General features: G+C 47.2%; 4 protein-coding genes and 1 pseudogene across 13 annotated transcripts; 3 read left to right on the forward strand and 2 right to left on the reverse strand.

Annotated features, from left to right (window-relative positions):
* The first annotated feature begins 2,257 nt into the window (after positions 1–2,257).
* Positions 2,258–3,106, forward strand: LOC123082422 (pollen allergen KBG 41-like; annotated as a pseudogene).
* A 14,841-nt stretch (positions 3,107–17,947) lies between these two features.
* Positions 17,948–20,201, forward strand: LOC123082424 (zinc finger MYM-type protein 1). 4 transcript variants are annotated; one of them, XM_044504751.1, is made up of 7 exons: positions 17,948–18,281; positions 18,502–18,624; positions 18,722–18,816; positions 19,144–19,192; positions 19,282–19,349; positions 19,750–19,938; positions 20,026–20,201. In XM_044504751.1, exons 2-7 carry the CDS (start codon positions 18,608–18,610, stop codon positions 20,085–20,087), a joined length of 480 nt encoding a protein of 159 aa, XP_044360686.1. In that variant the 5' UTR covers positions 17,948–18,281; positions 18,502–18,607; the 3' UTR covers positions 20,088–20,201. The 4 variants fall into 4 exon arrangements, with proteins under 4 accessions (XP_044360686.1, XP_044360685.1, XP_044360684.1 ...); XM_044504750.1 differs by having other exon boundaries at positions 18,722–19,192; XM_044504749.1 differs by having other exon boundaries at positions 19,144–19,938.
* Positions 20,202–22,744: 2,543 nt separating this feature from the next.
* Positions 22,745–26,105, forward strand: LOC123087259 (GDSL esterase/lipase At5g03810). The gene is made up of 5 exons (XM_044509229.1): positions 22,745–23,238; positions 23,358–23,494; positions 23,594–23,827; positions 25,263–25,521; positions 25,604–26,105. The coding sequence occupies exons 1-5, from the start codon at positions 22,989–22,991 to the stop codon at positions 25,795–25,797; spliced, it is 1,074 nt and encodes a 357-aa protein (XP_044365164.1). The 5' UTR covers positions 22,745–22,988; the 3' UTR covers positions 25,798–26,105.
* Positions 26,106–26,141: 36 nt separating this feature from the next.
* LOC123087258 (E3 ubiquitin-protein ligase UPL7) lies at positions 26,142–36,422 on the reverse strand. 4 transcript variants are annotated; one of them, XM_044509226.1, is made up of 15 exons: positions 36,277–36,422; positions 36,086–36,208; positions 34,660–34,900; positions 32,859–33,442; positions 31,269–32,249; positions 30,848–31,179; positions 30,250–30,528; positions 29,907–30,159; positions 29,096–29,266; positions 28,914–29,006; positions 28,146–28,253; positions 27,518–27,634; positions 27,329–27,418; positions 27,069–27,158; positions 26,142–26,522 (listed from the first exon to the last, which is right to left on the reverse strand). In XM_044509226.1, the coding sequence occupies exons 1-14, from the start codon at positions 36,343–36,345 to the stop codon at positions 27,075–27,077; spliced, it is 3,525 nt and encodes a 1,174-aa protein (XP_044365161.1). In that variant the 5' UTR covers positions 36,346–36,422; the 3' UTR covers positions 26,142–26,522; positions 27,069–27,074. The 4 variants fall into 4 exon arrangements, with proteins under 4 accessions (XP_044365161.1, XP_044365162.1, XP_044365163.1 ...); XM_044509228.1 differs by lacking the exon at positions 26,142–26,522 and having other exon boundaries at positions 26,790–27,158; positions 30,250–30,339; positions 30,422–30,454; XM_044509227.1 differs by lacking the exon at positions 27,069–27,158.
* Positions 36,423–37,586: 1,164 nt separating this feature from the next.
* Positions 37,587–41,958, reverse strand: LOC123087260 (GATA transcription factor 18). 4 transcript variants are annotated; one of them, XM_044509232.1, is made up of 8 exons: positions 41,568–41,958; positions 40,775–40,861; positions 40,556–40,692; positions 39,245–39,367; positions 39,045–39,150; positions 38,172–38,231; positions 38,011–38,084; positions 37,587–37,932 (listed from the first exon to the last, which is right to left on the reverse strand). In XM_044509232.1, exons 1-8 carry the CDS (start codon positions 41,844–41,846, stop codon positions 37,860–37,862), a joined length of 939 nt encoding a protein of 312 aa, XP_044365167.1. In that variant the 5' UTR covers positions 41,847–41,958; the 3' UTR covers positions 37,587–37,859. The 4 variants fall into 4 exon arrangements, with proteins under 4 accessions (XP_044365167.1, XP_044365165.1, XP_044365168.1 ...); XM_044509230.1 differs by having other exon boundaries at positions 38,011–38,105; positions 41,568–41,955; XM_044509233.1 differs by having other exon boundaries at positions 39,248–39,367; positions 41,568–41,954.
* Positions 41,959–70,221: the final 28,263 nt, after the last annotated feature.

Here is a 70,221-nt window from a genome sequence, read left to right on the forward strand (position 1 = left end):
TCACCGCCGCCATCGTCGTCCTTCTCCTCCTTCACGCGGCCGTCCCTACTGGACCCCTGCCTGGGGTCCCCATGGTGGACTGGTTTGGCCGGCGGCAGCACCTCATTGTCGCTGTCATCGAGAACGACGACGCCTCCCTCGTCGCGGCCACGACATCGAGCGGCGATCTCCTCCAGGACGCGGCGCTGGCGCTCCATCTCCGTCCGCGCCCAGTCCTCCCGCGCCCACTTCATGGCGGCCTCGTCGTCGAAGGCGGCCTCGTCGTTGTGCTCGCACTTCACGGGGCCAAGCGCCGGCTCCGTCTTCGGCCTTATGAGGCGGGAGGCTGGACCCGAGGAACCGCCGCCGCCCTCATTGATGGCGATCCGGAGGAGCGGGAGGAGGAACGGGAGGAGGAGGACCCGCCCAGCATCCTCCTCGGCTTCCATGAACCGCAACTTTGGCAGGGGACCGGGGCGGCCGGGTACGTCAGCGGCGGATCGTTGCCACCCTCGAGGTACTCGAGGACAGCGTGTAGCGTGCGGCCGGGGGCGCTCCACCGCAGGCGGCGGCCGTCGCTGTTGTTGCGCCCCCTCACCAGTGGCATGTTGTTGATGGAGGCCAGCCGCTCCGCCTTTCGGTGTTCGAAGTACGCTGCCCACGCCTCGTGGTTGCCGGCGTCGTACTCCGGAAGGGCTCGCTCCTCCTCCGATAGAGACGCCCGCACACGGTCGATCTCGGCCTGGAAGTAGTGGGGGTGCTCGACGTCGGGCAGCAGGGGGCAGCGGGGGGACGGGGACGCCCCCGGTGCTGAGCCTCCACCGCACCGGCGCACGCATGTCGGGAGGCGCCGGGTAGTTCGCTTCGTGGAGGAGATGGGCTTCCCACTCGTGTAGAGAGCGGCGGCTGAAGCCATTGTCCGCTGCCCCTCGCCGGGGCACCTTTCGCCCATCGTCTGTGCGTGCACCGGGAGAGAGGGAAAGAGAGTTCGGCGGCGACGGCTGTGAGTGCACGGGGAGAGAGGGGGGTTGCGGGTAGGGTGCGTTCAGCGGCGAGGCAGGGGCGGCTTATATAGCGGCCGGGGGGTGGCATGTGTACGCGTGACGAGAGAGGGCGCGTTGCCTCACCGCGCCGCCCGTGAGGAATCAATGGAAGGCTGACCGGCGGCAGCCTTGGCATTGATTCCCCATGGAAACCGAGGCGATGAGGACGACGAGGCGCGGGGGTCGCTGACTCGGCGGGCCCGCCGTTCTTTCGCACCAAAAAAGATTGTACGGGGCCGCCGGGCGCCCCCCAGCGTGCCGGGTTTGGCCTGGGTTCGTCGGCGCTAGTTTCAGCCCTAACCGGCGAAAATTGGGCTCCTGTGGGCGCGACTGGGCCGATTTTTGGGCGTCGGTGCTAAAAAATGGCCTTGGGAGGCCTGTTGGGGTGCAGCTGGAGATGCTCTAAAGGCCACAACTCAAGCTATAACTGTGTTCGCCATCTTTGTATTTTATTTGCCTAAAGGAATTTGCAAAGAAATTAATGACATTATTGCTCAGTTTGGGTGGCGAGATGAGGAGGATAATAAAAAGATGGATTGGCTCGCATGGTGGACAATTCTCTTTCCTAAAAGTGAAGGGGGTAAGGACTTTAGAGATTTATATATTCTTTTAGCCTTGCGATGCTTGCCAAGCAATGATCGAGATTCATACCTAAACCTGATTTGTTCCACGCAAGAATTTTAAAAGCCAAGTACTACCCTAACTATGATCTCTTACAATCTACCCTTAAGAAAGGCTCATCATTCACATGGCCACAACATCATGTTTGCTTTTTCATCCTTCAAGCGTGGATATATTTGGAGGATTGGTACAGGGGAGAGGATCCTATACAGTTCGGACTGGAAGGTTATTACCCCGAAAATGCTACATTCACGGGCTCCTACGAAGAGAATACATAAACATCCTAACTAAGTAACTATGCCTCCTGATTTTTAAGGGGTGGGCCCCTCCCTTCCCTTATGTCCAATCACATCTTCGCACGTTGTTGATTTTTTATTACTTTTATTATTACCCACCCCACGAGGTTAAACAGTAGTTAGGGATCTAATCGATGCTATTATTATTGGTTTGTGGCATGAAGAGCTCACGGGGATAATGAGTTTGGCTAAAAAAAGGAGAGGAGAGGAGGGGATTGCTAATTTGGGTGCGGTAATCTCTCTGGGCCTCTCAACGTGCGGGTCGATGTATATATAGAGCTAATTAAGCTCCTTCATCCTCACATCGCACCACAATCTCTCCTCCTACGTAGTGTGCAAACCAACCAACGCAAGACAAGAGAAGCAGCAATGGCGGTGCAGCAGTGTACAGTGGCGCTCTTGGTGGCCGTCGCCCTCGTGGCGGGGCCAGCCGTCTCGTACGCTGCCGAAGCTGGCTACGCCCCAGCCGGGCCACAGCCCAAGGCCACGACTAAGGAGCAGAAGCTAGTTGAGAAGGCCAACAACGCCTTCAAGGCGGCCGTGGCGGCCGCAGCCGCAGCCCCTCCAATGGACAAGGGCAAGATATTCGCGAACACCTTCGTGTAGATCTTCGGCAGCTGGTCTCTTGAGGGGGTCACCGACACGTCCAGCACCAAAGCCATTTTCAACTCCAGGGTCGGCTTCACTCTGGCGGGGGCCTCACAAAAAGCCCAGGGTGCTACCCCGGAGGCCAAGTATGAATCCTTCGTGGCCATGTTCGACAAGTCGCTCTGCATCATCGTCGGCATCCTGAAGGTCCACTTCGGTGAGGAAGTCAAGGGGCCGATCCCTGCCGGCGAGCTCAAGGCCATCGACCAGATCGACGCCGCCTTTAGCACTGCAGCCACCACTGCCGATGCTGCCCCGATAAAGGACAGGTCCACCGTCTTCGACTCTGCCTTCAGCAAGGCCATCAAGGAGACCACGGGTGATGCATACGAGGCCTACAAGTTTGTCCCTGCCCTCGAGTCCGCCGTCAAGAAGAGCTACGCCACGTTTCTTCCCGGGAATCCCCAGGACAAGCGCACGCTCATTGAGTCATTCCTGAGCGACACCATCGTCTCCATGGTCGTCCCCGCCCCCGCCACCCCCACCGCCGCCGCCGCTGCCGGTGGCTACAAAGTCTGAGCTCATCACGCATATACTATATGTAGATATGCATATGTGTACGTGTGTACGTTACTGTGGCGGTGAGCGAGTTTGATCGATAATCAAAATCAATTCTTTGTTTTCGTTCCATGCACCGGCGATCGAGATCGATGACTTCTTAGAGCATCTCTAGCCGTTCGGCCCCCCCGGGGCTTGAAATAGCGCCGGCTGGGGGCCAACCGACGGAAAAATCGGCGTAGGGGGCTCGGGTTTCCAGCTGACCCCCAAGCTCGCCCCCTCAGCCGCCGATTTTGGCCCACTTTCGGTGAAAGTCGGCCCAATTTTGGCCCATGTTCGGTGTGGTTTGGAACAAATTGAACAAAAATTAATTTTTATCACATAGTTCATCACAGAAATCAATACAAATCAAATAGTTCAACAAATCAAACTCATAATTTGAACACAAAAAAACTCATATTTCATCACATGTCGAGCTAGGTGTTGCCCTTGAGCCTCTATAGGTGCTCCACCAAATCGTGTTGTGGTTCTTGATGCACATGTGGGTCTCGGATCTCCTGACGCATATTGAGTAAGGCAGACCAGGTTGCCGGTAGCTGGTGATCAACTTTGGCAAGAGGACCCTGCATGTAATATGGTTCAGTGTCAAACACTGGCTCTTCCTGCTCGCTCTCAATGATCATGTTTTGCAAGATGACACGGCAAGTCATGACTTTCCACATTTGATCTTTCAACCAGGTCAGAGCGGGGTACCAGACAACAACAAATCGAGATTGGAGCACACCAAACGCCCGCTCGATATTCTTCCTGCAAGCCTCCTGACACTTGGCAAAGTAGGAGTTCTTGCCTCCTGGCATAGGGTTTGAGATAGTCTTCACAAATGTGGACCATCTCGGATAGATGCCATCTGCTAGGTAGTATCCCTTGTTGTAGTGGCGCCCATTGACCTTGAAGTTCATCGGAGGAGCATGACCTTCAACAAGCTTGGCAAAAACATTTCAGCACTGCAGTACATTGATGTCATTGTGAGTTCCTGGCATACCGAAGAAGGATTGCCAAATCCAGAGGTCCTGTTTGGCCGCCGCCTCAAATACCAAACTACAAGCTCCTTTGGAACCTCTGTACATCCCCTGCCAAGCAAATGGACAGTTTTTCCATGCCCAATGCATACAGTCGATGCTTCCAAGAATCCCAGGAAATCATCTTGTTGCATTCTATACTAGGATCCGAGCAGTGTCTTCAGCATTGGGTGATCGCAAGTATTATGGTCCAAACATTGCCACCACTATTCTGCAGAACTTGTACAAACACTCAATGGTGGTGGACTCGGCCATGCATCCATAGTCTTCCAGTATATCACGGGGAGCTCCGTATGCAAGCATCCTCGTAGTTGTCGTGCACTTCTGGAGTGAGGTGAATCCAAGTGTGCCGGTGCAATCCTTCTTGCACTTGAAGTAGCTGACGAACTCTCGGGTGGAATTCACAATCCCGAGGAAGATCTTTCAGCTCATCCGATAAACAGCGCCGAAATACTTACTCCCCGTGCAGTGGAGTGTCGGTGAAGTAGTCGGCGTCGAGCAAGCAATAGCCCTTCAGTCGATGCCTCTGCTTTGCCTTTTGCCGGCCCGGCGCCGAAACACCTCGCCGCGGCTTTGCATTGCTCGCGAACAGGCGGCTAGAGCAGTGCTACCTCTTGAGCATGCATTCGTTTTCCCTTGAAGAGGAAAGGGTGATGCAACAAAGTAGCGTAAGTATTTTCCTCGGTTTTTGAGAACCAAGGTATCAATCCAGTAGGAGACTACATGCAAATCCTTAGTACATGCACAGACAGTTAAGAACCTTGCAACAAACGCGATAAAGGGGTTGTCAATCCCTTCACGGCCACTTGCAAAAGTGAGATCTAATAAAGATAATAAGATAAATATTTTTGGTATTTTTGTTGTATAGATTGAAAAGTAAAGATTGCAAAATAAACTACGATAAAAATAGCTAGTTGACGGGAGATTAATATGATGGAAAATAGACCCAGAGGCCATAGGTTTCACTAGTGGCTTCTCTCAAGATAGCATATTTTACGATGGGTGAACAAATTACTGCCGAGCAATTGATAAAAAAGCGCATAGTTATGAGAATATCTAGGCATGATCATGTATATAGGCATCTGCATCTACTACTATTACTCCACACAACGACCGCTATCCATCATGCATCTAGAGTATTAAGGGCATCTCCAGCCGTTGGCCCCCCAGGGGGCGTCTAAAAGCGCCGCCTGGGGGTGAGCCGGCGCAAAAAATGGCCCTGGGGGCGAGTCGGTCCCCAGCCGTCGGCCCCCAGGGCCGCCCCCAGGCGCGTATTAAAATAAAAAAAAGAAGGACCGTTCGACGAAGTTATGATAAAAACTAGTTCAATTTTGGCCAAACATGGCAAATTTCGGTGAAATTCGTGCATTTTCATTACATTAACCTAATCTAAAAAAGAAAGGGGCTGAAGTCGTCGCCGCCGTCGCCGCCATCGTCGTCGTCGGCCTTCTCCTCCTTGACGCGGGCGCCCCTGCTGGACCCCTGCCCAGCATCGCCATGGCGAACTGGCGGCGGCGCGTCGTCCTCGTCGTCGCTGTCGCATAAGACGACGACCCCGTCTTCATCGCGGCCGCGTCGGCGCTCCTCGAAGCGGTGCAGGGTGGCGCACTAGCGCTCCTTCTCCTTCTCCCAGCGCGCCTTCTCCATCGCAATGGAGTCCTGGCGCGCCCATTCTAGGGCCGCGTCGTCGTCGTCGAACTCCGCCTTCACTGGCGCCAACCCCGGCTCCGTCTTCACCGGCGCCAGCCCCGGCTCCATCTTTGGCTTGACGAAGCGCGGAGGTGCCGACGAGGATGAGGCGCACCGGCCGCCCTCATTGATGACGATGCCGACGCTGCGAGTGCGCCGACCGATTGGCGTCTTCGCCGCGGGCTCGGCCTTGACGCCGAGAAGCACCGGAGAACCGGAGGAGTGGGAAGATGAGCGAGAGGAGGAAGACAAGGAGGAGGTGAACCTCCTTGGTGCCCATGCGCGTTGGTGTTGCGACGGGGCGGCCCCCGTCACAGGATAGGTCAACGGCGGGTTGTTGCTGCCGTCAAGGTATGCCAGCACGCCATCCAGCATGCGGCCGGGGACGCCCCACCACAGGTGGCGCCCCTCGCTGTTCTTCACGCCGTCGACCACCGGCCCGCCGTTGGTGGAGGCCAGGCGCTGCTGCTGGCGGCGCTGGAAGTACGCCGCCGAAGCCGCATGATTGTCGGCGATGTACTGGGGGAGGGAGCGCTCGTCGTCGGTCAGGGAGGCGCGCGCGACCTCGATCTCCTCGGCGAAGTGCCTGGGCTTCGCCACGGCGTCGGGTAATGGGGGAACGGGCACTCCCCCGTCGCTGAGCCGCCACCCCGTCGGCCCGGCGCGCATGTCCGGCGGCGCCGGGATGTTCGCTTGGAACAGGAGCCAGGACTCCTGTTCGCGGAGCGAACGGCGGCCGAAGCCATTCGCCGCCGCCTCGTCTCCGGGGAAGCGCTCTGCCATGGCGATGGGCTCGGCGGTGGTAGAGAGGGAGAGAGAGGGGCTGCCGGTGGCGCTCGGGAGAGGAAGACAGAGACAGAGAGAGGGGCTGGGCGGCGGCGAGGGGCGAGTCTGGTGTGGGCATAGACGACTGACCGCCGGCTTTTATAGCCGCTCCGCGCCCGTGTGTAAGCGTGCGAGGGAGGGGAGGCGTCGGCGCGCTATCCCGTGACGCGCCGCCCATGAGGAATCAATGGCAAGGCTGACCGGCGGCAGCCTTGCCATTGATTCCCCGCGGGAACCGAGGCAGTTGGGGGAAGACGAGCCGCCGTGTCCCTAACGCGGCTGGCCCGCGGCTTTTTCGCGCCAAAACAGTTTGCCCCGGCGCCCCCGGGCGCCCCCCAGCACGCCGGGTTCGGCCTGGGTCCGCCGGCGCTGTTTTCGGCCCAGGCCGGTGAAAATCTGGCTCCTGGGGGAGCGACTGGGCCGTTTTTTTGGCGCCGGCGCAAAAAACGCCTGGGGAGGCCTTCCTGGGGGCGCGGCTGGAGAAGCCCTAAGTTCATAAAAATAGAGTAACGCATTAAGCAAGATGACATGATGTAGAGGGATAAACTCAAGCAATATGATATAAACCCCATCTTTTTATCCTCGATGGCAACAATACAATACGTGCCTTGCTGCCCCTGCTGTCACTGGGAAAGGACACCGCAAGATTGAACCCAAAGCTAAGCACTTCTCCCATTGCAAGAAATATCAATCTAGTAGGCCAAACCAAACTGATAATTCGAAGAGACTTGCAAAGATACCAAATCATGCATATAAGAATTCAGAGAAGAACCAAATATTATTCATAGATAATCTTGATCATAAACCCACAATTCATCAGATCTCGACAAACACACGGCAAAAAGTATTACATCGAATAGATCTCCAAGAAGATCGAGGAGAACTTTGTATTGAGATCCAAAGAGAGAGAAGAAGTCATCTAGCTAATAACTATGGACCCGAAGGTCTGTGGTAAACTACTCACACATCATCGGAGAGGCTATGGTGTTGATGTAGAATCCCTGCATGATCGATTCCCCCTGCGGCGGAGCACCGGAAAAGGCCCCAAGATGGGATCTCATGGGTACAGAAGGATGCAGCGGTGAAAATAGGGTTTCATGGTGCTCCTGAATGTTTTCAGGGTATATGAGTATATATAGGCGAAAGAAGTAGGTCGGTGGAGCTGCGAGGGGCCCACGAGGGTGGGGGCGCGCCTACCCCCTGGGCGCGCCCTCCTGCCTCGTGGCCGCCTCGTTGCTTCCTTGACGTCCACTTCAAGTCTTCTGGATTGCGTTTGTTCCAAAAACGATCCTCATGAAGGTTTCATTCCGTTTGGATTCCGTTTGATATTCCTTTTCTGTGAAACACTGAAATAGGCAAAAAAACAGCAATTTACACTGGGCCTTTGGTTAGTAGGTTAGTCCCAAAAAATATAAAAGTGCATATTAAAGCTCATTAAACATCCGAAACAGATAATATAATAGCATGGAACAATAAAAATTTATAGATACGTTGGAGACTATCAAGCATCCCCAAGCTTAATTCTTGCTCGTCCTCGAGTAGGTAAATGATAAAAACAGAATTTTTTATGTGGAATGCTACCTAACATAATTTTCAATGTAATTCTCTTTATTGTGGCATGAATGTTCAGATCCGAAAGATTCAAGACAAAAATTTAATATTGACATAAAAATAATAATACTTCAAGCATACTAATTAAACAATCATGTCTTATCAAAATAACATGGCCAAAGAAAGTTCATCCCTACAAAATCATATAGTTTGGCTATGCTCCATCGTCGTCACACAAAATACTCAAATTATGCACAACCCCGGTTTCAGCCAAGCAATTGTTTCATACTTTAGTTTTTTCAAACTTTTTCAACTTTCATGCAATACATGAGCTTGAGTCATGGACATAGCACTATGGGTGGAATAGAATATGATAATGGGGATTGTGTGAAGAAGACAAAAAGGAGAAAGTCTCACATTGACGCAGCTAATCAACGGGCTAGGGAGATGCCCATCAATTGATGTCAATGCAAGGAGTAGGGATTGACATGCAACGGATGCAATAGAGCTATAAATGTATGAAAGCTCAACAAAAGAAACTAACTGGGTGTGCATCCAACTTGCTTGCTCATGAAGACCTAGGGCATTTGAGGAAGCCCGTCATTGGAATATACAAGCCAAGTTCTATAATGAAAAACTCTCACTAGTATATGAAAGTGACAAAATAAGAGACTCTCTATAATGAAGATCATGGTGCTACTTTGAAGCACAAGTGTGGAAAAAGTATAGTAACATTGTCCCTTTTATTCTTTTTCTCTCTTTTTTATTATTTGGCCTTCCCCTTTTTTTATTTGGCCTTTTTTGGGATAATGCTCTAATAATGATGATCATCACACTTCTATTTAATTACAACTCAAAGATTACAACTCGATACTAGAACAAAATATGACTCTATATGGATGCCTCCGGCGGTGTACCGGAATAGGCAATGAATCAAGAGTGACATGTATGAAAGATTATGCATGGTGGCCTTCCCACAAATACGATGTCAACTACATGATCATGCAAGGCAATATGACATTGATGAAGCGTGTCATAATAAATGAAACGGTGGAAAGTTGCATGGCAATATATCTCGGAATGGCTGTGGAAATGCCATAATAGGTAGGTATGGTGGCTGTTTTGAGAAAGATATAAGGAGGTTTATGTGTGATAGAGTGTATCATATCACGGGGTTTGGATGCACCGACGAAGTTTGCACCACCTCTCAAAGTGAGAAAGGGCAATGCACGGTACTGAAGAGGCTAGCAATGATGGAAAGGTGAGAATGCGTATAATCCATGGACTCAACATTAGTCATAATGAACTCACATACTTATTGCAAAAATCTAGAAGTCATCAAAACAAAGTACTACACGCATGCTTCTAGGGAAAGGGTTGGTAGGAGTTAACCATCGCGCGATCCCGACCTCCACACAAAGGAGGACAATCAAAGAATAAATCATGCTTCAAATTTGTCACACAACGGTTACCATACGTGCATACTACGGGACTTGCAAACCTCAACACAAGTATTTCTCAAATTCACAATTACTCAACTAGCACAACTCTAATATCACCATCTTCATATCTCAAAATAATCATCAAGTATCAAACTTCTCTTAGAATTCAATGCACTTTATATGAAAGTTTTTATAATACCCATCTTGGATGCATATCATATTAGGACTAATTTTATAGCCAAAGCAAATTACCATGTTGTTCTAAAAGATTCTCAAAATAATATAAGTGCAACATGAGAGATCAATAATTTCTATAAAATAAAACCACCGCCGTGCTTTAAAAGATATAAGCAAAGCACTAGAGCAAAATTATCTAGCTCAAAAGATATAAGTGAAGCACATAGAGTATTCTAATAAATTTCGATTCATGTGTGTCTCTCCTAAAAGGTGTGTACAGTAAGGATGATTATGGTAAACTAAAAAGCAAATACTCAAATCATACAAGACGCTCCAAGCAAAACACATATCATGTGGTGAATAAAAATATAGCCTCAAATAAAGTTACCGATAGACGAAGACGAAAGAGAGGATGCCTTCCGGGGCATCCCCAAACTTAGGCTTTTGGTTGTCCTTGAATTTTACCTTGGGGTGCCTTGGGCATCCCCAAGCTTAGGCTCTTGCCACTCCTTATTCCAAAATCCATCAAATCTTTACCCAAAAACTTGAAAACTTCATAACACAAAACTCAAACAGAAAATCTCGTGAGCTCCGTTAGTATAAGAAAACAAACCACCACTTTAAGGTACTGTAATGAACTCATTCTTTATTAATATTGGTGTTAAACCTACTGTATTCCAACTTCTCTATGGTTCATACCCCCCGATACTAGCCATAGATTCATCAAAATAAGCAAACAACACATGAAAAACAGAATCTGTCAAAAACAGAGCAGTATGTAGTAATCTGTATCAAACGCATACTTCTGTAACTCCAAAAATTCTGAGAAATTAGGAAGTCCTAATAAATTTGTTTATTAATCTTCTGCAAAAAGAATCAACTGAAAAGCAGGTTCCTGTGATTTATGAAAACTAATCTCGTGCGCGCAAAAGTTTTTATTTTGCAGCAAGATCAAATTAACTATCACCGTAGGTTATCCTAAAGGTATTACTTGGCACAAACACTAATTAAAACACAAAACCACATCTAACCAGAGGCTAGATGAATTGTTTATTACTAAATAGGAACAACAAAAATAAAATTGGGTTGCCTCCCAACAAGCGCTATCGTTTAACGCCCCTAACTAGGCATAAAAACAAGAATAGATCTACGTATTGCCATAATGATAAGGTAAATCATGAAAACTCATCTCATATTCCCCTCATATTGCACAACCAATTCATCATTATGAGCATTCTTTTGGCAAAACGTCATGAGCCTTTGCTCAAGAGAAAAAACCTAGCCCATTGTTTTGAATAGCAAAATCATCATTAAGTTCGGAGATTCTATCAACTAGAACATTGGTAGGAACCCTTTTTCTAAGGTTTTCATTATAAGCAGCATGATCTAAAGATTGTAAACGCATTATGTCTTCTTGATTAAAAGGGATAGCTTCTATGGGAGGACGACCAGCATCCACCCTATAATGCGCAAAATTTTCTTTGGCCTCTTTCATTATAAATCTGAACTCATGTGCCAAAAAGATAGTAGCTGCTCGCTTAACAGAAGAATGCTCAATATTGGAAAATTCTAGAAAAATCCTTTGTATGCAAGGATGCAAATGAATAAACTGTCTTTGAAGTTCAACTACAAGCAAGGATATTGCATCCGCAAGACTACTAGTTCTATGAAGAATAGACCCACCCATAGTGGCAAGGCACTGGCACAAGTAAAGAAATCTTGAATAACCCCTTTTCCAATAATATTACCACTACCGACCCGAAACTTTTTAGTGTGTAAAATAGTAGGTTTTTCAAGAGGATCATCAAAAGTATCAAAGTTTCCCGCGTTATTACTATTATCCTTATCAATGATAACCTCCCCCGTTTCAGACATGATGGCAACAAGTCGCACAAAGAGCGAGCTCACAAAAAGGTAGGCAAAAAGAGACGGACGGAAAAGGGCGAACAAAACGACAAAGGTGAAGTGGGTGAGAGGAAAACGAGAGGCAAATGGCAAATAATGTAATGCGAGGGATAATAGTTTATGATGGGTACTTGGTATGTCTTGTCTTGTGTGTAGATCTCCCCGGCAACGGCGCCAGAAATCCTTCTTGCTACCTCTTGAGCATGCATTGGTTTTCCCTTGAAGAGGAAAGGATGATGCAGCAAAGTAGCGTAAATATTTCCCTCAGTTTTGAGAATCAAGGTATCAATCTAATAGGAGACTACATGCAAATCCCTAGTACCTGCACAAACAGTTAAGAACCCTGCAACCAACGCGATAAAGGGGTTGTCAATCCCTTCACGGCCACTTGCAAAAGTGAGATCTGATAAAGATAATAAGATAAATATTTTTGGTATTTTTGTTGTATAGATTGAAAAGTAAAGATTGCAAAATAAACTACGATAAAAATAGCTAGTTGACGGGAGATTAATATGATGGAAAATAGACCCGGGGGGCATAGGTTTCACTAGTGGCTTCTCTCAAGATAGCATATTTTACGGTGGGTGAACAAATTACTGCCGAGCAATTGATAGAAAAACGTATAGTTATGAGAATATCTAGGCATGATCATGTATATAGGTATCACGTCCGTGACAAGTAGACCGAAACGATTCTGCATCTACTACTATTACTCCACACATCGACCGCTATCCAGCATGCATCTAGAGTATTAAGTTCATAAGAACAGAGTAACGCATTAAACAAGATGACATGATGTAGAGGAATAAACTCAAGCAATATGATATAAACCCCATCTTTTTATCCTCGATGGCAACAATACAATACGTGCCTTGCTGCCCTGCTGTCACTGGGAAAGGATACCGCAAAATTGAACCCAAAGCTAAGCACTTCTCCCATTGCAAGAAATATCAATCTAGTAGGCCAAACCAAACTAATAATTCGAAGAGACTTGCAAAGATATCAAATCATGCATATAAGAATTTAGAGAAAACCAAATATTGTTCATAGATAATCTTGATCATAAACCCACAATTCATCGGATCTCGACAAACACACCACAAAAGGTATTACATCGAATAGATCTCCAAGAAGATCGAGTTGAACTTTGTATTGAGATCCAAAGAGAGAGAAGAAGTCATCTAGCTAATAACTATGGACCCGAAGGTCTGTGGTAAACTACTCACACATCATCGGAGAGGCTATGATGTTGATGTAGAAGCCCTCCGTGATCGATTCCCCCTCCGGCGGAGCGCCGGAAAAGGCCCCAAGATGGGATCTCACGGGTACAGAAGGTTGCGGCGGTGGAAATAGGCTTTCGTGGTGCTCCTGGATGTTTTCAGGGTATATGAGTATATATAGGCGAAAGAAGTAGGTCGGTGGAGCTGCGAGGGGCCCACGAGGGTGGGGCGCGCCTACCCCCCTGGGCGCGCCCTCCTGCCTCGTGGCCGCCTCGTTGCTTTCTTGACGTCCACTCCAAGTCTCCTGGATTGCGTTTGTTTCAAAAACGATCCTCGCGAAGGTTTCATTCCGTTTGATATTCCTTTTCTGCGAAACACTGAAATAGGCAAAAAAAACAGCAATTTGCACTGGGACTTTGGTTAGTAGGTTAGTCCCAAAAAATATAAAAGTGCATATTAAAGCCCATTAAGCATCCATAACAGATAATATAATAGTATGGAACAATCAAAAATTATAGATACGTTGAAGACGTATCAAGCGGCGAGGACCATGAGGTGCTCTTCGTCCTGGGCGTCGGCATCGGCTTCCTCCTCCAGCAGCACCGCAAATGTCTCCTCGTCATCCGAGTCCATCACCGAGTAGACAAATCGCCGAACACCTGACGGGCATGGTAGTCGTGCAGCCGCTGGTAACCCCGCCTGCGTGGCCGGAGCGCCGGAAAGCTCGCCCAGGAGCGGAGTGGAGGCTGCTACGGCAAACCCCCTCTTTCCGGCAGCAAAATGGCCTTTCTAGCGGCGATGGGCAGGTAGGCGGCACCAAGATCGGCACGGCGGCAGAAGGGGTAGTGCGCGCGCGGGGGGGGGGGCGAATCTAGACATGTAAAAACATTTTTCGCCTGATAGTGGTGGCCCATACACCGCTTTTCCTTCCGCCGGATCCCCCAAGCGCCCCTAGTGCGCTGGGTTCGGCCTGGGATCGCCGGGCCAAAAAATGGGCCGAACCGGCGGAATTCGGCGTCCTGGGGGCGTGACTGGTTTTTTCTTTTTGGCGCCGACGAATAAAAACTTGCCCTGGGGGCTGTTGGGGGTGCAAGTGGAGATGCTCTTAGTTAAAAAAAAATTTAGGGTCTCTTAGTTAAATTATATTAATAGGTAGCTGAGCGAGCGTGTGGGTGTGGCTAAATTTTCTTTCGGAAATGTTGCCTGCCGGCCGATCGGCTAAGCCATCGCGTCGGTTCCACAGGTCCTCATCTGCACGTGGGGCCACACACTTATTCGTCCATATATCTCCAGCAGCTCGGCTCACATGCGCTTCTCCCTCTCGTCGCGCTCCTTCAAGTCCTGATGCTCCCGTGCCTCCTCACCTGAGCTGCTGAGATGCCCACACGACATGGGCGGCCGACGACCGGGATGCTATGACCGCTGCGCCAGTTGCTACAACGGCAGTGACCGCGAGCTGCAACGGCGGTGCCAGGGGCATATGGGGATGCAGCCATTGCGCACCGTGATGCTGGAACCTTGCTTCGACAAAGCTGCGGCCGGCAACCAGAGATGCTTGGACAGGTTATGGCGACGGCCACAACAGGAGTTGCATCTGGTGAGGGGCGAACCTACAACCACCCGCACCGGGAGCTGCATCCGGCATGGAAAAAAGCTGCAATCGGCGAAGCCGCGAGCTGCGCCCGGCGTGAAAAAAGCTTCGACCAGCGAGACCACGAAGGTGAGTCTGGCCTCCGGCGTGAAGAAAAGTTGTGACCGGCATGGAAAAGAGTTGCATCCAGCATGGAAAAAATATGCAACCGGCGAGGCTGCGAGCTACGTCTGGCGTGGAAAAAACCTGCGACCATGAGCCAATTTGCTACTACCGGCAAGACGATTTGCTACGATCTGCGAGGTCGCAAGCTACGTCGGGCGCGGAAAAAAGCTGCAACCGGCGAGTCAATTTTCTACGACCGGCGAGACGATTTGCTACGACCGGCAAGTCGAGTTGGTGCGACTCGAGCAAGCAGTGCTACAACCGTTCGAAGAGGCCGCAACTACGGCGCAAGGGCGGCGACGACGGGCCCGCGACCAGCGAGCTGCAACTGGTGGTCGCGCGGCCCTACATCCGTCAGTTCAAACGCTTGCGTGTGTCTTATGGCACGGCCCTGGAGATGCCCTAAGTTTTCTGCTCGGCCCGCATGCCCTGCCTTGCCTGCCAAATGCATGCAAAGTCTGCGGGCTGTGGACCTTTCCTTTCTTGGCCACTCATCGCAGCAACAATGACCAACGGTACGTACCGGAGTCCCAAGTTCACCCCTAGCTCTTCTTCAACCAACCAATCACTTGACTTGACTTGCGCGCACACACGCAATTGTCGAGAAACCCACTCTGGCGCCCACATGTAAATGCCACCCGCCCGTCTGCTTGCCGGCAAAAAACAGTCTGCCGCTTGGCTTGGTCGGCGCCCGCTATTTATACATGACCAGGCCCGGCAAGAGCCGCATCACTCCTTCGCTCCCTATCACCTCTCTGCATCACACTCGCCATAGTCTCGAGTTCCAAAGCATTCTGGGGCAACCTCTCCACCGAACAAAAGTAGGAGCTCTCCGGCATTGTAGCCAACTGGAAGACCCATTGGCCAGCGGATACGACTAGCTTGCCGGCGAGTTCTTCGGAGGGCAGCGATGCCGACGAGACAATGGAAGAGGCGGCCGACGACGTGGCGCATGAGACGGCGGACGTTGCTAGCTTTGCATCGACTGCGCCGCCACCATCGTTCGCGCCCCGCCGCCACAAACAACAAGGTCGGCACTTCCACGGGTGTCGTTGTCGATAGTGAAGAAGAGTAGAACATCGGGGGCCGCCACCGCTTGGGTCCCAGGAAGGCCACTGCCGACGTCTTGCCGGGCTTCGTAAAGGCCACCGCTCTCCCCCTCCCAGTGAAGCTTCACTTCCCGATCTCACAGTCGGCCGGTGAGCTTGCTGCCGGACATGGGAAAGACAGGTCGTGGGACACGGGTGCCGTCATGGCCGACGATCATTTATACTAGGTTAAAATAGCCCATTCTGCTATAGTTTAGTTGAAATGTGTTGGAAATGTAAAGATTTTTGTCCAGTTTGATGAAAATTATCCGGTTTGTGTGTAATTCGTCCGGTTTGAAAATGTATGTTTGCATGGTTGGATGGCCGGCTACTATATCATTGTCCACGAACCCGTCCATATGCGGATGGATACTCGTAGACAACCTTCCCGCCATGGTCAAGCACTCGTTTCATCATATAACCTTGATAGCCTCGTAATTGAGATTGAGCGGATAACAGAGAGCCCCCCGCGTCGCCCCCGCTCGGGCGACTCGGGCGGGATCTCGATCCCTAGCCGCCGTCGGTCCCCTCCCCTCCCTTCCTCCCCTCCCTCCGCCGCCGCCGAAGGACGCCGCCGGCGATGGCCCGGGGCTGACGGCGGTGGCGGGGGTCCTCCCTCTTGCCTGCGCCGTGGGGGTGGTGCGGCGCCCCGCGGCATGGGTGGCGCGGCCGATCTGGCCTGGCGGCGCGGCGGCTGCCTCGGCCAAGGGCCGATCTGGCCTGGCGGCGCGGCGGGCTTGCCTTCCGACGGCGGCGCGGCGGCTGCCTTGGCCAAGGGCGGCGATGGTGGGGTGCGACAGCCGGTTCTGCCTCGGGCTGCGTGGCGGCGTTCGGCGGCGGCGGCCGGGTCTGCGGCGACACACCATCTGACCTCGGATCGGCGGTGGCGGCATGGAGGGCCTGGTGGTTGGGTCGGCACCATGCAGGTTGTGCTCTCCGGACAGATCTGATCTGGCCGGTGCGGCCTGCTCGTTGTGCGGCGGCTCAGATCGGCGGCGACCCGTGCACACATTACGTGATGGAGGTTCTTCGAGCGGATCCGGGTGAAAACCTTGTGCTCGGCTTCATGCCATGGCCGGCGTTGGTGACACCCTGTTGTGTCATTACCTTCTTGAAGGCATCGCCGTGGAGAAGCTCTAGACCTCTATCCGCTACCTCCGGGGGAAACCCTAGATCAGTTGATCGGATGACGGCGGCGCATTGGTGTCGTTTCCTTCTTGGGGGCGTCATTCTTGGAGGCGTACACGGGATCGAGGGAGCAGCGGGCGCCTTTTTGGTGGAGCGGTGCTTCATCCTTCACATTGATGACGGCGGATCTCGGCGGCGTGGTGCGGTGGAGACTCGGCGCCCGATGCGCGGTGATGGACTCGCGCAGGTGGAGGTAGTTGTCTGGCGTCAAGGTGGCGTCGATGACGGAGTGACCTCACAAGGTAGAAGCCTCAATATCTGCTCTGAAGACGGACATGTGGAAGATGGCGGCGACGACACATGTGAGTGCGTCAGACCAGTTTTTGCCCCAGACCCAGTATGTGGCTCGGATGGGGCTTCTGGCTTTGGATGATAGGATTAGGTGAGTAGTCTGGGTATGTGGCCCAGGTAGCACCCCTGCATCATTTGAATAGGAGTAGTGGCATATGTTGTCAAGATGACGGATTCAGGCATATTGTTGTAATACTTTGTAAGGTCCTCGAGAATAATCAATAAAGTGGCCATATGCATCTCCCAGATGCAGAGGCTGGGGGTCATCCTCCTTTTCTAAAAAAAAATTGAGATTGAGCGCGAGGCTTCTCGGGAGGAACTGAACACCGGCACTAACACCGCTCCTTGCCGCGTTCTCGTGTGATGTCGCCTGAGGTGAGCTGTCGTCGAAGTCGATTCGAGCATATCGCCTGAAACCAGGGGCTCCTGTTCAAGGCCACACACTAGCATGGCGTCGATCTCCATCGGGCTTGACTCGCTCTGTCGTCTACGTCAGGGGCGGATCTGGGCCCCAGGCCCCCAGGGCCCAGGCCCGGGGCGTGGCTTTTTTTTTAGTTAATACCTAGGTATGTTTTTGAATTGGGCCCGGGGCTTAGCCCAACTAACAGCCAGGGCCCAACCCAACACACTCGTTTCCAGTTCGCTCGATGCCAATCGCAGACCTAGCGAAACTGGAGGCAGCAGCCACGAACGCGCAGGCAGGCAGGTGAGTCCGCCGCCGCCGCCCGCCCCAGTCCGCCCGCCCCGTCGCCCGCGGCCCCGCGCCCCCCGGCCTCCGCGGCTCCGCCCGTCCGCCGACCGCCGCTCACGCCTCACCCCGTCGCCCGTCCGGCCGTCCCCCGCTGGCGCCTGGCGGCTTGCTGCTCGCCTGCGCGCGCCCGGCCCCTTGCTGCCTTGCTGGCCCTGCTGCAGTGCTGCTGCTCCGCTGCTCGCTGGCTGCCCGGCTCGCCCACTCTGCTCCGGCCTCTCCTGGTCTGCTGGATTGGTAATGGATTGGCTGCTGCCTGTTGCTGCCTGCTGTATTTTTGAACATTTTTGATCTGCTGCTGCCTGCTGTATTTGAATGTAAATGTTGTTGCTACAATGCTACTGTTAATATCAATTTCATACTGCTGCTGCCAGTTCTTTGTGAGTGTTGTTGTTGGCCTGTTGCTACTGTTAAGGTGTTAATACTAACTGAATATCAATTTCATTTCATTTTGTAGAATAAAAGATGAAAAGGAGACCACCAAAGTAATTATTGATGACATTGGAGATAGAAATTTTTCTTTACTTGTTGATGAGTCCAGAGATGCATCAATAAAGGAGCAAATGGCTATGGTTTTAAGGTTAGTAACTTTGTATCTAATTGTTGTTTTGTTCCTTACTAATAGTAGTACTGTAGTATCTAATTGTTGGTTTCTCGTGCTTCTTTGTGTTATGTAGGTATGTCGATAAACATGGGTATGCGATTGAGAGGTTCATTGGGATTAAGCATGTTGGTGACACAAGGGCAGCTTCTCTAAAAGCAGCTTTGGATGGTATGTTTCTTAAACATGGCTTGTCTATGTCTAAATTGAGAGGGCAGCGGTACGATGGAGCTTCTAACATGAGAGGACAATTTCGTGGGTTGCAAAGGTTGATACTAGATGAAAATCCTTATGCATTTTATATTCATTGCTTTGCCCATCAGTTGCAGTTAGTGGTTGTTGCTGTTGTCAAGTGTTGTTCCTCTGTATTGGATTTCTTTAACCACATAACTTTGATTGTCAACACCGTCAATGCTTCTTGTAAGAGACATGATGAACTAGCCCAAGAACAACATGATAATATTGTGAGTCAATTGGAGTCTGGGGAAATTTTTTCAGGAAGAGGGAAAAACCAAGCAACCAACCTTGTAAGACCTGGAGATACACGGTGGGGCTCACATCATAAAACTTTGTGTCGGTTTATTGAGATGTGGACATCTGTTTTGCATGTATTAGAGAACATTCATGATGATGCAGAAAATTTAACACAAAGGGGTCGTTCAATACCCGCTCGGGGTCGTTCAAGGGGGCGTGGTGGTCAAATGGTAACTTTCTATCAACGCTTCAGATATGAAATATTCAATGTTCTGCTTGACCAAATAATTACTGAGTTAAATAACCGCTTTGCTGAAAGATCTACTCAATTGTTGAGATGCATTGCTTGTCTTGATCCAAGGAACTCATTTGCTAATTTTGATGAAGACAAACTTGTTCAACTTGCTCAGATGTATGCTAATGACTTCTCCATATATGAGATTTCTTTTGTCCTTAGAAACCAACTTGAAAACTTCATTGCTGATGTGAGAGCTGATCCAAGTTTTGTTAGTTGTAATGACCTTGGTAGTCTTGCTGTGAAGATGGTCCAAACTGATAGACACATAGTCTTTCCTTTGGTATATCGTCTTATTGAGTTGGCATTGATTTTGCCTGTTGCAACCGCATCAGTGGAAAGAGCTTTCTCAGCTATGAGTATTATCAAGACTGAGTTGAGGAATAAGATGGGTGATGATTGGTTGAATTATTCCATGGTGTGCAATATTGAGCGAGAAATATTTGCAAAGGTTGATGATGATGCTATTATATATCGCTTTCAAGACTATAGATTTCGCAAAGGAACTTTACCTCGTCGTAGTAGTAAGTTTTCAACTTTGTACAATGATAATTGTTTCACTTCATGTTTATGTCTTCTCTCATGAAATTTTGCTTCTGATTTCTCTTAAGGTGTTGGCTCTTCTTCCACCGTTGATCAAGTTATGGAAGACACTGATGAAGGAAACAATTGATTTGGTACTCTTTGTACTGCACGTACTGTTTGTAGTTCTTGTCATCTTCTTATCTATTTTGTTGTATCTTTAAGCATTGAGTTTAAATTCTAAATATTTGATGCAATTGAGCCATATTTGAGGTAGCTGTAGCTTGATGGATTTTAAGTTTTTCTCTCGCGACAAAAAAAAAAATTTGGGCCCGGGGCTTGCTCCAATCCTGGATCCGCCACTGGTCTACGTCCATCGGCTAGATGAGGCCCAACGTCTTCATACACGGTTCCTCGTCGTTACCGTTGTTCATGTCCGGCTGGCCAAGAAGGGTCTCCATGTCAACAGCGAACACCATGAGCCGTGCAAGGCGAAGCTTAGTAGGTTGCCGGGGAAGAACTCAATGTTAGCGCTGGACCCGGCTCACAAGCACTACACACTAAACGTACGCATCGATTCCGCCGTCCGGAATTAATTGCAAGTCAAGCGTACGCGAACCCGCTGATCTGATCTGAACACATGGCGCCGGGTAGGATAGGATTAATTAGTTAAGGGTTACTACATTATTTATAATCATTAAAGAACAAATCTACCCCTAATAAGGAAGTACCAATATATCCAAAAGCAAAAAATTGACCGATCCATACTGGCCCCTGGATCAAGTAAATACTACACACTATTTTGAGTAATATGATGTATCATAAAAAATCTCTAGATGTATAAATACAATAAGTAGAAAATATGTGCATTACGCTATCTTTCACATGCATGGTTGGTTACAATTTAGTGTTCCACTACATGGTGAAAACTGAATGGCCAAGAATGTAATGTACCAAAATGAATGGAATATGCTAGCTGCTGGCCCATGCTTATCATTTGCTTTGCTATATGCAGTAGAGGTAGAATCGTCTCATCCACGAGGCAAGGTGGCGCGTAGACAAGTCAATAGCAACCCCCTCCCTCTTTTACTATGGGGGGTTTCCCGGAGCTCTACACAGTGCCACCACACCGCAGCCACTGGCCAGCTTTCTCCACCACGGCCCTTCAGTTGTACTCCAACTATGTACCATCTCAATATGACCTCATTTAAGAAAATAGATTGATCCAGCTTATAAAAGGAAAAAAAGGAACGAGAATCTGATCAACCCATTTTATCAGAGAAACCATGACAAAAAAGGGTACATATAGCAAACGGAAAAGAAAAAGAGCGAGGTGAGTGCCCATGAAAAGCCATAGGCTAGCCAGCATACACAACAATCATCGTCGCAAGGGTCGCAAGTATATGCAAGCTTCATCCAAGGGCAGGGGCGAAGCTTCATTCGGGCAGACCTGGTCCATGGCCCGCCGAGAATTTTGGCTAACTTCTTAATACCTATGCTTTGTACACAACTAACATGCCCACACGTCAAAAACCAACCAGATACATGCTCCTAGCAATGACCGAACCTAATGACTGACTAATGATGCTCGTGCAGGCCAAAGATCTTATAGAAAAAGCAACAGTGAAAAACTCAGAAACTAAGGAACTAGGGTAGTTACAGACTTGATATTTGTGCTTTCTTTGAGCTGGCCCGCCCAACCTTTTCTTCAAGGGTATCACAACACCAAGACCTTGTAGGCTGCCAGAGACACACACGCACGTTCTGGATGCCCATGGTATGATACGGAAGGAAACACAATCAACAAGTGTCATTGACATGACCGCAAGCTCCGCCAAAGGGCATGCTACTATAGCAAGGCAAGTCGTGAGACCATCCATGAACAGACCTTGACTTGAGGCTCCGTTATAGGGACAACCAAAACAAATTGCAAGGTGGGGTGGGCATCATATGCCATCAAAGAGCAAAGACACCGCGTGAGACCGCACGGAGAACACTAAGATCACCCCAACACATCAATCGCCATGGGAGGATTTTGAGTAGGCAAAACAACAAAGAGGCAATGTTGATGTCAACATGGGACGGACAGGGGAAACAGGTAGATTGGAGCATGGCGCCACCACTGCGGTACCAACGGGCCCTCCCCTCCCCCCTGGCGGTCGCTGAGACCCACCACAACACCTTGATCGAGGACTTGCAAGGACTACAGGAATTGTGGGAAGGTTGAATGACGGCCACATGCGCCATCATCGTTGGCGATGGCACGGGGAAGTTCTGTTCGCCAGCCAGGTTGATGGAGCCAACGTGTGATGGAAGGGGGGGGGGGGGGGCAGCCATGTCGATGGAGCCATGGAGGGGAGTAGAGGCGCACTGCAGTGCAAGGGGTGCCAGGTGGCGAGCTTGGCAGCGCCACATTTGTCGCTGGCCACACGGCGAAGAACCCGTCAGCGCGAAGTGAAAGGGCGGTCGAAGAGGCATATGCAGTGGCACCTCAATATGTGCGGACGGTGTTTAGGGTAGGTGTTGAAGCGGGGTAGGTCGATGGCTGGCGGCTAGGGTTCCTCTCGAGCCGCCCGAAGGAGACTATATATGCGGAGTTAGGTTCCAAGCTTTTTAGTCAAAAGAGGCCTTTATATAAATTTTTAAATCATCCAAAAAATCCTTTACAAAGGATCCTTTGAACTGAATCAAACAGGCCTAGAGTCCATTTGCGGGTGACAATTTGTGTCATTGAATGTTTTCCCTCGGGTTCCCACCACCACCCCCTTCTTCTACCCTCCCAAGGCAGCAGTAACTCGGTCTTGAATACCGCAGATGAGATCCACGCTGACCGGTACGCGTCCCTCTCTCACCCTCCGCCTCTTCCTTTAATTTAGTCTTTAGAACCACCCTCACCCACACTCACGCTCGCACCCACACCACCGGCCGACCAGCCGCGTCTGTCAACCGAAAGCAGCACAGCTCCCCACGGTCGGTCTACATCTACTCCCCACCGCCTGCTTCTCCTCCGAAACCACGCGCGTACGTACGTACCAGCTGTGCCGATCGAACAATGCACCGCCAGATGGCCGTCGCGGCGTGGGCGCTGCTGCTGCTGCTGTCGGAGGCGGCGTCGCGGTGCGCGGGGCAGGCGCTGGTGCCGGGCGTGATGATCTTCGGGGACTCGGTGGTGGACGCCGGCAACAACAACCGGCTGGCCACGCTGGTGCGCGCCGACTTCCCGCCCTACGGCCGCGACTTCCCGGCCACCCACGCGCCCACCGGCCGCTTCTGCAACGGCAAGCTCGCCACCGACTACACCGGTATGCATTCACCTCCGTCCTCTCAGTTTTCTTGTCACCTTCTTCGATGGTTCAATGGATGAGATAATGACGAAATTAATGGCGTGCGTACGTGTGGATCGTGGTGAGCTGTTTGGCAGTGGAGAGCCTGGGGCTGAGCTCGTACCCGCCGGCGTACCTCAGCGAGGAGGCGCAGAGCGACAACAGGACCCTCCTCCACGGCGCCAACTTCGCCTCCGGCGCCGCCGGCTACCTCGACGCCACCGCCGCGCTCTACGTACGCCACCAACTCATCTCATAAAATTTCTGAGCTAGTGTGTGTGTGTGTAAAATAAATGAATTCACGGACGGCCGGGCGCATGAATGGACGATGCAGGGCGCCATCTCGCTGGGGCGGCAGCTGGATTACTTCAAGGAGTACCAGTCCAAGGTGGCGGCGGTGGCCGGCGAGAAGCGCGCGGCGGCGCTCACGTCCGGGTCCATCTACGTGGTGAGCGCCGGGACGAGCGACTACGTGCAGAACTACTACGTGAACGCCATGCTGGCCGCCGCCTACACCCCCGACCAGTTCGCCGACGCGCTCATGCAGCCCTTCACCGCCTTCGTCGAGGTAACTAGTGATTAATTACCATCTACCAACAACCCAAAAAACAGTGATGTTCATGAATCTTGCTCTTGGTAGATGAACTGAAAATGCATGCATGGTCAGTTTAACCATCTCAGTTGCTGGCACCAAGTTGTTGCACTGTTCAAGATAAAATGAAGTTAGTATTTCCTAGCTAGCTAGTTAATTAGGGGGGTAAACTGATTCTGGATTTCAGAACATTTTGCAAAGCAATATATATAGGCTGTCCTTTTAACACCGGTGCTCTCCTAAAATTGAGTTGATATATATATATATATATATATATATATATATATATATATATATATATATCCTTGCATTGCACTAGACTGTACAGTGAGATCGAGTTATGGTGAAACTTGAATCTGGAGCAGACAGGCAATTGAATAACCTGCAGCAGAGTGTGTGAATGGATTGAAGGTCACAGTGCCTAATGGGGCTATGGATGGATAGGACCGCATGCAGGGAGGGATTCAATGGCCTCAGTAACTCCGCTGCTCAACCAACATGGGGTGGTGGTTTCTGACGAGCAGTGTGAAACACTAGCCCTACCTCATGGGCACGGAACAGACATATTTCACCGGTCACAAAGTTAGGCGGCCTCAACCAGTAACCACCACGTACAGGCGGTAATTTCTCCGTTGCCCCTATCCTGATCATACCCTGGTCTGGTGCACCCATGTGCGGTGCGAAAGCACAGCGCTAGAATCAATTCTCGTTGCTCGTAAATGCATCTGCGCCATGCATGGACACATATGTCCATGGATTCACACCCATGCCAAGGCAAAACCTGCAACATTTCCCTGCGTCTGCATGCCTCCTCTCCATTTACTACCACGCACATGACCCTGCCATCCATGGCGACCGTCCTCGCACGCATCCACGGTCAATGCCCGCCATTACTAGCTACGGACTAGTTTTCAACAGCTTACCGTGTCACATGCATGGCGAACCGGCCTTGTTCCTGCCTGCATGAAGACGCTGCTGACACGGTTGGTTGCTGGCTGCAAGATCATAACTCTAGTAACGAGGCACACTCGCCAGTGCATGCATGCAGTAAATGATCCATGGAACTACTACTCCCTCTCTCTCAGTTTATAGGGCATACGCGTACCCCTAGGTCGTCAATTTGACCAACCTAATATAAATCATATATTACAAAAAATATACCAATATAAACTTCAGATGTTCTATTTTCAAACGGTATAATTTTGGTGTTATATAGTTTATATTAGAGAGATAAAATTGGCAACCTAGGTATACGCGCAGGACTTGTAAACTGAAACGGAGGGAGTAGATAGAACCGCGTACACCTGGGGTAGAAAGAAACAGACAGGCAAGAGCTGGATCACTTCGTACGATACTACGTAGTACTGTACTGGTTCAAGATTTCGTTGATTAAACGGCTGGATGCATGCAGAGGCTGTATGGGCTGGGAGCGCGGCGGATCGGGGTGACGTCGCTGCCGCCCATGGGGTGCCTACCGGCGTCGGTCACCCTCTTCGGCGGTGGCGGCGGGGGCGGCTGCGTGGAGCGGCTCAACAACGACTCCCTCACCTTCAACACCAAGCTGCAGGCGGCGTCGGACGCGGCCAAGAAGCGGCACTCGGACCTCAAGCTCGTCGTCTTCGACATCTACAACCCGCTCCTCAACCTCGTCGCCGACCCCATGAGCGCCGGTACGTACGCTGCTCCTCAAACTCAATTTTCCATCGCTATATATATATATCTACACGGATGTAAATGGATGGTGAACTGCAGGGTTCTTCGAGTCTCGGCGTGCGTGCTGCGGGACGGGGACGATCGAGACGTCGGTGCTGTGCCACCAGGGGGCGCCGGGGACGTGCGCCAACGCCACGGGGTACGTCTTCTGGGACGGCTTCCACCCCACCGACGCCGCCAACAAGGTGCTCGCCGACGCGCTGCTGCTCCAGGGACTCCAGCTCATCTCCTAGCCGCTCAGTCCTCACCCTCGTGTCATGACTGACCGTCTTGTGCATGTAGTATCTGTTTACCTACTAGCTTTTCTTGCTTGTGATCTCTACCACTAGATCATCTCTCCTGCTGTTTCGTTTTCCTATGTATTGTTTGTACTAGGCACTGCTATATGTCCTTGCTTTGTGTGATGTGAATGTGGTCCGTAATGTAATATAGCGGCACTGAAACTAGGCTTTTGCTAATTTTATTTAGTTAACATCCGCATGGCATTATTATATCAATAAAAATGTCGAAATAAAGGATGAAGAAACAAAAGATTTCCAAAGATGAGTCAATTAATATGGATCGGAGGGAGTAACAATTTCAAAAAACAAGTCCTTCAATAGAAAGTCTCCAACAATTTGCACACCCTCTTGCGCTGTGCTTATTTTATATACAATCTGTAGTAAAAAATCAGCCACAAAAGTAGGCAAAAACCAGGTCGAACAAATACAAAAATAGGCAGGGGTCAATGGGCTAACAATCCACCCGAAACAAAATCAGTGATCAAGCACGATACATTTACGGCAAGATATTCAGGTTTCTGATACAATTTCGCTGCGCCTCTCTCCATCTATTCACAGCAGCAGAGCTTGCATGGCAAACGTACCTCCACCGCCTACGACAGTTCAAACCCGGTGTTCGAGCTGATCGCGTACAGCAGCTTGCTCCTCAGCGTGCTCGACCGCTTGTACGTTGGAAGCTGACACACATATCCAAAGAAACAAATAAAAGTTAATTATATTGACGTCAAGCACCAATGCTTGACATGGAGACAAGTTTTTTTCGACAAACGGTGGATTTTATTTACTCAAAATGAAACTTTGTGTGATGTGAATGTGATCCGTGATGTAATATAGCGGCACCCAACGATGCTTTTGCTAATTTTAGTGACCCGTGTGGCATGATGATGAATAAAATGGTTGAAATAACCCGTCAAGCTCAATCGAAAAAAAGAGAGGAAAAGTCCTTCAATCGAAAGTCTACAACAATTTGCACGCCGTCTTGCGCTGTGCTTATTTTATATACAATCTGTAGTTAAAAATCAGCCATAAAAGTAGACAAAAAAAGGGGTCGAACAAACACAAAAATAGGCAGGGGTCAACGTGCTCATGACAATCCATTCCACCCAAAACAAATCAGTAATCAACCACAATACATTTACGGCAAGATATACAGGTTTCTGATACAATTTCGCTGCCCCTCTCTCCATCTACTCACAGCAGCACAACATGCATGGCGAACGTACCTCGACCTACGACAGTTCAAACCCGGTGTTCGAGCTGATCGCGTACAGCAGCTTGCTCCTCAGCGTGCTCGACCGCTTGTACGTCGGAAGCTGCAGCAATTTTCCAAAGAAACAAAGGAGAATTACATGCCGTGGTGGTCAATAATGCTCAATGTGGAGCTGTTACGACAAGTTAGGATGCCGAACAATCTCGACTTCGGCATATTATATGAAAGCAGCAGGGCGCAGAGACGACACGGATGCCGTACGGCGGGTTGTACCTTGAGCGTATTGTAGCATGTCGAAGCAGATGGGAGGCGATCCACGTCTTGCCCTCCGATTGAAGCCCAAAGGGTCACATCGCATGGAACCTAGGTAAACAACAAGAAGGACACATGGAACTTTTGAATATACCAACCAAGCTGCTGGAAGGGAGAAACAAAAGGCTTTCTCGGCCTGCTTGATCGAACCTTGTGAATTGTGAAACCAGGCTGCAAGTACTTGAATCCGAGCAACGGGGCTCGCGAGCAGCTCGTCACGAACTTTAGGAGCAGGCAGCGTTCTGTCGGCTTAAACCCTTTGATAACCTGCATGTTCCAGTGCTTGACACGCTGTTACGGCTGTTTCGATTCAGCATGGTATAAGATATTATATTTGCATTGCAGTTGCTCAGCAAAACAGATATTTGGCTATACCAGATGGATGCGTGCATTGCATGCCAATGGGGGCAGCAAAGCATGCCCATCATATTCCACGCAGATACCATTTTTAGCACAAAACAGAAAAGAGTCCACGAGCTCCACAAGCTAATAGCATGGACATGTAGTATGATAGCAATAACATAGGGTACCACCAAGCTATACATGAGAGAAAATTTTCCTGTAAATGCCTGTCTACCTTCTCTTATACTCCCACCGTAAACTAGTGATCTAAACGCTCTTATATTAGTTTACTGAGGGAGTATTTTATATTTGCCAGTTTGATAAGGGGTTGGGGATTAGTGTCATGTGGTCAGTAACTTCCTTCTTAACCAACTCATATTGGCAAGCTATTTACATGGGCACCACCCTCTGGCCAAAATGAGACAACTTCACATACCTCCCAAAAGAGTTTAACAGTTCGACTTGACTCGGTATAACCACCGGTGTACTTGGTGTTGTTCCGCAGATCATCAACATCAAAATCCTGAGATCCACCTGAAAGTAACTGTTGTATGTGGCAATCATACATTAGCACTGTAAACATGGGCGTAAAAATGCAAACTACTAAACTGCAATTGCTATGGCAGATACCGGAAATAGAAGCTTGAAAATAGATTTTAAGAACCGAGTATTTGTGCAAATGCAATTAAGAGCTCTACAAAAAAGGAAGTAGACTTATAGCTGTTTTTCCTTGTCAAGTTCACATCTGATCATATTTTTGTGCAAAAGGTTGGCAATTACACATACTCTATCCGTTTTTATACTATAAATATTCAAGACTTTTTGAAGTGCATAAGTGTACTATCTTAGCAAGGGGTGTATATATATTTAAATTTTCTCTACATGCCAACCACATAATACTTTTGGGGCTTATCATTACCACTACATTAGTTTGGGCCTTGGCCCAAAATTAGTATTTTCAGATTCAACTTAAAGTACTATTTTGATTTTTACTATTTAAATAAATAATTTTGATTTATACAATTATAACATAATATAGCAAACTCAATAACTTTGATCTTAAATGTTGGTGTTTGCATCCAAGTTTATAATCTCAGAATTTTATATTTATTATTCCAGTTTAAGGAATTTTAAATCCGCTTCGAGGATCATCCATAAAGGGCAATTCAGATTCAGTAGTATCAACAAAGAATGAGAGGATTACCTGGTTAAATTCATTTGCATTAAACAAGCTCAGCCAAGATGGTGAGATGAGATCACTGAGTCCTCTGTAAAATGCATTTGAAAACGGAAGTATCTGCAGGGTTTATGATTTTATCAGAAGATTGCTTACCGATACAGAATAAAAGCTTTTAAATTATTACAAATAGGAGCGAAGTAACAAACCTGGCGGTTAAGCTTGTAGTCTGCCATCGCATGAACATAGTGCAATTTATTTTCATTTGTGACAGAGATATTTTTGCCACTCGGTCTCAGTTCATGCACGATTCTTTTCCCGCCTAACTCTTCAGTCAGAGTAAAATCCAAACAAAGTTCTTCGACGTCCCCGTCATAGTGCTGTTTGATGGAAAACCAAGTATAGAGTTGTTGTCAAAATGTGTCCATCAGATTTTACTCAGAAAGATACCTCACTAAATGCCATATTTAGTCTATCTATAGGGAGATCTACCATTGTCGTACAAGTCAATGCAGAATTATTAATCCAAAAAACCACAACAAATTTTGCTGAGGCTTAATAGACGAGGAAACATTTGCCAAAGTTATATGATGAATCATTGAATTGTAATAAATGCATGGTATTGACTAGGGTTCAGAAAACGGACGAAAAATGTCAATAATATTTGGTGCTCCCTGAGAATCCCAGACCACTCCGATTCAAAAATCAAAATTTAACTTTGTCCAGTTTGACCGGTTTGCAAATTTGAATTCAAAATTATGTTTGCGGTTCTCGAGCTATCGCCACACTTGTTGAGAACCAGGATCGACCATGGAGCGGTTTCTATTCCTAAGATAGCTTTCAAATCCCTGGTATTGACTGCTAGAGGTTCCAGTATCTACCTATCTTGAACATACTAAATGGTTAGACATTTCAAGATTGGAACAGCATGCTAAGAATTTCTTTTTGAAATACCCATAAAGCTCACAACATTTAACTTGATCAGCGTTTTAAAGGAACCATAATAAAATACTAGAATACCTTGAGTTGCATTAGACTTCTATAAAGTTCAGAATCAAGTGTTGATAATTCATCCAAAAAACTATAGCGCCCTAGAAGTTTTTGCACAAATACTTGTGAAAAACAGTAGTCCAAGAGGATCCCCTCATAGAGTGCTTTGCCGACAACTCGACCAAGAAATTCAATCATATCAATGCCATTGTCCAAAAGCTTAGCAGAACTGCTTGGAATTATGCTACTATCAGATGTTGATGTTTGTGTAAACAGTCCATATCTGTTCAAAGAAGAAGAAAAAAGATAGTATCAGAGCTTCTGCATTGGAGAAACAAATATTAAAGGGCTTGTAATTTCCCAGAAGACCTACTCTGGACTGAAGGCAGCCTTGGACAGATCAGTTAAGAACTCCTTTGATAGACCACCATAGTCCAAACCAGCTTCAGGGAGGCCACATTCACTGACAAACGACACATGAATGCAAGATTTCAGCTTAGATCTAAGACAATTCAACTGCCTATATCCATCTTCAACGATATGACCTCGACGAATGACTATCTCGATGGATCCTGGACCTGGCCCAGAGACTTCACCGTTAGCTCTTCTTGATGCTTTGTCTAACTCAATAAATTCTCTAAACATCTGCACTCTGAGTAAAATACATCAAATGATGTTAAGAATAATTAGTATCGGATAAAATTGCTACAATATTTAAAAATATGCCCTGCATGTAAAAATAAATTTGATGTAGCCACTCATCGAGCAATCCCATAAAATACACTAAGATATACTCCCTCTGTAGACTAATATAAGACCTTTTAGATCACTGAAGTAGTGATCTAAAAGGTCTTATATTGGTTTACATAAGTACTTTGTTTTTAGGTTCAGCCATGTGCAGCATTGCATTCATTTATGTACTGCAATACAAGCATAATAGGGCCAATGAATAAACCTAGACAGTTAAATACCTCTCCTCAAACGGATATACATGTGGTACTGTGGTAAGTACAGAGCTGCGGGTAGGAATTCCTGAAGTAGTTCCGACTAAACTAGCAAAGGCTGCCTCATGGGCTCTGGCAGCAGCTGCAATTGGAATTCTGCCAGTTCTGGCGGGTGACAACCACAGGGAACTGGGACAGAACCTGTGTCTGCTGTCCCTTTCATAGAGTAGATTAAGACATCTCACAGTCACGTCAATAAGAGGCTTGTTGCCGCTTCCACTATTCTGAAGGAAAGAGTTGTACACAAACGTATTGAGTGCTGATGCAATCTTCCGTTGTTGCTCTAGAGTGAAAGGAATCTGTGGAAACAGAGAAGGGAAAGCACATCATCAATACATTGGTGGAGAGAAATAGACAGAAAGATGGTGTGTGGATGAGGCAATATTACCTGTTTCTCATAAAACTCAATATCATCTAGCACAAGTAATAGATGTCCATATATTGCACAGAACAGATGCAACATGTGATTTACATCCTTCCCGATACCTTCAGATCCTTGCCTCATAGTCTCAATATCCCATAAAATTAATGCATCGTCATTAGAATTCTCAGAAGTCAAACTGTCACTCAAATTGGTGTCATCTGCATCATTTGATTTTCCTGTAATCTTATGGAGCACATTTGCCCACTTTTTTGGTGTGTCCTTGGCATTCCGTCTTTGCTTTGTGGAGGATATTTGCTCACCTGAACTACTTCCAGCCAATTGTTTTTCATGCTCAGGTTCCTGTGATTTGTGGCCAGTTTGCCCAAAAATTGATATTTCTAACGTTCCCCACAAATCAACAAGAAATCCCGGGGTGAATGAGAGCATGTTGAGAATAGGCAATGGACCAACAGATGGGTTCAGGGAAGAGAAAATTCTGAGCATGTAATAGTAAAAGCATATAATATCCGTTAACTTTAGGCTCCGACATTTGACCTGCCTTTGATCTAGGTCATGGTTGGTTTCCCTCTCGCGCGGAACATCCTCCTTTGCCAATATCAATAGCTTTCTAAGGTGCCACTGCTGGTAAATTGGCTTTAGAAGGTCCATAAACAATGTTCTCGTGCGGCAGCTATCATTGGTGTCAGCTTCTTCGGTAATTGATGTATTATTGGTGGCCCTATCATCAATGCAATGAAGCATTCCCTTGCTTTCTTCAAAACATTTCAGTAAGTTTTGGGAAATACAGTTAATAGCATCAACATATAGGCAACAATCTAGCCCTTGAATGAAGCAACCCAAATTGGATAAATCATCATGCTCTGTGGCTAGAGTTATAAGATTTCCAAGAGCCCAACCACAGTAGGGAATGGTACTGTTATCAACACTAGAAACCTCTGACTGCTCCAGTTTACTTATTTCTTCAAATATTTTATCCTTCGAGGTCTGCTACCACCTGCCATGGCTTGATCAGTTCGACATTTAAATACCAATATTTAAAAAAATCACACCAAATAAATTATAAACTTTTTGGTATCCCTAGAAGGATGAACGTGTCAGGACACTACAATTCTGCACTTACAATGGAATCAACTTTTTTAATCAAGATGCCACAGTGATGAGTTGTCACTATATAGAAATACTAGGCCTAAGAACTTGTAGATGGGTAGAACATGGTAATGGAATAATATCTTTCACAAATTTGCAACTGGTTAACTTAACATTAACCGCTGGAATGATAAATTAAAATTTAATAGCTAGTGTCATAAAGAATTATACAGCAGTACATAGACCACCAACAGAGTATATATAACTAAAAAGTAAGAATAAAACAATTACCACTTCAAAGATATTAGCGGATCAACTATAACATACAGGTTTCAAGCTGCAACAATTGAGGAATACTACACGGATAGAGCAACTCATTATCATGTCAGAAACACAGGAATTTATTAGTTCAATGTCTGACTCCTTGGAGAGCAAAAGCTTCTATGCAAAATTAATGCAATAGCATACCAAATGCCTATGTCCATATCAAAATTTGAAGACCCTTACCAGTAAAATGCTGAGAGACGGTTGCAGTACAGATATGTGTTTTAGAGCAGGTAAAAGAAGAGGCGGCAGACGTTTGCAAATATACGGAATTGTGAGTATAAGTGTGAAGTATTCCTTTGCAGCACCAGTTAGATCAACACCCATGTCTGCTCTTGTAGAGTTGAAAGGGCGCAATGCAAGAGTGACTGCACTAGCAGTAACCAGGAGCTGCTCATCTGGTGCAATCGCAGAATCTATCTTCCCTGGTGTAATATGGGGACCAAAACATTTTATATATCTCCTCACACACCTATATGTACCACTCTGTCTTGTGCCAATAAATTCAATCAAAGTCTCCACAGAGGCATCAGCAGCTCTAGTATTCTCACTTGTTAAGTTTTTCCATGTTTTGCAATCAGTTAATGAGATGGCCAACCGCATAGTAAGAGTACTAATTTCAACCATGTTTACATCCTTACAACAACAATGATCACACCTGGCAAGGATGCAAGAGCACAGCGAAATCAGCTTCTTTGCCTGATAAAGCCAAATAGACCTCTCTTCTGGAAAACCCACAACAAAGGAACAGAAGTTTTTGCTTTGATCTACATAGAAAAGATACATGTCAGTTGAAAAGGAAAGTGCATCTTTTAAAGGTGTGTGCCAAATTTGTGTGTGTTTTGCAGCAAGCCTGAATCTAGTCAAGTTCAATTTTTTTATGCTCAGCCTAATTTACCATATTGCACTTTGACATGATGCTGATATCATCACATTCTGCACTAAACATGTAATAATTTTGCTTTATCTTCAAATATGCATGCTGGCGAGCTTCTATCAGTAATCAGCCAAGCGCCAACGGCCAGCAGACCAGCTGTCAGTTGAGAAACATTGGCCTCCACTCGACAACTAGTTTCCCACTGACCATACCAGAGGAATTCGAGTTGGATACAGTCAATCTTCTTGAAAATCGACGGATTTAGTACCATGGCTAGGAGGATATGCACTGGCATGGTACTAGGAATGTGTCGGGCCAGCACAAGCTTTACCCCTTTTAGACATCCTGCCCGCCAGGTAGTGAACTTCCCTGCGATCCGATCAACCAGCGCTTGGAGAATGGATGATGGAATTTGCCGAACTGACAGCGGCAGCCCTAGATATGGGATGGGGAAATTGGTTATGGGGCAGGACAGGCCGTCACCGATGGCTTCATCGCCGCAGGCTGGCATTGGGTCGGTGCAGTGGAGCACATCGAGAAATAAACGAAGCAGCTCATGTATCGTGCCATGATCCTGAGCGTCTAGGTGACAGAAGATGACAATGTCATTGGCAAAGAGGGAAATGCTCAAGGCAATATGATGGTTGGTGAGGCACTGCAGGAACCCGTCTTTGACTACCCGCTGAATCAAAGTGTTCAGGACGTCAATGAAAATCACGAAGAGCATCAGCAACAAAGGGTCGCCTTGGCGGAGTACCAAATAACAATCATGAAATTTTGAATATGAATACAATGGCATCAATTTTGTGAAACATAGCCCACATGTTATTAATTAAATTATTGGTCAAAGCATGAATTTGGGTAGGTCAAAATACGCCTCGCATATAGAAACATAGGGAGTAGTTTATTTCTCTTAAGTTTAAAATTAATTTATTGTACACTAGGACATCCCCATACAGGGATCGAAAATTCTATATATTATATTTATATTATCCTCAAAATTAGAAAAGGAAAAGACTCAAAGAGGAATATGTCCCTAAAATGCTCAGGCTTACCACACATACCAGAATCGCTGAAAGCAGAAGTTTGATTAGTAAAAAGGCATACCCATTGAGTTTATGCTATTCAAAATGATTTTGAAGCATCTTGAGATAGACTTCACAGTCTTGGTCTGTTGCCCCTTGTACCAGCTAGATGGTTGAGTAATGAAGAAAAGAAATGGCCTAAGCATCTTGCTCGATATCCATTGATTTGTCAGGTTGATGTCAGGCTGGTTTACTAATACTTCCCACTCTTCATGAAGTTGTTCTGTAACCTTTCTGATAAGATGGTACCTTCTCCATACTCGCTGGCAGAAGTAAAACAGTAACAGGGAAATCCATTATATAGTATACAACACAAAATCATTGAAGCAATGTAGCTCTACATGAACACTTTTACAGGGCTGTCGCATCTATTTTGACTACATTGGGAATTTTATATTATGTTTTTTCTTCATGATTGGCAGAAAAACACATGAAGAAACTTACAAATTTATAGGTGCTTCAGGATATGATTATAAGGATAAACGATAAAATAATCTACTGACAGATCACCAAAGGCATGCTTCGTTATATTTATTAAATATTCCAGTTTGTTAGGGCCTCCATATCCATCAACTTACTAGAAAATTCAGAAGGTGTTTAACATCAAATACCTTCCAGTGATGTCTGTATAGAGGGACATTAAACAAAACATCAGAAGGTGTTAACACCACAAGTACCGATTCATTTGCCCATAAAGCGAAGGTAGCAGATACATAGCGATATCGTTCAATTCTATTGCCCCACGTAGCTCTCAAGAACTTCCTCTTCCCAGTGTATACTATAAAGCTGTAGAACTCTTTAGGGCGATGCAAGAACCAAAAATCAGCGAGTCGTTACGCTTCAATAGTTTATCCAACATGGGGGTAGGTTGCGGCGTAATTGAAACTACGGTTTTAGGATTTCTGCACAGCTTCAGGAATCTGGGGTCCATTCTTACTTCAAAGTAGAAAACCCCACTGATGACTGATCTCAAGTCTTTTTGTTAGGACGCTGGTGCGCAAACCTGAATCCAACTCCTAGATTCGGCGCCAGCAACATTAAAACCTACCTGTGCCCAGGTCAAGGTTGTTTGTTACTAGTTCAATGTGCATCTAAGTTTTTTGTTAGTATTCAGGATTCACAAACCGCTAGCCAGAAGCCCAGAACCACAATTAAAACAGCATTCCAGAAATCTCCCTATGTGATTCAGGCCAGGCCAATCAAATCGGTGTCCCCAAATTCTTCAGGTCAATTGTTTGTGCCAGACAGACGAGGCGCAGCCAGATCCACCAAAGTATAGCAAAATAAATTGAGCAAACAGCCCATGGTCATGAGCAGCGATCAGAATTCGGGATTCCAGATAGATTAATTGGGCGCGGGGGTGGGCTGGTGGATGGTGGTCGGGTATAGTGGCACGCAACAGGTGTGGGCGGCTGAGGAGGGGGGGCGGGTGCGGCGACGGCGGGTACCTGGATGGTGAGGGCGGCGGCGGCGGCGCGGCGGAGGTGGCTACGGAGCTGGCGCTCCTCGGAGACCTTCTGCAGCAGCGCGTCGCGGGTGATCTCCCTGGCGCTGGACCCCCTCAGCGACACCTGCGGGCAAACTGTTTAGGTCGGGGAGGGAATGGGCGGAGGAGGGCGAGAGGGGAGGGGGTGGGTACCTGGCGGTGGCCGGAGGGCGGGACCGACATCGCCGGCGGCGAGGAGGTGGAGGGAGGCTGCTTCTGCATCCCGTGGCGCGTGAGCCGAGAGAGAGAGACAGATGGACGCGTCCGCCCGCGAGTGGGCTGTCTGTCTGAGAAGGAAATTGCATAGTCTCTCTCAAAAAAATTGAATAATAATTTTCCTTTAAATAACGTCAGATTTTTAGGCACGGCAAATCACTTATTATGAAAAATTATATTATCATGAGTATGGCAATTTCTTTAACAATTGTGACGAATCCTTTCCGTGTTCAATTTTTTTGCCAGCAATTGTCATGCTCGCTAAAAGAATGTCATCCTCCTGACAACATAATTTGTCATAAAAAATATTCAATTTTCCATGTCTAAAAGTCTGACATCAGTTTTTTTTACATAGTACAACACACACAGGCGCGGGCATCATCGCCATGTACGCGTGCACACAAATCTTAGACTACCCACAATGAGAGTAATATAGGTAGTAACATCACACATATCTAAATAAAATAGATGATGTGGCAAGCAATAAATGAAGAAAAAGAGGCATGTGGTAACATAGTTAGTTACTACTAGCATGAGTAACATCACACATATCAAGGCAAGATGAGTCTATGTTACTACCCATTGTGGCTAGTCTTACCCCTATGAGCACCTTTGGAAGACCGAGCCGCCATGCCTTAAGTTTGACCAAAAGAAATTGAATAATCACAACAATTTAATGCCACGTCTTGTGATTTTCCCATTTTATAATGTAGTGTGTGGATTATTTTCTAAAACCACGATTCATCAACTTTGATCAAGTTTACAAAAAAAATGTACATCTATGATATATACAAAATAAATACCATTATATACATCAGAAGATATACTTGCATATTGTATTTATGTATTTATTTGTTATTATTATTGTTGGGATATTTTTCTCAATAAGCCTTGTCAATCTCTACATGGTTTGACTTTTGAAAATGACACATAAACACTACAATTATGGAGGTGGACGGAGCAGTACTCGTTTTCATACTGATTTCTCATCATGTATCCAGATGGCATATATACATATGCAAATACAGGGAACAAATACACCTGACGACACGATTCACCGTATCGCAAAGGGCAGACAAATGATAGGCTGATGTGCTAGGGCAGTTGTTAGTCAGACAAGAGTACACACAACTGCATAAGTCTATTTTGGGAGGGGCACAAAGGAGGCAAAAAAAAAAAGGCTCGGCGAACAAGCGAACAAACTAACTTCCCTTCAGAATCAGAAAAAGCAACCCGGGAGTCCCACGAAAGACGAAGATCGTAAAACGATCAATGTGATTATGCAAATGCGCTGCTCGCAAAGGGCAGCCGAATGTAACACCTCGAATGCCAACATCGTGTCGATTCGATCAGACGCTCTTATGTTAATTACGTACATATCTGGCGCTGGCAATCAGTATTTTGATGTACACTTGATGACAATCAGTATTCCTGATTAGCGAATCCTGTGTTTCGTGAATTTTGGCTACACAAGATGAATTCGGGGTCTTTTGGGTTCGATGATCAAATGCTGATGTAAATTATTCTGACTGCGCTTTCGGCGCTCCTTCCATCGCAGCAGCAGTTGCGTTTGCAGTCACACTGTTATCCATGCTGCAAAAGACGAGAGAGAGAGTCAGAGTTAATCGATTGCCTGAATCACTTGAAAAGGAAGCAACGGGGCGTGCTCACGCTTCGCCGTTGCTTGGAGCGACGTCGTAGTTGTTTGGAGCTGGCAGTGCTTTCACATCGGTTCCGGTCTGACACTGGGCGACAGCAGCGTTGCACTAAGAGGGGCATGGAAGATTCAGGGTTCGGTATGCCTGCTCAATAGTGATGATGAAGAAACGAACCTGCTCAATTGCAAGCATAGGAGCTTCAACTTTTGCCTTGGAGCAACTTCTCAGGGTGCCCTGCATAAAATCCAATATACAGAAATAAATAGCTGCAAGTCCAAAATGGCAGAACCAACAAGCGCAAGTATGATGAAGTCAGAAAAAGATAATTAAATCTTGAAACTGAAGACAGGTCATTGCACGGAGAATCACCACCACCTATTTCTATGATTCTTTCCGCTCTTAAGTAGAGACAATAGCAGCACATGAGTAACTTGTCTAACACTGCTAAAACGATGAAAAAGATAGGGTCCATTTCTTTTCATATGTAACAGTTTATTTCCTTTCTGCAAGCTTATTTATGGTTCTGACGTCTCACAGCCATAGAAACCTCGGAGCTTTTCTACTGAAGCAAGTGTATCGGCATATCACATACCTCCATGACTACAGGAAGTAACAAGGGAGAAACTGAAAACTAAATATGTGACAACTTCAACAGGCAGCATAGTTGAATTAACCATGTCTTCATGACTCGGTTGAAATATTCAATGGATCCTTATCCACCAAGTTGCTAACAAGCATGCACCATTGCTGCAAGTCCACAACACTGGGACAAGATGACAGAACAAAGTCGCATTAACATGTGCCCTGTGACACCATCACAGCAAGCATGGTGTTAAGATGACGTTGTTAAGACATGGTTATTTCAATTTGCAACCACACAATGCAACTCCACCTCCATTGAAATATTACTGTGTTTGCTAAAGCATGAAAGGCATAGAAAGGGGTTGTTTAGGACATTAAGAAAGAAGAAGAAAAACATGCATCATACTGTATCTATCAGAAAGGAAGAAAAAATAACAGTCTAGCATGTTAAGGATGAGATTGTACCTTGTTGGCCCACATCAGTCCACAAGCATTGCACAAAGTCCTTGGACCAGCTGGACCACGACGCATTGCCGGTGTCATCTTTTCACTAGTGCCACAATTCTGACACCTGTAACAAGTATGATACGGGGAAAAGGGGTCATCCCTTTCCCGTTCAATAACATAACGACAGAAAAAGTGGATCAAGTGATCAAAGATAAGACAACTTTGATTCTCGAGACAGGAAATCTTGGCCTGAGCCCTGGGAGACAGGATCACAGCCTGGAGAAGGGGACTCCCCCTCCAAATTCGCTCTTCCAACAAATTGCCCCTTCCGACGCTGCATCCTGAGAGATTAGTTAGAAATATGAGCATCAAATTCTTAAGACATGCGATGTTCCTTACAACTAATTGCTACTTGAAGTTGGAACCATGGCTTGACGTCTGATGTATAGGATCTATCTTCCCCTTTTGTACCTCATAGGAACCACTATATTCCCCAACCTAGCCTCTAGCCAGCCATGCCTTGCTTGCAGCATCTACCCTGATGATCACAGACCTCTATATTCCTCAACAAACATGCAGTATGCTATCAGACAGTGGCATATGGCAACCATCATGCCAACCAAGGTCTCAGCTTTTCTTCCTTGTGAATATTTGTTGGATCAAATTTTGACCAAGCAAATACAAGATAGAACAAATTGTGTGGTTCCCTTGGTTGAAGATTTAGGACAAACTAAGATGGATAAGACAACATGTTCAAATGAACTAAAGCCTAAGGAAACATTGTGGGCCACAATATCTCCTCCAATTACAAATATAATGCTTCGAAACTACAGCATTTTTCATACTTAACTGTCAAAATGGATGTAAACTTTAACATATCTGTGTACATCATTTACAGTGTCTTGTTTTTTTCAAGAATGGTAAGGTGGATACTTGTGAATATATATCCACACAAAGGAGCACAAAATAACTGTAAAAAAATAAAGGCCCGGAGAACAGATGACAGCTTACTAGACTCCTTCAGCAAGCAAAAGAAAGATAACACAAAACCCTGCTTCCTACCTTTTCTGAAGGAAAATTTTTACTCTGGAAACTAATTTTGTATGCGATCTTTTTTAAACTCGGGTATCCAGCATTTTTTTAATATATTCCCTTTGTCAAGGTATCAAAAAATCCGTCTGTGCTTTCCAAGGAAAGGAGGGTTATGTCAAAATTTAGAAGACCTAATACATACAGTACATAAGGACCTATTACAGAACTGGTCATCTTAGAATCACTTCTTGCAAGGTCACCTGGTTTCGAAGCATGAATGGCATGGGTCTGATTAAGCAGTAGGCACAACAATGATATGGGTCTGACTAATGCAGTAACTAATGAATTAGTTCCTCGATAGATATAATGATAAGGATTATGACTGATCCAAAATAAACTAAATACCGATGCCATGGTGCATGGTTCATTCACAGCTTTACTGATAATACTTGGTGGTACAATAGACAACTGACAAATCTGGCAGGCTAGGTACAAACCTGTGTGCCACTTCTTTGCGTACAGCATAGCGTATTTGCTTATCAAAATTTCTCCCCTTGCGTTTTTCGCGGAACCTGATGAGTGAAGCAACCCTTTTTGCAGGAATGTCTGTCCTCTGAAGTAAATCCTCATAGCCCTGCAGAAGAATGCTAACATTACATCATAAAGGGGGAAATATTATTGATTAGCATATATGCAGCCGAGTAATTTCCACATACCCTATTTTCACGTTGACTGGGTAAAACCATGGCAGATAGACCGGGTGGAATTTCACCAGTTCCTAACAGTAACAGGACAGCTTGAACCTGGAAAAAGGACTTCAACTTAGATAAAACAGAACGGCGCCAAGGAGTACCAAATCGAAATCTGAATATGACAACAGATTTTTCTATATGCCTGGATATAGGTAATATCAAGTATGGCCATAGCAACTAATAATTACAAATCCCTCTTAAAAACAACAAAAAAGTAGTCATTACAAGCCATCACATACTTGGTTTACGGCAAGAAACCCTATGAGTTGATAGCAAACTGCCAAAAGTGGCAAGGACTAATGCTTCTGCCAGTGGTACAGTACGGAAGTAACCCATTATTGTGAGCTACTGAGGTTATGTACTGTTCAATTCATAAAAACTAGCCTAGTTTCCTATAGGCATCATTGGAGTTCATAATTCTGTGGCTATTCAAATCCCACGTGACCAAGGAAAACATTTTCAAGTTCTAACCAAAACAAATAGCATCATACTACCAATCTGAGCCATTTGTTTCGGCCGATGTAACTGAACTCGTCACCGTAAGCAAGCGGTGAGATATGCACAGAACAGCTGCACTAACCCTGATCAATTATACAGTAACACGCCTTGCTAGAATGATTAAACCGAAAATCTCAACATCAAATTAAGTATTCAATTCCCGCGCATGAGTGTCAAACGCATCAATTTGCTAGCTCGGTCGCGTGAGATTTTCGCTTCCATGTAACATGAATGAACACAGAGCGAGGGGGGAGGAGACCTTGTCAGGGGTGACGGACTCGAAGACGTAGACCTCGCCCTGGAACAGCAGCGTCAACTGGTTCGGGTTCCCCGGAAAGGACGAGACCGGTTCTGGGGCCGCCGGCGACGGCGGCTCCTCGGCAGGTGGCAGCTCCTCCTCCTCCTCCTCCTCTTCCACCTCATCGTGCTCTTCCTCCTCCTCCTCCGCGTCGTCCTCGCTGCCGTCCTCGTCGCCGGCTGCCGCGGCGGCGTCGCGCATCTCGGCGTCGGGCCCCTGGGCGGAGGCCGGGTCGGACATGGCCGGCGGTGGCGGGGCTCACGCAACCCTAGATGGGGAAATGGAAGGTGGTGATGCGGCGCGGGCAGCTTGTTAGTGCAACCGGGCTCTGGTTCGTGAAACGTGTGGTGATGCGATGGAATAGGCGTGTGGGATCACTCTCTTTTTCCACGTTTCATTTTGCTTGGGATTGCTTTTGTGTACAAAATGATAACACAAAAAAAACATTTATTATTGCTCCTTCATTTTGCTTTTTTTGAATATAGAAAGGCGCACAAAGCGCCAACCAATACATTCAGCTCAGTAACATCTTACAGCGTGAATTACATAGCCCTGGAAATTGAAATTAGACAGGAGAGAAACAACAGGGCATATCATGTTTGTATGAGCTGCAAAACAACTAGTGTCAGGTTCTGGTAAACTTCTAAGAACCTGATGAGCCACATTATGAGAAATACCATTGATCTCTCTAGATAGGTGATACACCTGTGCTTGGAGATCATTTGTAAAGGAGAAAAATTCAGCTAGAAAAGTTCTGATGGTCCAAGGGGTGGAATCTGCCAATACACTTCTTGCCCCCGCTGTTTTTGCCAAAGAGATGCAATCAGTAAGAAAAGTAGGCCTAGAGATCTGAAGTCTACGGGCGACTTGAGCTGCAAAAAGCAAAGCAAGAGCTTCTGCTTGAAGTGGCAAGCTGGTGTTCTGGGTAGAAGCTTGAATTTGCACATTCACTTCCGCTTGGTCCTGAGAAAAACTGAGAAACACTCCTACTCCTGTAGCTGTTGTGCCATGTGGTAATCCTGGAACCTTTGCACATTTAAAAGCAGCATCAGAATAAATTTTTGCTCCAGATATAAGAAGATCAGATTTGAGAGTGTGCCCTTGAGCAGGAATAACACAACTATTTCCTTGCTGATGAACTTGATCAATAGCTTGTCCCTGATTAGAAGAAATTGACACAGTCATATATTGGTCAGACAAAGCTTTTGCAGCAGTGTGAACATGATGAGGTTGAGAATTGCGTCTGTCAAAAAGCTTATCATTTCTAGGTTTCCATATGCACCACATAAAATTTAGTATGTTAGATATAGATGCATGAGATGATTCATATTTAGTAAACTGAGAATAATACTGTGCATAGAGAAATGATTTTGAACCAAGCCATCAGATCTAATATACCAAGGGTGGCCAAACCAGGCTGCTCTAGCAAAATCGCAAAGAAAAAAGAGATGCATTTCATTTTCATCCTCACCACACCTGCAACATGATTTAGAAATGTGAATTGAAAAGCGGCCCGCTCGCAAACCTGTAGGAAGAGCTTTTCGAAGAAGTCTCCATGTGAAAGTTTGGACACGGGGTGCAATCAACTTTTGCTTCCAAACCTGAGTGAGAAGATTTTTAACCTGCAAAGATAGTTGAGAGGGAGTATTCCTGGGAATGCTTTGAATATCCTGCAAGCACAATTTATAAGTGGATTTAGAAGTGCATTTGCCACTCAGAGCGAGGTCCCAACAGAGAATATCTGGGCAGTCATCCTGAATGATGGAGGTTTGAGTAATAAAAGTGGCCATAGGCTCTTGGAAAAGAGAATGAATAAGATTGTTGTTCCAAGTTTTTTGCCCAGGAATCCATAGATCCTTAACCTGAGCAGGATAAATAAAGCCAGGTGGCTGAATGATGAGATGATTATGAATAGTGGACCAGGAAGAACACCATGGGGAACTCCAGAGGGCAATATTCCCCTGAGTAATTTGGTAGAAAGAGTGGGCTTTTAACTTGGGAAGCATTTTGAGAATGGAAGACCAATAAGCAGATTTTGGAACAGTGGAAGTAGCAGTCCAAATGGAAGAGTTCGGAAAGTATTTGGATTTGAGCACAAGGTACAAATAAGAGTTAGGAGCATCTACAAGTCTCCAAGCTGAAGCAAGAATAAGGCCTTCATTAATGGCTTGGAGGTTTCTAATACCTAGCCCTCCTTCATTCTTAGCTGCACAAATGTCCTTCCAAGCTCTGAGACAAAGACTTCTGTTTGAATTATTATCCCTGATTCCTGTCCACCAAAAGTTTCTAATAATAGCGGTGAGTTTAGCAATAAACTTTTTTGTGAACAAAATGTTTGACATGTAGTAAACAGGAATGGCTGAAAAGACAGATCTAATGAGTTCCAGTCTAGCTGCATGAGAGAGCATGTTAGCCTTATAAGCAGGAAGCTTCGCCATAAATTTGTCAAGAACAAAGTTATAAGCAACAACTCTATTTTTAGCAGGAAGAATGAGAGGGTGCCCCAAATGAGTAAAGTTGTTATCCATGGAAGGAACAGGAAAAATGTTTTTAATATCAGCAATGACAGTTTGACTAACATGGGCACTGAAAAGAATAGTGGATTTTGACCAGTTAGGAGTTTGACCTGAAATAACACAAAAATGATGAATAATTTGAGCCATAGTGTTAACTTCAGATGTATTAGCTTGTCCACAAACCAGAAGATCATCTGCAAAAAGAAGAGAGTGAACAGGAGGGCAATTTGGTCCAAGAGAAATACCCTGAAGATGGTTAGCAGCCATGGCATCATTCAGTGCAAGAGAAAATTCATTTATAGCTAGAACAAAGAGATAAGGAGATAGAGGGCAACCCTGACGAATCCCTCTATGCCTTTTAAATTTATGAGAAGGCTGGCCATTAATGATGATAGAGAAAGTAGGTGTGGAAATGCAGGCGTAGATCAAGTTTATAAAATGATCATGTAGCCCTTTACGAGCCAGAGCAGAGACAATGAAGTTCCATTCAAGGCGATCAAAAGCTTTAGCCAAGTCAATTTTAAGCATGAAAGCATGATGTTCCCAAGATTTGGGAGCAAAAGAATGGGTGATCTCTTGGGCAATAATAATGTTGTCACTAATTCTACGACCTTCAATAAAAGCTTGCTGAGCAGGGTCGATATAATCAGGCAAATGAGGTTTTAGCCTATTAGCTAAGGATTTAGCAATGATCTTATAAACAACGTTGCAAAGACTAATAGGTCTAAAATCCATGGGAACTTGAGGAGCTAGCTTCTTAGGAATGAGAGCAATATTAGTATCACTAATATGAGGAGGTATATACCTGATTTGTAGAAGCTGATTACCAAATCAATGACTTCATCGCCAATCCAGTCCCAAGAAGCAAGGTAAAACTCCACATTGAAGCCATTTGGGCCCGGCGATGCATTTAGCTTCATATCCTTCAGAATCTGCAAGATTTCTTGTTTATCTGGAATGGAGTAGGTGAAATCATCTGATTGTATCAGAGGCTGAGTTGGAAGAAAAGGCCTGCCCAAATTGATGTTAGGGGAAGAAAAGATGTATCTGAAATAATTCACAAAAGTGTTAGCAACTTGAGTTGGCTTAAAATGGATAACATCATTTTCATCCTTAATGGAAACAATAGTGTTCCTCTTTCTTCTCTTTAAAACAGCTTGATGGAAAAATCTAGTATTTCTGTCTCCATCCTTAGCCCAAGGCTTCTTTGCCCTTTGTTTGTAAAATTGATTTAATTTGGAGAGATTCTGCTCATACCTGAGTGTAAGCTCGTTCTCTAGTGCATGGTCTTGTTGGTATAGAGGCTTTAGTTGAATCTGATTGATTTGTCCCTCAATGTCTTTTAACTCCTGCTGGATAGGTTTTTTCTTCCTGCACCATCTCTTTAATGAACCTGCAAGAGAAGAGGTCCTGGCAGAAAAAGAGGCTGACCTGGTACTATTCCAGGCTGCCTTAGCATGATCATGGAAATCTTTTTCTAGCAACCACCAATTTCAAATTTGAAAGATTGCTTAGGTTTACAAAACTGACCCTCTGTGGAAATCAGAATAGGTGCATGATCGCTTAAAATGATAGGTAAATTTAGCACTTTCGTATTAGGGTAAATAGTACACCAATTCGGATTGACTAAACAACGATCCAAACGTTGATAGATAGGATTAACCGTGTGCTGCTTATTGCGCCAAGTGTAAGCCGGCCCACTATAACCAATGTCAAAGAACCCACAATTTTTTATCAAAGCACGAAAAGCAGACATACGACAAAAATTAACATTAGCATTGCACTTATCAATATCATACAGGATATCATTCAAGTCACCCATACATAACATAGGCTTGCCTAAGTTATCATACACAAAATTAGCAACCTGGGCCCAAATAGCCTTAGTTTGACGGTGGTATGGATCACCATAGATGCAAACTAAACCAAACTCAATACCCGAGGCCCTATGAATAACATTAGCTAAAATAGCATGAAAGGAAGCACTATATATAGAAACCTGCAGCTCATCGTTCCACATCAGCCATAAGCCTCCCAACGATCCTCTTGAAGGAACAACAATACTATCAAAGATGTCAAAATGATTCAAAAGATCACGGGAAGTAACCTTGGAGGATTTAATTTCTGAAATGAAAACTATCTGAGCTTTTGTGGAGTGGATAAGATTTGCCAAGAACAACATACGATCATTGCCGAGGCCCCGGCCCATGCCTCGACAATTCCAAGCAATAGCTTTCATGGCATAAAAGCTTGGCTTAACTGCCCAGACCAGATCCAAACTAATAACTATGAAAACCAAGTGACAGAGAGAAGATGGAGCAAGGCAGCTAAGATTGAGCAGCAAGAGACACAAAAATAGGAACCAGCAACAGCAAATCCCGAATTCCTCTATCTCCAAAGAGGGAATCTACAAGGAAAGAAGAAGGAAAAAAACTAATTGGATGACGGCTCGCTGCAGGATAAGATAAAGGAACCAAAGCCTGAGAAAAGAGCAGAGAACAGAGCACCAAAACAAAGAATCCAAAGGCCTCAGATCTGATCAGAGTAGACAAGAAGGAGGTGAAGACAGCCAAAACGGCTCTGGATCCAGGCAGGCAAGAGACCAGAGGGAAGGGCTAGATCGAGTTGAGGGGATGGGGAAGGGATTGCAGCGTCGGGAGCAAGAAGAGGGGGAAGGAACGGAGGCGGTGGATCTGAGCTGGGAAGCACAGGGGCCACCGGTGAGAGAAGCTGAACGAGGGGTGGCAAGAACAGAGGAACAAGGGGACACAGTACGAATTCGAGCTGTGAGAAGAGATCGACAGGGGGGAAGAAGAGAAAAGGAAAAGAAGAAGGGGGCGGCATCACGCCAGTCGCCGGCAATCGCCGGAAGTCGTCATCGCGGCAGTCTCCGTGCATATGTCCATCCAGTTTGGTAATGTGTGTCTGCTACCTGCCGCGCATACAGACATGCAGACATTGCACTGCACAAACATGAGGTCCACTCCTTCATTTTGCTTGGTTGCTTTATGTACAAAATGTTATGGCGTTGTATAAAGTCAAACTTTCATACGGTTTATAGAGAAAAATATTAACATATACAATACAAAATCAATACTCCCTCCGTTTGAAAAAGCATGTCACCGTGATAATTTTGCAAAAAAAACCTCAGTCAATTCCCGACAAACGACGCACTCCTCCCCGCTTGTCTCCCCTGCCTGAGCCCCCCCCCCCCTCTCGAATCTCCCCGCAGCTTCCGCGTGCGTCGCCAAAGATTCCCCGGGCCTCGTCGGAGATCCGACCCCTTCCAACAGAAGCCGCAGACCACCGTCGCAGCTGCCATGCTCCACCACTGCCACAGCTCCCCTGCTCCTCGACGCTGCAACTACCTCCTCCGTTGCTCCGTCCTGCTCGCGCAGCTCCCGCTCGCCTGCCTCCCCTAGCTTCCCCCCTCCCTAGTGACCACCGTGCTCTGCTCCGGCTGATATTTGGTGGTTGCGAGGCGGGACGCGCCGGATCTGGGCCACCACCGGCAGGAGACGTAGCCAACGAGCCCCACGTCAGCAAGCTCCCCCTTTCATGCTCGATGAGGAATACAACGGTGGCGGCGTCTTCTTGGCAAGTTATGCCTCCCCCTTCAGTTCCCCTCCATGATTTATGTGTCAAAACTGATTTTTGTACTGAAATTGTTGATAGAGATTCTACAGAAATTATTGGTAGAGATTCTAGAGAAATTGTTCGACAGGCTACTGAAATCTTATTGTTCGACAGGCTACTAAAATTGTTGATAGAGACGACAGTAAATTCTGATGGTGGTGTAAGTATGGAATGTAGTTGAAGAATGAAAAGGGTAATAGGGGAGGAAGATTTTAGAGATAGAAGAAGAATTGTTTCACAAAAGTGTACGTATCCATGTTGCGTTGGTTTATTGTTATCTTTGTATAGGTGTTTGTCACCTTGAGTAGAAGAATTGTATGTTCGATTGCATGAGCCAAGTAAGTAAAAGAAGCACATAATAAAACCCACAGCTTGGTTAGACAAGGTAAATCCCTTGCTCGTCCTGAAGGCAACTCGGTGGTACCTGGAATGCGCCTCTTCATTCCAGACTGGATTAAATCCCAGGCACTGAACAGAGGCGCCTCCTGTAATCCTGTTACTGAATTCATTCTGTAGTTCGTGCAGATCAAACTCCTGATGAGGTACTATAAGGTACTATAAGTCATTATATTTTTCTCGAATCACCAAATATATGACCATGTGTCAAGGCCTTAAATTTTCATTGTGTGAAACTATTTTCAACTGGGGATGGAATAGGGTGACCACATCGAGGCCACAATTCACATGATGGGAGGCTTTGTACCGCCACCTAGCGCATGTGCCTGGTAGATTATCTATCTTTAGAGTACAATGGAAGGAGTTCAAGCCTTATCACTACTAGGAAAAACTTTATAGGTAGATGCTTATCCGTAGCGCTGGTTACTACGGCGTGCTACTGCTAACTAGTAGTAGCGCGTGCTGAAAACAAGCACTACAGGTTACGAAGTATCAGTAGCACGGCCTTGATAGCATGCGCTACTGCTAAGCATTCCCATCGCAACTAATAGCGGCTACCAGTAGTGGTAGTGTTGGTCGTAAACCCGCGCTAGTACTAAATCGTTACCAATAGCGCTTTTTGCCGCGCCGCTACTGCTACGTGTGCACGGGCCAGCAGGTGGGCCCCGTTTAGCAGTAGCGCTGGCCTGCACGGCAGTGCTACTGCTATTCTCTTTAGTAGTAGCGCCTATTCTAGATCCACGCTACTGTTAAGTCTATCTTATCTCACCCACGCGCGACCCTCACTCTCCCTCTCCACTCTCCATCTCCATCTCCATCCCCATTGTTGCCTGCGCTGCCGCCCGCCGTTGCTGTCGTCTACTGCCGCGTTTGTCGCTCGCTGCAGCCACCTTCGCCCCCGGTATGTCTCCCTCTCTCCCTTTGATCGTCCTCCCTCCTCCATCCCTCTCTCCCTCCATGTCCCTCCTCCCACTCCCTCCCTCCCACCATCTCCCTCGGACCCTCAACCTCCATCCCTCCCTCCCTCCCTCCCTCCCTCCTGCATTGCATAATGGGTGCATGAAATTAGTTTTTTTAATGGTTGGATGGATAGATGGATAGACAAATGGATTAAACTAGGTTTTTTTAGTAATGCTTTGGATAGATAGATGGATGGATGGATGGATAGTTGTTAGGGTTAGAAGTAGGGTATATTTGGTAACACAAATTTTTAGTAAAAAGAACTAGTTTTACAATTTTTTAGTAAATGTAGGTCTTTTGAATCAGCATAATAATGTTTAGTTGATAGCTTATAGGGTTTCAGTAAGTCCTAAAACCAGGATACTAATGTTTTTGTTTATATTTTGTTTTTGCAGAAATCAAGGAGCCCCTGCATCCTCCTCCCCCCCCCCCCGTCGTCCCCGTCACCGACCCCCTCCGACCTTGAGGTGAGATGAGCCAAATCCCCATGTTTAGTTGATGTCGATGATGATGTAGTTGTTTTCATAGATGTAGTAGAGTACTAGATGAGTAGCTGTGACAATGTAATGAAGCTGGCTAGTTTTTTAGAAAGTATCCGTGAGGCTACTCCCTGTTATATGCACTTATGTTTCATTATTGATTTTGAACAAATGCCAACAAAATGGATGCATAGATGGATTTTGCAGAGAATACCTCCGAGTGGCCTATGTTTTGCCGGAGTGTTGATTAATTTTCGTTCCGGCAAATTTCAGGCGCTTGATATGTCCTTTTTAGCAAAGGTCATGCCGGATTTTGCTGTGAATTTTAGCATGGCTTGTGCTAGAATGTAGGAAATATCGAGTGCCTTGGATTTGCCGGAAAGTGAATTCAACGACATTTATAATCTTTGAATTTTGAACACAGGAGATGTCTGATGACGATAAGATCCCGGAGTTCGAGTACTGCTACGATGACCGGGGTTTGTGCAACAGGTTTCCTCGCCTGCAAAATGATAGATTTTTCACCGTGAAGCTGGAAGAGACCTTCGATGTCTATACGGTACGCAACGACAAGCATTTCATCATAATTAATCATCATTTGTGCTTCTTTGGTTCAACGTGTAATTTCTGGATTTTTTTCAATTCTATTAGTACATCCCGTGCCATGCAAGACCGTATGTCTTGAAGAAGCTCGGCTTCGAAGACTTTGAGAATATGGAGACGAGGAGGGCTCACTTAAGAATTAAACATGGTTATGCATTTCTGATTGACCTATACAATGCGGTCAATCACTCCCATTTCGGTTGCTCTAATTGGGAAGCTCTCTGCAAGGCATATGGGTTTGAGGAGGGTATGCAAATAACATTTGATATTCATCCCGAAGAAATGATGGTGATGATATCGACATCTGGGTGGATGTGGATATGCCTCCGGTTTTGCCTAAATGTGAGTTTGTTAAACTAATTTGTTAAGTTAAGTAATTTATATTGTTAATTTAAAAATATTTGGTGTTCATCGGTAATAAACTTATTTATTTATAATTGTCAGCTTATTTCTTATCTCCAAAAAATACTCGAAAGGCTGTAGACAGGACATGCTACAGCTATGACTCCGAGCTTAATTGTGAGGAGAAAGGTTATCTTGTCTCATTCATATATGATGTTGATGTTGGGGAACGTAGCATGCAATTTCAAAAAAATTCCTACGATCACGCAAGATCTATCTAGAAGATGCATAGCAACGAGGGGGATAGAGTGTGTCCACGTACCCTCGTAGACCAAAAGCGGAAGCGTTATATTAACGCGGTTGATGTAGTCGTACTCTTCGCGATCACGATCACGATCCAACTGATCAAGTACCGAAGGCACGGCACCTCCGAGTTCTGCACACGTTCAGCGCGATGACGTACCACGAGCTCTTGATCTAGCAGAGGTTCGCGGGAAGTAGATGAGTTCCGTCAGCATGACGACATGATGACGGTGTTGGTGATGCTATCCGCGCAGGGCTTCGCCTAAGCACTACGAAGATATGACTTGAGGTGGATTATCACTACAAAAAAAAGACACATCCATGACATTTTGGGCCGAACGAAAAAAAAATTCTGTCATACATATGACACTTCTATGACGATAATTGTGACAAAACCCGGTATCATCATAGATGTGGTGGGCTCCTACTTCTATGACAAAAAATCATGACAGAAAATGGGTTTTTTGTCCTGGGCGGGCCGGAGACGCAGCGGCATGACATTCTTTGGGTCGTCCATGACGGAAAAAACCGTGGTAGAAGCGAGGGCGAGGAAAATTTTGGGGAGTTCCCGGTTACGGTGGGAGGTCGGGGGCCGAGCGATGCACATTTCTCTCGTACACGTACGCGCGTGTGTGCGGGGCATTGGCTCTAACTAAATCCGAGCGAGGCGTTGGGCTCTAACCGAACTCGAGCGATTGCACTGCAAGCTACGCGTTACTGAACCCGAGCAATCGATCAATGGCTGTTAACTGAACCCGATCGAGCGATTCCTTCGCTATTGCTGCTAACTGAAGCCGATCGATGCTGCCTCTGGGATGAACAGTGAGCGTTGCGGGGGGTTTGGATGAACAGTGAGCGGTGACGTTGCCTCTGGATGAACAGGACCCCGTGGTGTGGTGGAGGGCTGGATGAACATTAGACAATGGAGGGGTGCCCGTGGAGGGGTGATTTAACAGGTCCCCGTGGTGTGGAGGGCTGGATGAACAGTAGACGGTGGATGGGTGCCCGTGGAGGGGTGGTTGAACAGTAGCCGGTGGAGTAGCGCGCGGTGGAGGCTGGATGAACAGGAGCTCGTGGAGGCTGGAGGAGGTCGACGGTGGAGATGAACAGTATCCCGTGGAGTCCCGTTTTGCGGTACGCCACACCCCTCCCGATGAACAGGACCCCCGTTTCGAATGTAGGAGGTCTGTTTCATCTGTTTCGTCCGTTTTGCGGTACGCCACATCCCTCCCGATCAACAGGACTCCTCTTTCGACCGTAGGAGGTTCGTTTCCTCCGTTTTGCGGTATGCCAAACCCCTCCCGATCAACAGGACCCCGTTCCGAACATAGGAGGTCTGTTTCCTCTGTTGTGCGGTACGCCAGGCCTCGTTTCCATCGCATGTTCCGTCCAAGCCCTCCTGATGAACACGACCACACATTCCGTTCCGACCTAGCCGGTTGGCTCCCACGCGTTCCGTTGCCTCCCGATGAACACGACGCATTCCGTTGCCTCCCCATGAACACGACGACGACGTTGTTTCTCCGTTCCGACCCAGCCATGTACACGAGCCCTGGCCGTACATATGCGCGAGTAGGCGTTCGAGACCCCGCCCGTATGTACACATATGTGGCCGTATTTTCTTTCTTGCACCCTGGCCATTGTACGTACGTGTACATACATGCTATGTGTGCGCCTCTACTACGACACGTATGCGCCTCTACTACGACACGTGCGCGCCTCTACATCCACCAGTATATATGTACGTACACGTTCGCGACTAGAATGACAACGCTACGTACGCTTCGACCAGGTGGGTCCCGACTGTCAGGCACTTCCTTGTCTGCGAAGATGTAGCTGGTGGGTCCCAGCAGTCAGGGGGGCGAATCGTTTTTTTTGCCCGGACGCACTTCCTTGCGTGCGAAGATGTAGCTGGTGGGTCCCAACAGTCAGGGGCAAACGTTTTTTCGCGAAATAGGATGGCCCGTCCGGTGGGTCCCCGCTGTCAGGTGGAGGAATAATTATTTTGCACGTAATAAGGAGGCACTTCCTTGCTGCGACCGTGGACCCAGCTGTCAGCCTCTCCACGTACAGTCCATGTCCGATGGAAGCCGTTCCTTGACCACGTCGACCACGCCGCACCGAGAGCACCAGGGCGGTGGACAACGGTGAGGCCTAGGAAGGGGACGATGCGGAGCCGGGGAAGACGCGGCAGTGGATGCCCACGCATAGAGGAGTACGAGGGTTCACTGGTTCGCTGCGGTGTGAGGCTGCCGTCACCGCAGAATAACAGGGTGTGTGTGTGAGTAGAGGGATGGCCTGGCCAGTGGTGGGAGTAGTAGGGGGCGGCGAGGCCTCCGCCGCATCGCAGCCGGCCACGGGAGGCAGGAGCATGAGGCACGACCGGCGCTGGTTTGGGCGGCTGGAGCAAGAAGACCAGAGGTTGAAAAAGCACTACGGCCGTTGGATGGACATCGTACGATCACTGGAGCTAGAATCGTGCATATTGACTAAGTTGACAAAGCCCTCCATCTCCGTCAACTTAGTAGGCCCACAAGTCAGCCTGCCACTATACTGGGTCCCAGCTAACAGGGGAAGTATTCATTTTTTTGTGCGTAATAAGGAGGCACTTCCTTGCGTGCGAAGATATAGCTGGTGGGTCCGAGCTGTCAGCGGTGGTAACGTTTTTTTGCGAAATACAGAGGTCCTTTCGGTGGGTCCCTGATGTCAGGTGGAGAAATCATTATTTTGCGTGTAATAATGAGGCATTTCCTTGCGTGCGGCCGTGGACCCAGCTGTTGGCCTCTCCACGTATAGTCACTTCAGATGCATGTCGGTCGTTGACCACGTTGACCAGGCCACGCAGAGAGCACCAGGGCGGTGAACGACAGCGAGGCCTAGGAAGGGAACGACACGGAGGTAGGGAAGACTCGGCAGTTGTTTCCCACGCGGAGGGGAGTACGACTGTACGAGGGTTTACTGGTTCGTCTGTCGTCGCCGGAGAATAACAGCAGGTGTGGGTGAGTAGAGGGATGGCTAGGCCAGCGATGGGAGTACGGTGGGGCGGTGAGGCCTGCACGGCAGTGATAACCCACAAGTATAGGGGATCGCAACAGCTTTCGAGGGTAGAGTATTCAACCCAAATTTATTGATTCGACACAAGGGGAGCCAAAGAATATTCTCAAGTATTAGCAGCTGAGTTGTCAATTCAACCACACCTGGAAACTTAGTATCTGCAGCAAAGTGTTTAGTAGCAAAGTAATATGATAGTGGTGGTAGCGGCAACAAAAATAAAGACATCAAAAGTAATGTTTTTGGTATTTTGTAGTGATTGTAACAGTAGCAGCGGGAAAGTAAATAAGCGAAAACCAGTATATGGAAAACCCGTAGGCACCGGATCTGTGATGGATAATTATGCCGGATGTGGTTCATCATGTAACAGTCATAACATAGGGTGACACAGAACTAGCTCCAATTCATCAATGTAATGTAGGCATGTATACCGTAAATAGTCATACGTGCTTATGGAAAAGAACTTGCATGACATCTTGTGTCCTACCCTCCCGTGGCAGTGGGGTCCTATTGGAAACTAAGAGATATTAAGGCCTCCTTTTAATAGAGAACCGGAACAAAGCATTAGCACGTAGTGAATACATGAACTGCTCAAACTATGGTCATCACCGGGAGTGGTCCCGATTATTGTCACTTCGGGGTTGCCGGATCATAACACATAGTAGGTGACTATAGACTTGCAAGATAGGATCTAGAACTCACATATATTCATGAAAACATAATAGGTTCAGATCTGAAATCATGGCACTCGGGCCCTAGTGACAAGCATTAAGCATAGCAAATTCATAGCAACATCAATCTTAGAACATAATGGATACTAGGGATCAAACCCTAACAAAATTAACTCGATTACATGATAAATCTCATCCAACCCATCACCGTCCAGCAAGCCTACGATGCAATTACTCACGCACGGCGGTGAGCATCATGAAATTGGTGATGGAGGATGGTTGATGATGACGACGGCGACGAATCCCCCTCTCCGGAGCCCCGAACGGACTCCAGATCAGCCCTCCCGAGAGGTTTTAGGGCTTGGAGGCGGCTTCGTATCGTAAAACGCGACGATTTCTTCTCTCTGATTTTTTTCTCATCGAAATTCAATATATAGAGTTGGAGTTGGCGTCAGAGGGCATCCAGGGGGCCCACGAGGTAGGGGGCGCGCCCTAGGGGGGCCGCCCCCCACCCTCGTGAGAAGGGTGTGGGCCCCCTGGTCTTCATCTTTGGCGAGGATTTTTTATTGTTTTTTCTAAGATGTTCCGTGGAGTTTCAGGTCATTCCGAGAATATTTGTTTTCTGCACATAAAACAACACCATGGTAATTCTGCTGAAAATAGCGTCAGCCCGGGTTAGTTCCATTCAAATCATACAAGTTAGAGTCCAAAACAAGGGCAAAAGTGTTTGGAAAAGTAGATATGACGGAGACGTATCAACTCCCCCAAGTTTAAACCCTTGCTTGTCCTCAAGCAATTCAGTTGACAAACTGAAAGAAGGAAAGAAAAACTTTTACAAACTCTGTTTGCTCTTGTTGTTGTAACTATGTCAAGCCAGCATTCAAGTTTTCAGCATAGATCATAACTAACCACATTTGCAATAATTCTCAGGTCTCACAATTACTCATATCAATAGCATAATCAACTAGCAAGTCATAATAATAAATCTCGGATGACAAAACTTTCTCAAAACAATCATAATATGATATAACAAGATGGTATCTCGTTAGCCCTTTCTGAGACCGCAAAACATAAATGCAGAGCACCTTTAAAGATCAAGGACTGACTAGACATTGTAATTCATGGTAAAAGAGATCCAATCATAGTCATACCCAATATAGATTAACAGTGATGAATGCAAATGACGGATGTGCTCTTCAGCTAGTGACTTTTAATAAGAGGGTGATGACCCAACATAAAAGTAAATGGATAGGCCCTTCGCAGAGGGAAGCAGGGATTTGTAGAGGTGCCGGAGCTCGGTTTTGAAATAGAGATAAATTGTATTTTGAGCGGTATACTTTCATTGTCAACGTAACAACTAAGAGATGGCGATATCTTCCATGCTAAACATATTATAGGCGGTTCCCAAACAGAATGGTAAAGTTTATACTCCCCCTCCACCAACAAGCATCAATCCATGGCTTGCTCGAAACAACGAGTGCCTCCAACATACATCAGGTCCCAGGGGGAGTTTTGTTTGCAATTAATTTTGATTTAGTTTGCATAAAACATGGGATTGGGCATCCCGGTGACCAGCCATTTTCTCATGAGTGAGGAGCGGAGTCCACTCCTCTTGAGAATAACCCGCCTAACACGGAAGATAAGGACAGCCTTTGTTGATACATGAGCTATTCGAGCATACAAAACAGAATGTTTATTTGAAGGTTTAGAGTTTGGCACATACAAATTTACTTGGAACGGCAGGTAGATACCGCATATAGGAAGGTATGGTGGACTCATCTGGAATGACTTTGGGGTTTAAGGGATTGGATGCACAAGCAGTATTCCCGCTTAGTACAGGTGAAGGCTAGCAAAAGACTGGGAAGAGACCAACTAGAGAGCGACAATAGCCATGTACATGCATTAAAATTAATAAACATTGGATGCAAGCATGAGTAGGATATAATCCACCATGAACATAAATATCGTGAAGGCTATGTTGATTTTGTTTCAACTACATGTGTGAACATGTGCCAAGTCAAGTCACTTAAATCATTCAAAAGAGGATACCACCCCATCATACCACATCATAATCATCTCAATAGCATGTCGGCATACAAGGTAAATCATTATAACTCATAGCTAATCAAGCATGCTACAAGCAACTCTGATCTCTAATTGTTATTGCAAACATGTTTATTCATAATAAGTTGAATCAAGAACGCGGGCTCATCATATTTACAAAAACAAAAGAGGTCGAATTCATACCAGCTTTTCTCATCTCAGTCAGTCCATCATATATCATCATAATTGCCTTTCACTTGCACGACCGAACTGTGTGAATAATAATAAGAGTGCACGTGCATTGGACTAAGTTGGAATCTGCGAGCATTCAATAAATAGGAGAAGACAAGGCAATCTGGGCTCTGGGTTAAATCAACAATAATGCATATAAAAGCCACTTCAACAATTTAATTATGGTCTTCTCCTACTGACCCCCAAATAAAAGAAAAGAAATAAAACTATTTACACGGGAAAGCTCCCAACAAGCAAAAGAAGAACGAGAAATATTTTTGGGTTTTCTTTTTAATTATTACTACTACAGCAGAAAAATAAACTACTACTATTTTTTTGTTTTTTTCTTAAGGTTTAACAAACACACAAGAAGAAAGTAGGAAGAAGAAAATAGACTAGCATGGATATTACAGCGAAAAAGTATGAGCACCGACATCTAGCAATGAGTGTGTGTGAACATAAATGTAATGTCGGTGAGAAATACGTACTCCCCCAAGCTTAGGCTTTTGGCCTAAGTTGGTCTATGGACACGGCTGGCCTGGCGGATATCCATAATAATAGTTGTTGGGGTCGTACTGTGATGAGGAAGGATAGTTGGGATCATACTGATGTGCAGCGGTTATCGCCTGCTGAGCTGCAGCGTGGAGTCGGGCTGCCTCCGCTCTCCTCTCGTACTCTTCTGCCTCCTCTCTGGTAATAACATATCTTCCTTTTGTCTGTGAATCAAAGAAGGCAGGAGCAGGGAGAGTAATACAGAAAAAACGTCGTTTATAAAAAATTAAGCGATATAAGGGAGGTGATTCAGGCCTCTCGACAAACTGGTGCAAAGCCATAGAGTTATAATCTAAATATGCAGGAGGCAACTCCATATCACCCTCACGAATGTCTATTTCAAGAAAATGAGCTAAGCGGGTTGCATAAATTCTTCCAAAGAAATCTCCATTATGTCTATTATGATGCAACCTACGAGCTACGATGGCTCCCGTATGATAAGATTGGTCCCCTAACATAGCACTCCTAAGAATGCTAAGATCAGGGACACACATGTGACATGCTTCATCCTTAGCATTTATGCATCTACCGATAAAGAGAGCAAAATAATGTATAGCAGGAAAGTGAATGCTCCCTATGGTAGCCTGCGTTATATCTCTGGATTCCCCCACAGTTATACTAGCAAGAAAGTTTCTAAATTCAGATTTAGGGGGATCCCTAATACTGCCCCATGATGGAAGTTCGCAAGCAGAAGTGAAATCCTCTAGGTCCATGGTATAAGATTTGTCATAAAGATCAAACATGACCGAAGGAGAATTACGCGAAGATGAATACTCAAACCTCCTCACAAATGAACTTGTGAGATCATGATACTGGGGGCATTTGTTAGCCTCAAAATCCTCAAGATCGGCATTGCGCAAATATGATTTGAATTCTTCTTTAATTCCCGCACGGTCCATAAAATTTTCCGACGACCATTCGCAAGGCCGTACTGGAGCGTCTCTTGGTGGATCCTCGTCAGCATCGCGCATAGCAATCCTGGCTCCTTGCTTCTTAGAGGAACCACCTTGGAACATCTTCCTAAACATATTGTTTTTCTCTAAAAAATTCCGAAATTTTTAGTAACTTCAAAATAAAAGTGAACCAAACTCAATAAAACTGATAGCAAGTACTCCTACAAGTGCCTAGAGCCTATATCAAGCATTAGAACTACTTGGAACCATATAAATTTGACATGCAAGCTCAAGAACATGGTCACCTATGCATCACAAATTTGCAAAGAATAAAGCACTAGAACAAAAACTAATTGGACCAATCGAGGAGTCACATACCAAGGAACAATCTCCCCAAGCAGTTTTGCGAGAGGTGCTTTGAGCAAGGAGATCGAAAATCATAGCAAAAGTGGCTGGAACTCGTGCTTGAGTTGGTTTTTCAGGTTTGTGTGAGATAGAGGAAGAAGATGGGTGCTGGGATAAGTGGAGGAGGGCCACCGTGGGCCCACGAGGCAGGGGGCGCGCCCTGACGAGGACATGTATTGGGGGTAGGGTAACAGGCCTGACCTAAAGGCCCTACCCATGGACACCGTATACTTTGTACTGGACCCCTGGGCCAGATCACCGTCCAAATGTACCGCAACTTGAAAGTCAGTCGGACGGCGACAACCACTTGGAGCACGGCACTTCACTCGATGAGCTCATTCCACTCGACCGTGTAACTCATTCGGATATGCAAAGACCAATAGTCAGCATGACGATTTTGTAGTGGGCAGGCATTATGGCATTGATGCTCCACCGTGTAGCATAAGGGGTGAGGGGGTGGCACACTCTATATAAGCCACCCCCACCACTAGACTAGGGGGCTTTTTTCTTCCACCTCTCTCTCTTTCTAACCATGAGTCTCAGGACATAGCTCAGGCATGGAGATCCGCTCTCCCCTCTCTCTCAAACACACATTGTAATCTCCGGATACATACTCAGATAAAACAAAGCCTCTTCGGAGCACGAGACGTAGGGTTGTTATCTCCACCGTGAGAGGCCCGAACTCGCTAAAACCACCGTGTCACCCATATGCATCTCGATAGATCATGCTCCTTTATCCTACCCCTCTCTTATTGTCGGAATCGTTACCACGACAGTTGGCGCCCACCTTGGGGCATGGCGTCTATCGAGCCATGATGCATATGGTTCTTTCTTCAATTGCCGTCAATAGACTAATTTCTGTAGGCAACCCAATCTTTCTTGGGATGATCTCCCGAGATCAAACAATCGCCGCTTCCAATTTTGACTATTGGAGTCCCGGCCGTCACACAAAATACTCCTCATCATACAAAAGGATCAGGGAAGGAGAGGGCCACGACAATGGATGTCCTTGTAGACGCTCATCCCTAGTAACTCCCCGTCGGCGCCGCGTTGTAGCACGCCACCGTCGCTTCTTCAAGATCTTCCTCGGCTCCGACGGTGATGGCAAGCAGTGACCCACGCTCGCCACAGCACGTCATCGCCGATCGCTCCGGCGGCTACGCCGTCGTCTCGTTGTTCGGTGACCTGCGCCTGCCACAACGCGTCACCGCCGACCGCTCCGGCGGCTAAGCCATCATCTCGCTGTCCGGTGACCCGCACTCGCCGCACCGCATCACCGCCGACCGCTCCGGCGGGCGCAGCGCGACCTGAAATGTCATGGTCAGATTCACCGTCACCGCCAGCGCCGCCGGGCCGGTTGACATGCTGCTATACACCTGCGAGGTACACATTCCGAACTTCTCTCCGGCACCGCCGATGACCCCGTTCCCAGGTACGCAAGTCAATTATAGCAGTTAATTACCTGATTACTTATTGCGATAGTTAAGTTAGCCCATGCAAAAACTTCTCGCCCATGATCTCAAGTCCTTGGGCCGTTAGCCAATCATTTAATGGTCCGGTGGGCATGCAGAGGAGTTAATGCGCCAGTTTTCTTTGCCGTCCATTGATGACTAATGCGCAGGTAATTTGTGCATGCATGGACGGCCATCCATCCGTGGTCTTTACGCCCTGCAAAATACTAGTCCGCTGGGCATGCAGAGTAGTACTAGCATTCATGCGTGGACACTTTATTAGTCCAACGCAAAATATTCGTGGAGGTACCTGTACTTGCTAACTTGCAGGCTTTGCTAAAACGAACAAAGTCGCCTGACCGACTCACCATTTATTCCACTCGACGGATGGTGTTGCGACCAGATCACAATCCAGTTGTGGTTCACTCGGTCAATTCACCTTTTCGCTCGGCCGGCTAACGAACAAGTTCACTCGGCCGGCTAGCCCAGAGATGATTTTTTGCACTCTGGACAATTTACGTGCAGGCTACTCAGTTGGTTGGCTTCAGCATGCAACCACCAGCGCCATCCGCATTGTCGTCGTCTGCGAGGCCATCGTCGAACCTCCACGCACGACCACTGACGCCATCCGGCTTGTCGTAGTCTCCAACCTCATCTGCAATGTCATCGACGAACCCCCACATACGGCCCCTCCCTCCGGGGATGGCGGCACTCCGCTTTGATAACGATGAACCCGGCAGACCAAGTCTCCAGCCACTCGTCAGAGGATTAAGGACCTTATCCTCTCCGATCATTTTACAAATTAGCTCACAAATTACTCGACACTCACTTAATAGTTGCTTTTCTGTTCGAACCCAGGTTCACTCGGACGGGACTTAAGCTCACTGAAATGGATATTCGGATGAATTTGCTCGGATGGATAAAAGACCACTTCAGCAGTCAAACACCGACGTTTCAGTCCAACAACCACTCGGTTGGAAATGTCCTCACAATTCCTCCGTCCCGCGGGACGCCACTCGGCTAGACATGTCTACGTCACTCGGCGCTCGTTTGGGCACGTCTTCAACAACTTACCCACTCGGACGCCCCGCGCATCATCACTCCGCGGGACACGTCTACATCACTCGGACGCCCCGTGAATCATCACTCCGCGGGACACGTCTACATCACTCGAACGCCCCGTGCATCGTCACTCTGCGGGACGCGTCTACATCAGTCGGACGCCCGGCGCATCATCACTCCGCAAGACATGTCATCATCACTAGGTTGGTCACCTCATAACCACTCGGCCGCCCCGCGCGTTGCCATAGGTTGGTCACCTCATAACCACTCAGCCGCCCCGCGTGTCGCCAGCGGTTGGTCACCTCATAACCACTCGGCCGCCCCGCGCGTCGCCATAGGTTGGTCACCTCATAACCACTCGGCCGCCCCGCGCGTTGCCATAGGTTGGTCACCTCATAACAACTCGGCCGCCCCGCGCGTTGCCATAGGTTGGTCACCTCATAACCACTCGGCCGCCCCGCGCGTCGCCACTCGGTTGGTCACCTCATAACCACTCGGCCGCCCCGCGCGTCGCCATAGGTTGGTCACCTCATAACCACTCGGCCGCCCTGCGCGTTGCCATAGGTTGGTCACCACATAACCACTCGGCCACCCCGCGCGTTGCCATAGGTTGGTCACCTCATAACCACTCGGCCGCCCCGCGCGTCGCCACTCGGTTGGTCACCTCATAACCACTCGGCCGCCCCGCGCGTTGCCATAGGTTGGTCACCTCATAACCACTCGGCCGCCCCGCGCGTCGCCCTAGGTTGGTCACCTCATAACCACTCGGCCGCTCCGCGCGTCGCCCTAGGTTAGTCACCTCATAACCACTCGGCCGCCCCGCGCGTTGCCATAGGCTGGTCACCTCATAACCACTCAGCCGCCCCGCGCGTTGCCATAGGTTGGTCACCTCATAACCACTCGGCCGCCCCGCGCGTTGCCATAGGTTGGTCACCTCATAACCACTCGGCCGCCCCGCGCGTTGTCATAGGTTGGTCACCTCATAACCACTCGGCCGCCCCGCGCGTCGCCACTCAGTTGGTCACCTCATAACCACTCGGCCGCCCCGCACGTTGCCATAGGTTGGTCACCTCATAATCACTCGGCCGCCCCGCGTGTTGCCATAGGTTGGTCACCTCATAACCACTCGGTCGCCCCGCGCGTCGCCACTCGGTTGGTCACCTCATAACCACTCGGCCGCCCCGCGCGTTGCCATAGGTTGGTCACCTCATAACCACTCGGCCGCCCCGCGCGTCGCCCTAGGTTGGTCACCTCATAACCACTCGGCCGCCCCGCGCGTCGCCATAGGTTGGTCACCTCATAACCACTCGGCCGCTCCGCGCGTCGCCACTAGGTTGGTCAGCTCATAACCACTCGGCCGCCCCGCGCGTTGCCATAGGTTGGTCACCTCATAACCACTCGGCCGCCCCGCGCGTCGCCACTCGGTTGGTCACCTCATAACCACTCGGCCGCCCCGCGTATCACCATAGGTTGGTCTCCTCATAACCACTCGGCCGCCCCGCGCGTTGCCATAGTTTGGTCACCTCATAACCACTCGGCCGCCCCGCGCGTTGCCATAGGTTGGTCACCTCATAACCACTCGGCCACCCCGCACGTCGCCACTCGGTTGGTCACCTCATAACCACTCGCCGCCCCGCGCGTTGCCATAGGTTGGTCACCTCATAACCACTCGGCCGCCCCGCGCGTCGCCCTAGGTTGGTCACCTCATAACCACTCGGCCGCCCCGCGCGTCGCCATAGGTTGGTCACCTCATAACCACTCGACCGCTCCGCGCGTCGCCACTAGGTTGGTCACCTCATAACCACTCGGCCGCCCCGCGCGTCGCCATAGGTTGGTCACCTCATAACCACTCGGCCGCCCCGCGTGTCGCCATCGGTTGGTCACCTCATCACCACTCGACCGCCACCCGCATCGCCGTCTGTTGGTCACCTCATCACCACTCGGCCGCCACCTGCGTCGCCGTCGGTTGGTCACCTCATCACCACTCGGCCGCCACCCGCGTCGCCGTCAGTTGGTCACCTCATAACCACTCGGCCGCCCCGCGCATCGCCATCGGTTGGTCACCTCATCACCACTCGGCCGCCCCGCGCGTCGCCACTCAGTTGGTCACCTCATCACCACTCGGCCGCCCCGCGCGTCGCCATCGGTTGGTCACCTCATCACCACTTGGCCGCCACCCGCGTCGCCGTCGGTTGGTCACCTCATCACCACTCGGCTGCCACCCGCGTCGCCGTCGGTTGGTCACCTCATCACCACTCGGTCGCCCTGCGCATCGCCATCGGTTGGTCACCTCATCACCACACAGATTTTAACAGTTTTTTCTGAAATAACTGTTGTTGCTTATACTTGTAACCAAAATCCCCCAGTGGGTGACTTAGCTGCGAATCTGTTTCGCCTAAGTTCAAGAAATCCTACCGAGTGATGAGTCAGCCTCCCACTCGGGGGCTTAGCTGCAGTCCAGTACTTGCCTAAGTTTGAAAAAATTCTACCGAGTGGAGAGCAAACCTCCCACTTGAGGGCTTAGCTGCAGTCCAGTACTCGCCTAAGTTTGAAAAAATCCTACCGAGTGGAGAGCAAACCTCCCACTCGGGGGCTTAGCTGCAGTACAGTACTCGCCTAAGTTTGAAGAAATCCTACCGAGTGGAGAGCAAACCTCCCACTCGGGGGGTTAGCTGCAGTCCAGTACTCGCCTAAGTTTGAAAAAATCCTACCGAGTGGAGAGCAAACCTCCCACTCGGGGGCTTAGCTGCAGTCCAGTACTCGCCTAAGTTTGAAGAAATCCTACCGAGTGGAGAGCAAACCTCCCACTCGGGGGCTTAGCTGCAGTCCAGTACTCGCCTAAGTTTGAAAAAAATCCTATCGAGTGGAGAGCAAACCTCCCACTCGGGGGCTTAGCTGCAGTCCAGTACTCGCCTAAGTTTGAAAAAATCCTACCGAGTGAAGAGCAAACCTCCCACTCGGGGGCTTAGCTGCAGTCCAGTGCTCGCCTAAGTGTTTGAAATCCTACCGAGTGGAGAGCAAGCCTCCCACTCGGAGGCTTAGCTGCAGTCCAAGGACTCGCCTAAGTAACCAAAATCCGACTGAGACAAGAGCAAACCTCTAACTCAAGGAGCTGCATCACAGGTATAATGTGCGCTCCATCCCTATCCGCAAGGTCACCAAGACGAAGGTCGACTGTCACCATCGCCTCGTCACCACTCGGCCACTCGCGCGCCTTCAGACAGCTAAGTCATTTTACATCCTGTTATTTCCGTCTTCCCGAGTGTCCCGTAATTCACACATCACGTTCACTCGGAGGCCACGACACCGAGTGTACCTCTACGCTCGGCTGCTTATTTTCACATACTTTCTTAGTACTAGTTATGTGACTCACAAGTCCAGCTTCCATTTTTTCGCATACATCATTCACGAACACCATGTGTCGTTCTTCATTTTGAGTTTGCATCAGTCCTCCGGGGCTGCGACTCAGTTGAAACACTACACTTCCATTTTATTTGAGCCAGTATTCCAATGAGTTCGGTCGGATCCGTCGCTTCGATAAGCTCGAATGGATCCTTCGCTCTCTGAGACTCTTGCTAGTCAACCAGCAAGCCCCTTGCACTCCCAGCGGGTGTCTATGGGTGTTATTCACACAAATCATTTCAACACACATCAAATTTCCTTGAGAAATTATTTCGTTGGCTTGTGCCATTTTTACACAAGTTATGCGATCACTCGACGGCCCTATGCGCCAACTTCATCTCTGCTCGGACTCGGTCACCGTACCGGTCCTAGCGCACCACAACACCGACCTTGTCACCTGTTGGCTTCAAACACATTCGGCCAACCCCTCAGAGGAATCCTCTTCATCATATCAATGACATAGACCTCGTCGGGCATGAGACTGATAAGTCCCTTTTATAATTAAATTGCACACTTCACTCCCTGCGAGTTTGCCTCTTTCGAGCATCACTCGAAAGCTTCTCCTCATCTTTACCCGAGTCCGACTCGATGAATTACAAATTATCCATTCAAAACTATATTTCTCGTATTCTGGCACATCCGTTGTCGAAGCCTATAGTATGCTCGGGGGCTATGCCGCACTCGGGAGCTGCAGCTCATTCGGAATGACATTCTCCTAAGTGGTCGAGTACTTCATCACCAGTCAGACCCTTCACTTCAACAAGTACATTCGATCCGTCACTTTGACAAATTACATAATCACCCAGACACTCTGCACGCCATCTTTGATCCTACTCAGACTCAGTTGTCGCGCCGGTCTTGTTGCGCCACAGCCACACTACACCGACCTCGTCTACTACATCAGCTTCGAAAGCATCTGGCTAACTCCTTCAAGGACCATTTTTGCCACTTGGTTGGACACTTAGTCCTTCACTCGGCCACCTACCCTAGCATCACTCGGCCGCCCCGCGCGTTGCCACTCGGATCTGCACGTCCTCGCCCCTCGGCCGCCCCGCGCGTCACCATCAGTTGGACATGTCCTCACCTCTACACCCCCAACACTGGAACAACTAAGTTACTCATATGTTCAAACCTCATATCACACTCTGTAGCAATCTTACCTTTTTCGAGCATCACTCGAGGGCTTCGCACAACCCTGGGCCATGTCGCCCCCATGGGTTACGCCCATTTGGTCAACCTATTGATCACATCAGGAATATTCTTCTGACCATACATGCTCGGTCTGCCGAAAATCTATAAGGGTAGTACTGTCCACTCGGACGATCGCCCAAATCATTACCTGAAGTCATCTTTAAGACTGCAAAGGGTGAAAACAACGCTCCTCTACGGATACACTTGGCCCTTATCCTAGGCTCCAAGGCGTCAGTTTCCCATACTTGGACTCAGAGATAGCATGTGCTGGTGTTCCCCCAGGATAATGAGTGACCTCTCTCCGGAGAGTCAGCCCACACACTAGCCTCGCCACTCAGGTTTCATAGCACGTCCATGTCAGACCACTAGTCTATCTCCTCCGGGAGACATACGAGTGCCACCAAGTTTTTCCTTGCAGTCAACATAACCCGATCAGTCAGGAAGCATGTCCACTCGGACAAATATCCCTTTCATGCAAAAGGGTGAAAACGAAGCTCCTCTACGGACACGATGTACTCTTGCAAATACCCCTTTCACACAAAATCTAACGGTCAATATAAGAAGTACTACTGGAACGATTACTCCCTGGAGTGTCCGGCTTTTTTCTACAGTCGGCAGTTTCAAAGCCAAATTCATTCACCGTGTCGAGAGCACGAAGATTCACCTGCTTGATCGAGTTCCAGACTGAATTTATTTACCGTGCCGAGTGCACGAAGATCATTCCGACTGACTCAGCTCCAGGCTGAGCTTATTTACCATGTCAAGCACCTGAAGATGCATCCGATTGACTCAATTTTAGACTAAAAGATATTTACCGTGTCGACTGCGTGGAGGTTTACCAGGAGACTTAAACCCTCTGCCCGACTCATCTAGTCCGACAGAGGCTCGGGGACTACACCCAGCGGGTGCACTCAGCGTGCCCCCACTGGAAGAGAACTCGGAAAGAAACATTTTGCTCGATGCAAAACCAACTCCAGAATTACTCGACCTCCGAGTCAGAGAAGAACAAGTTCGATCAGTACCATCTAAGAAGAGTTTTAGTTCTCTCATACCCCCGCCGACTGCCCGCAGTCGACGGCGGTCTCGGGGACTACACCCAGTGGGTGCACTCAGCGTGCCCCCACTGGAATGGTATCCACTCGGAACGGTTCGCCCGGTCCGAGTGACGGCCAAACAACAAAAAAGACACGTTCCAGGCGTGAAGAAATTCCGAGTAATCAGTTACTCAATGCAGGACCAGCTCCAAATCACTCCAAAAAAATTGCTATAAGGTGAGTTTAACGCTCCTCCGCGGACCCGTTTCAGCTCATTTCACTCGGACACCATATAGTCTGGAATCCGTCAAGGCAACATGCGGAGATAAGATCGCCGGGTGACCAAAGGGAGTTCATAAGTGCCTCCGCAGCACTCGACTCATCTGGGAATTCACCTCGACTCGACCCGCTCAACCTTGACCGATTCGGGGGCTAATGACGAGGACATGTATTTGGGGTAGGGTAACATGCCTGACCTATAGGCCCTACCCATGGACACCGTATACTTTGTACTGGACCCCTGGGCCAGATCGCCGTCCAGATGTACCGCAACTTGAAAGTCAGTCGGACGGCGACAACCACTCGGAGCATGACACTTCACTCGACGAGCTCATTCCACTCGACCGTGTAACTCACTCGGATATGCAAAGACCAATAGTCAGCATGACGGTTTTGTAGTGGGCAGGCATTATGGCATTGATTCTCCACCGTGTAACATAAGGGGTGAGGGGGTGGCGCACTCTATATAAGCCACCCCCACCACTAGACTAGGGGGCTTTTTTCTTCCACCTCTCTCTCTTTCTAACCATGAGTCTCAGGACATAGCTCAGGCATGGAGATCCGCTCTCCCCTCTCTCTCAAACACACATTGTAATCTCCGGATACATACTTAGATAAAACAAAGCCTCTCCGGAGCACGAGACGTAGGGTTGTTATCTCCATCGTGAGAGGCCCGAACTCGCTAAAACCACCGTGTCACCCATATGCATCTCGATAGATCATGCTCCTTTATCCTACCCCTCTCTTATTGTCGGAATCGTTACCACGACACGCCCTATAGGGGGGGGGCGCCCACCACCCTCGTGGCCAGGTGGCAGCTCCTCCCGCGGTAATTTTTGCACAGTAAATCCTCAAATATTCCCAAAAAATCATATTAAATTGGCATGGCATTCTGAGGACTTTTATTTTCGGGATATTTTTATATTGCATAGATAAGTCAGGAAACAGACAGAAAATACTATTTTTACTTTATTTAATATAAATAACAGAAAATAGAGAGGGTACAGAAGGTTGTGCTTCTAGTTTCATCCATCTCATGCTCATCAAAAAGAATCCGCTAACAAGGTTGATCAAGTCTTGTTAGCAAACTCATTCCGATAATCATGAAACCGGAGAAATTTCGAATAACACTAAGTTACCTCAACGAGGATATGCACATCCCCAATAATAGTAATATCATATTTCTTCTTGATAGTAGGAAGAGGAAATTCAAAACCTCCAAATATAATCGATGGAATTTTTCCAATAGAGTTGATACTATGAACTTGAGGTTGTTTCCTCGGAAAGTGTACCGTATGCTCATTACCATTAACATGAAAAGTGACATTGCCTTTGTTGCAATCAATAACAGCCCCTGCCATATTAAGAACAGGTCTTCCAAGAATAATATACATACTATCATCCTCGGGAATATCAAGAATAACAAAGTCCGTTAAAATAGTAACATTTGCAACCACAACGGGCACATCCTCACAAATACCGACAGGTATAGCAGTTGATTTATCAGCCATTTGCAAAGATATTTCAGTAGGTGTCAACTTATTCAAGTCAAGTCTACGATATAAAGAGAGAGGCATGACACTAACACCGGCTCCAAGATCACATAAGGCAATTTTAATATAATTCTTTTTAATGGAGCAAGGTATAGTAGGTACTCCGGGGTCTCCAAGTTTCTTTGGTATTCCACCCTTAAAAGTATAATTAGCAAGCATGGTGGAAATTTCAGCTTCCGGTATCTTTCTTTTATTAGTAATGATATCCTTCATATATTTAGCATAAGGATTTGTTTTGAGCACATCAGTTAATCTCATACGCAAAAAGATAGGCCTAATCATTTCAGCAAAGCGCTCAAAATCCTCATCATCCTTTTTCTTGGATGGTTTCGGAGGAAAAGGCATGGGTTTCTGAACCCAAGGTTCCCTTTCTTTACCATGTTTCCTAGCAACAAAGTCTCTTTTATCATAACGTTGATTCTTTGATTGTGGGTTATCAAGATCATCAGCAGGTTCAATTTCTACATCATTGTCATTACTAGGTTGAGCATCATCATGAACATCATCATTAATATTTTTACTAGGTTCATGTTCATTACCAGATTGGTTTCAGCATCAGACATAGATATATCATTTGGATTATCAGGTGGTTCAGCAATAGGTTCACTAGAAGTTTGCACAGTTCTATCATTTTTCTTCTTCTTCTTTTTAGAAGAACTAGAAACATCAATATTATTTCTTTGAGAATCTTGCTCGATTCTCTTAGGGTGGCCTTCAGGATACAAAGGTTCCTGAGTCATTCTACCAGTTCTAGTAGCCACTTTAACATCATAATCATTTTTCTTATTATTCATTTCATTAAGAACTTCCTTTTGAGCCTTAAGTACTTGTTCTACTTGAGTGGTAACCATAGAAGCATATTTGCTAACAAGTTTAAGTTCACCTTTAATATTAGCCATATAATCACCCAAGCGTCTAATCATATAAGCATTTTATTTTAATTGTCTACCAAAATAAGCATTGAAGTCATCTTGCTTATACATAAAGTTATCAAACTCATCCAAGCATTGACTAGCAATTTTAGTAGGAGGGACTTCAACTTTATCCTATCTATAGAGAGAATTTACCTTTACTACCTGTATCGGGATATCGGGATCAGGAGGTTCTTCAGTAAATAAATAATTGATATCATAGGTTTCTTCAACAGGCGATGAATTAAGACCATGTATTTCTTCAATAGGAGGTAAATTCTTAACGTCTTCAGCTTTAATACCTTTTTCTTTCATAGATTTCTTTGCCTCTTGCATATCTTCGGGACTGAGGAATAGAACACCTCTCTTCTTCAGAGTTGGTTTAAGAATAGGCTTAGCAATTGGAGCAGGAGTTGGCTCGGGAGCTGGCTCAGGAGGTGCCCAATTATTTTCATTTGTCAACATATTATTCAATAGAATTTCAGCTTCATTCGGTGTTCTTTCCCTGAAAAGAGAACCAGCACAACTATCCAGGTAATCTCTGGAAGCATCGGTTAGTCCATTATAAAAGATATCAAGTATTTCAGGTTTCTTAAGAGGATGATCAGGCAAAGCATTAAGTAACTTGAGAAGCCTCCCCCAAGCTTGTGG

Source organism: Triticum aestivum, chromosome 4A, assembly GCF_018294505.1.
Source record: "Triticum aestivum cultivar Chinese Spring chromosome 4A, IWGSC CS RefSeq v2.1, whole genome shotgun sequence".
Lineage (NCBI taxonomy): Eukaryota > Viridiplantae > Streptophyta > Magnoliopsida > Poales > Poaceae > Triticum > Triticum aestivum.

What these genes read in the sequence shown, in the direction of transcription:
- LOC123087259 (XM_044509229.1), top strand. Translation starts at nt 22,989, where the DNA reads ATGCACCGCCAGATGGCCGTCGCGGCGTGGGCGCTGCTGCTGCTGCTG. An exon ending in ACGCCACCGCCGCGCTCTAC is followed by an intron (nt 23,495 to 23,593) that starts GTACGCCACCAA and finishes TGGACGATGCAG; the next exon opens with GGCGCCATCTCGCTGGGGCG. An exon ending in CCTTCACCGCCTTCGTCGAG is followed by an intron (nt 23,828 to 25,262) that starts GTAACTAGTGAT and finishes GGATGCATGCAG; the next exon opens with AGGCTGTATGGGCTGGGAGC.
- LOC123087258 (XM_044509227.1), bottom strand. Translation starts at nt 36,345, where the DNA reads ATGCAGAAGCAGCCTCCCTCCACCTCCTCGCCGCCGGCGATGTCGGTC. An exon ending in CGCCCTCCGGCCACCGCCAG is followed by an intron (nt 36,209 to 36,276) that starts GTACCCACCCCC and finishes GTTTGCCCGCAG; the next exon opens with GTGTCGCTGAGGGGGTCCAG. An exon ending in CCGCCGCCCTCACCATCCAG is followed by an intron (nt 34,901 to 36,085) that starts GTACCCGCCGTC and finishes TACTTCTGCCAG; the next exon opens with CGAGTATGGAGAAGGTACCA.
- LOC123082424 (XM_044504748.1), top strand. An exon ending in AACTTTACCTCGTCGTAGTA is followed by an intron (nt 19,939 to 20,025) that starts GTAAGTTTTCAA and finishes ATTTCTCTTAAG; the next exon opens with GTGTTGGCTCTTCTTCCACC.
- LOC123087260 (XM_044509230.1), bottom strand. Translation starts at nt 41,846, where the DNA reads ATGTCCGACCCGGCCTCCGCCCAGGGGCCCGACGCCGAGATGCGCGAC. An exon ending in CGCAAAGAAGTGGCACACAG is followed by an intron (nt 39,368 to 40,555) that starts GTTTGTACCTAG and finishes CTAATCTCTCAG; the next exon opens with GATGCAGCGTCGGAAGGGGC. An exon ending in GACTGATGTGGGCCAACAAG is followed by an intron (nt 38,232 to 39,044) that starts GTACAATCTCAT and finishes GATTTTATGCAG; the next exon opens with GGCACCCTGAGAAGTTGCTC.